Below are 72,089 nucleotides of genomic sequence, written 5' to 3'. Positions count from 1 at the left end.
AAGTATAAAAAAGAGAATCCATAAATATTTAAACAAACATGTTAACAACCTGAATGTTGGTCCCATAGAAAATGAATCTGGAGAAATAATAGTAGAATACGAGGAGATAGCAAATTTTATCGAACATGTACTTTTCATTGGCTTTCACTACATCCCAGAAATATTTCTGAATCAGGAAGTGGAAGGGAGGGAGGAACTCAAGAAAGCAAATTGTTGGAGCCACAGGCTGTCACGTCTCTGGGTCCAGTTGAAATTCATCCGAAGGTCTTAAAAGGAGTAACTAGTGAAATAGTTAATGCATTAATATTAGTTTTCCAAAATTCCTTAGATGCAGTAAAGATTCCACTTGATTAGGAAATAGTGAGTGTAACTCTTCCTTTCACAAAGGAAACGAGACAGAAACTACAGGTAGTTAGTCATAGTGAAAATGGTAGAAATTATTAAAGAAGTTATAGCATGGCAGTTAGATAAGTTCAAAGTAATCAGAAAGGGCTAATATGGATTTGCAAAAGAGAGATCATGAATTATGAATTGCTTGGAGTTCTTTGAAGAAATAACACATTATGTGGATAAAGGGTAATTGGATATACTGTACTTAGATTTCCAGAAGGCATTTGATATGGGGTTACATCAAAGCTTATTGTAGGAAATAAATCATTGTGAAGTAGATGGTAATATATCAGCATGGATAGACAACTGACTTGCTAACGGAAAACAGAGTTAAAAATCACACAACACCAGGTTATAGTCCAACAGGTTTATTTGGAAGCACTGGCTTTCAAAGCATATTTCTTTTTCAGGCGGTTGTGAAGCAGGACCATAAGACACAGAATTTATAGCAAAAGATTACAATGTCATGCAACTGAAATGATCTTTTGAACTAACCCAAATTGTTAAGTCTTTCATCGTTTAGAATGGGTTTGCTGGTTTTGGTTCTTAAAAGAAGTTCTATGATTTACATTTTAAGTCACATTCTCAAGTTAACTTAATGTTTTGTAAAAAGAAAGTGTCATCTCAGCTCAGCCAATGCCTTAAAGGTACGAGGTTAGAGGCTGTCTGTATCCCAGTCTTGAGTCAGACAGGTTCTATTTCCAAAGTGGAATTTAAGACCATAAGACCATAAGACATAGAAGTGGAAGTGAGGCCAATCGAGTCCACTCCGCCATTCAATCATGGCTGATGGGCATTTCAACTCCACTTACCTGCACTCTCCCTGTAGTCCTTGATTCATTGCGAGATCAAAATTTATCAATCTCTGCCTTGAAGACATTTAACAGATTACAGATTACTTAGTGTGGAAACAGGCCCTTCGGCCCAACAAGTCCACACCGACCCGCCGAAGCGCAACCCACCCAGACCCATTCCCTTATATTTTCCTCTTCACCTAACCTATGGGCAATTTAGCATGGCCAATTCACCTAACCTACATTTTTGGACTGTGGGAGGAAACCAGAGCACCCGGAGGAAACCCACGCAGACACTGGGAGAATGTGCAAACTCCACACAGTCCCGGCCTCCACTGCGCTCCGTGGCAATGAATTCCATAGGCCCACCACTCTCTGGCTGAAGAAATGTCTCCTCACTTCCATTCTAAATTGACCCCTCTAATTCTAAGATTCTGGATTAGTGGTGCTGGAAGAGCACAGCAGTTCAGGCAGCATCCGAGTAGCTTCAAAATCGATGTTTCGGGTAAAAGCCCTTCATCAGGAATAAAGGCAGAGAGCCTGAAGTGTGTAGAGATAAGCTAGAGGAGGGTGGGGGTGGGGAGAAAGTAGCATAGAGTACAATGGGTGAGTGGGGGAGGGGATGAAGGTGATAGGTCAAGGAGGCGAGGGTGGAGTGGATAGGTGGAAAAGGAGATAGGCAGGTAGGACAAGTCCAGACAAGTCATGGGGACAGTTACTGAGCTGGAAGTTTGGAACGAGGGTGAGGTGGGGGAAGGGGAAATGAGGAAACTGTAGAAGTCCACATTGATGCCCTGGGGTTGAAGTGTTCCGAGGTGGAAGATGAGGCGTTCTTCCTCCAGACATCTAGTGGTGAGGGAGCGGCGGTGAAGGAGGCCCAGGACCTCCATGTCCTCGGCAGAGTGGGAGGGGGAGTTGAAACGTTGGGCCACGGGGCGGTGTGGTTGATTGGTGCGGGTGTCCCGGAGATGTTCCCTAAAGCGCTCTGCTAGGAGGCGCCCAGTCTCCCCAGTGTAGAGGAGACCACATTGGGAGCTGTGCCCACTGGTCCTAGTCTCCCCGCTTAAAGGAAACAAAATCCTAGAGTCCATCCTTTGTAAGTTTCGATTAGATGTCCCCTCAACCTTCTAAACTCTCATGAATACAATCCTAGGATCCTTAGCTGTTCATTGTATGTTAGGCTTACCATTCCAGGGGTCATCCGCTGGACATGCTCCAGTACCAGTATGTCCTTCCTGAGGTGTGGGGACCAAAACTGGACACAGCATTCTAAATGGGGCCTAACTAGAGCTTTATAACGTCTCAGTAGCATATTGCTGCTTTCATATTCTAACCCTCTTGAGATAAAAGACAACATTACATTTGCTTTCTTAACCACGGACCCAACCCGCAAGTCAACCTTTAGAGAATGCTGGACTACCACTCCCAGATCCCTTTGTACTTTGGCTTTATGAATTTTCTCACGGTTTAGAAAATAGTCCATGCAGTTTGGAAAAAAGTATACAGGCATGGACTTGCATTTGATCACGTTGAAATTCATCAGCCATTTCATGGACCACTTTCCTAAACTGTCTAAACCTTTCTACAATCACCCCACCACCTGTCTGTCTACCTAGCTTCGTATCATCGACGAACTTTGCCAGAATGCCCCCAGTCCCTTCATCCAGATCATTAATAGATCAAGTGAACAGCTGCGGCGCCAACACCGAACCCTGCAGGGCACCACTTGTCACTCGCTGCCATTTTGAAAAAGAACCTTTTATCCCAACTCTGCCTTCTGTTGGACAGCCAATCTTCGATCCATGCCAGTAGCTCACCTCGAACATCATGAGCCCTCACCTTACTCAGCAGCCTCCTGTGAGGCACCTTATCAAAGGCCTTTTGGAAGTCTGGGTGGATATATATATATAAAACCAGTTAATCCAAATTGTTAATCATCAAAATAGCTATAATTAGGTTATAGTTAAAACAGCTTTTCTTTATTCACTCAATGGGTGTGGGTGTCACTAGCTGGCCTGCATTTACTGTCTGCCCCTACCCCTGACAAGATAGTAGAGCTGCCTTCTTGAATTGCTGCAGTCAATGTGCTGTAAGTAGGCCCTTAGGCAAGGAATTTGACCCAGTGACAGTGAAGGAACATTGATACTTTTCAAAGTCAAAATAGTAAGCGGCCTGGAGGAGAACTCACAAATGTTGGTGTTCCCCTGTATCTATTGCCCTTGTCCTTCCATATGATAGTGATCATGGATTTGGAAGGTGCTGTCCAAGGACTCTTGATGAATAACTGAAGATTAAGAGTTGATACATAAAATCTTTTCTCATTTGAATTGATTTGATTTGATTTGATTTATTATTGTCACATGTACCTAGATACAGGGACAAATTTTGTTTTGTGTGCAGTACATGCAGATCATAACGTACAAAGGTCATCGGGTGATTGAACAGAGCGAGGAATACGATGTTATAGCTGCAAAGAAGGTCAACATTAGATTTGAAATTTGAGAGGTCCATTCAGAAGTCTAATAACAGTGGAGAAGAAGCTGTTCTTGAATTTGTTGATACATTCGTTTCGAGACACAAGCTTAAACATTTTTTTTTAATCTTCTGCCTGATGGAAGAGGTTGGAAGAGATTATTACCGGGGTGGGAGGGGCCTTGATAATGTTGCCTGCCTTTCCCAGACAGCAGGAACTGTGGATGGAATCAATCGTTGGGTGGTTGGCTTGCTTGATGGATTAAGCTGTGTTTCTTACAGTCCTGGGAAGAGCGGTTTCTGTACCAAGCCATGATGCATCTACCTAGAATGCATTCTATGGTGGATCTGTAAGAGTTGGTGAGAGTCTTTCTGTACATGCTGACTATCCTTAGACTCCTAAAGAAGATGTGTGGTTGTGCCTTCTTGACTGTCACCTCAATGTGGGTGGTCTAAGACAGTTTGTTGGTGATCGCCACTCCGCAGAACTTGAAACTGTCAACCATCTCCACCTCCGCTCCATTGATGTAGATAAAGGAGTTTCCTCCTCCTTACTCATTGAAATCAACTATTAGTTCTTTAGTTTTGCTGATGTTGAGGGAATGAATTGACTGCCTGCAGGTTCTGCATGTTTTGAGGAAAATAGAATGCATCTGCAAATATAATTCTGCAAATACAAATTCACCCCATAGACTTTTAAACCATAAATTAAGAAAACAGAGCATAGGCATGACTGGTTGGCAAGATGCAATGAGGGGTGTACTGCAGGGTTGGGTGGGAAGGCTGGTCCCTCCAATGTTTTACAATTTACATAAATGACTTAAATGAATAGAGCAAAACTGTGATCACTAAATTTGCTCATAATGCAAGGAAAGCAAAATATGAAAGGGTTATAAAGAGCCAACAAAAGATATAGTGCATTAAGTGAATGAAAAAAGATCTGGCAAATGGAGTGTATGGGAATCCCCTGGTCATGTGGGACAATGTTAATTTTTCTATTTTGATAGGAAAAGTCAAGTGTACTTTCTAATTGGTGAGAAATTATGTATAGGTGAACATACAAAAGAGCTGGAGTATGCCCTTCAGCTCCTCAAACCTGCTGTAAAATTATGTCTAATCTGATTACACTCTCAAATCCACATTCCTGCCTGGTCCTGATAACCTTTCATCTCTTTGCTGAACAGGAATCTATCTGGCTATGCCTTTAAAAACATCTACCCTGATTGCAGAGTCCGGAAATGCAGTCGAATCTGGGTGTCCTATGCATGTAAATGCATCAGAGGCAGTTTAGGGTTTCTTCTTGAAGAATACCTTTATCCATTAGAGTTTAAATAAGTAAAAGATAACTTGATTGAACCATATAAGATCCTCAGATTACTCAGCAGGCACCTTATGGGAATGATGTTTCATCTTGTGGAATAATGTCAAATGAAGGGTTCTATATTCAATAAGGGGGCTAACCCATTTAAAATTATCTAGATTGTGGGCACAATAGGCCTCCATAGAGACAGGGGACACTGCAACATTCCAGAATCAGGTGAGATCCTTTCCAGGACATCTTTACAGCAACGCTACAATTCTGGTTTAATTTTACAGATATAATATATTTATTAATGCCCATGCTTCCATACTAAATTAATGATCTTCACAGGAGGTTTTGTGGTGCACTGCTCTGGAACTCTAACTTGGGGTGAGAATCTCTGGGTTGAACTCTCACCTCAGGACTTGATGACCACGGAAGATGTTTTTTTAGATTACATGACTTAGATTAGATTAGATTACATGACAGTGTGAAAACAGGCCCTTCGGCCCAACAAGTCCACACCGACCCGCCAAAGCGCAACCCACCCATATCCCTACATTTATCCCTTACCTAACACTACGGGCAATTTAGCATGGCCAATTCACCCTAACCTGCACATCTTTGGACTGTGGGAGGAAACCAGAGCACCCGGAGGAAACCCACGCAGACACTGGGAGAATGTGCAAACTCCACACAGACAGTCACCTGAGTCGGGAATTGAACCCGGATCTCTGGGGCTGTGAGGCAGCAGTGCTAACCACTGTGCCACCGTGCCGCCCCTTATGTGTTATAACATATTCAAACAAATGGCATGTCATTGCGTAAATCCTTCTGAAATGCCCAAGGCAGATACTAACAGCAGGAGAATTTCCTGGTCAGCCAGAACCATGTGGCAGCTGTGCAGTGCAATGGCTTCTCCAAATTAAAGATTCCACATGTGAGCTTGTGTCATGAGTCAATGTCGTCATCATTCTGAGGAGCTACTACACACAATTATCTCAGTACCTGGGAATGATCAGCCATGATCATATTGAATGGCGGTGCAGGCTCGAAGGGCTGAATGGCCTACTCCTGCGTCTATTGTCTATTGTCTATTGTCTATTGTCTATTGTCTATTGTCTATTGTCTATTGTCTACCTTTACTCACGAGTCCTCATAGGCATTAGACATTATTACAGTGACCTGTCTTGGTAATAGCTCAAACGGCAGCTCTCTCACCCCTGAGTCATAAAATCAAGGATTCATAACCTGGGAAAAATCCAGGTTATCATTCAAATATAGCCCTGAGGGAGCATGCCACTGTCAGACGTACCATTGTGCAGATAAGACGTGACCCCGTCTGCCCTCTTGGGTGTTACGTCCATCTTGGTGCCAAGATCCCATGGCACTACTTCACAGGTGAGCTATAAAGTTATTCTCTGTGTCCTACACATTGTTATCCATCAATAAGTATCACAAGATTAGTCATTCTCATTTCACTGTGGGAGCTTGCCTCCTGCAAATTGGCTCCTCTGCTTCCTGCATTAATCGTTTCCAAAGTATTTCACGGACCATAATGGCTGTGAAAGGTGTTATATAAATGCAAGATTGCTTTCATCCATGGGTTGTATGTGAAATAAATAGTGAATGCAACAATTTGATTTCAAATAGTCAACATGGTTTTGTCAAGGGCAGGTCATGTCTCACAAACCAAGCACGTAGATGAGGGTAGGGCAGTTAAATTGGTATACATGGACTTCAGTAAAGCCTTTGATAGGGTTCCACATGGTAGGCTGTTAGAGAAAATGCAGAGGCATGGGATTAAGGCTGATTTAGCAGTTTGGATTAGAAACTGGCTTTCTGAAAGAAAGCAGCGAGTGTTGGTTGATGGAAAATATTTAGCCTGGTGTCTGGTTACTAGTGGTGTGCCATAAGGATCTGTTTTGTGACCACTCCTATTTGTCATTTTTATACATGATTTAGACGCAGGCATAGGTGGATGGATTAGTAAATTTGCAGATTACTGTAAAGTCAGTGGAGTAGTGGACAGTTTGGAAAAATGTTACAGGTTGCAGGGGGACATGGATAAACTGCAGAATTGGGCTGAGGTGACAAATGGAGTTCAATGCAGCTAAATGTGACGTGATTCATTTTGGGAAGAATAATAGGAAGGCAGAGTACTGGATCAATGGAAAGATCCTTGGTAGTGTGAATGTGCAGAGAGATCTTGGAGTCCATGTATATAGATCCCTAAAGGTTGTCACCACTGCTGTTAAGAAGGCATATGGTGCGTTAGGTTTCTTTGGTAAAGGGATTGAGCTCCGTAGCTGCAATATCATTATTGCAACTATTCAAAACGCGAGTGCAGCCGCGCTTGGAATATTGTGTACAGTTCTGGTCGCCATATTTCAGGAAGGATGTGGAAGCATTGGAAAAGATGCAGAAGAGATTTACCAGGATGTTGCCTGGTCTGGAGGGAAGTCTTATGAGGAACGGCTGAGAGACTTGGGTCTGTTCTCATTGGAAAGAAGGAGGCTAAGAGGGGATTTGATAGGGACATACAAGATGATCAGAGGATTAGATAGGGTAGACAGTGAAAGTCTTTTTCCGAGGATGATGATGTCAGCTTGTACGAGGGGCATAGATGCTATTTGAGGGATGATAGATTTAAGACAAATGTCAGAGGCAGGCTCTTTACTCAGAGTGGGAAGGGTGTGGAATGCCCTACCTGCCAATGTAGTTAACTCAGCCACATTAGGGAGATTTAAACAAACCTTGGATAAGCACATGGATGATGATGGGATAGTGTAGGGAGACGAGCTGAGAATCGTTCACAGGTCGGCGCAACATCAAGGGCTGAAGGGCCTGTTCTGTGCTGTATTGTTCAATGTTCTACGTTCTATGATGAAATAAGTCACAAGGAGGAGCCTCATGTTGTGATCCGCCAGTGTTTTCACATGCAGCTCAGTGAATCTTGATGGAGACCAATCAAAAATAAGAATTGGAGCTAGTTTGTCCCAGCCTAGCTTGGAGATACTGAGGCTAACACCCAGTAACCATATTACCATTGCAGCTAAAACCAGTTAGCTTCACACAGCTTTCTGTTTGCTTAATAAATGATTGCAAGTACATTGAATTTGATTTGATTCAATACTTAGTCTTGTTCTTTGCATTATCGGGCTACATCTAAGCATTTTTTAATATATTATCTGGCCTGTTTGAGATGTTTTGGAGAAGGCATCTGTTTGGTTTATGATTGCTTGTTGTATGACCCCTAAGGCATTACAATGCCTGGGCGTTTTGAATGCCTGCTGAGTATCAATTTCTTGTTGACATAAACCAGAGGCCACAGTCAGAAACTCTGGCTGATCACTTCAGTGCCAAAACCTCAAACCAAAATACAAGCTAAAGATTACAAGTCACACCCAAATATTCACTTAAACACTAAGTCCCTGCTGAATATCTTAAAGCATTAATTATACATCAAGCTGTTCATAGAATGACAAGGGAGTTCTGAATTTATCTTTTGGATTAGCCAGTTGATAACTATTCACAAATATGTTACAAGATAGGGTGGAGATTTTTTCCAGAGAGGTTATGGCTAAAATCAATGTTATGTGGAAGGTGCCCATTCATAAAGACCAGAGTTCATGTCATGAATAGATATCAGGAGAAAGTGAGGACTGCAGATGCTGGAGATCAGAGCTGAAAATGTGTTGCTGGAAAAGCGCAGCAGGTCAGGCAGCTCCAAGGAACAGGAGAATCGACGTTTCGGGCATGAGCCCTTCTTCAGGAATCCTGAAGGGCTCATGCCCGAAACGTCGATTCGCCTGCTCTTTGGATGCTGCCTGACCTGCTGAGCTTTTCCAGCAACACATGAATAGATATCAGGCAACGTAAGTCTTATAGTGGAGAGTGAGGCCATTCAGCCCAATTATGTTTGCACTAGCTCTTCAAGTGATAATTCCTCCCAAGTGCCAATCAACTGTCTTTTACCCATACCCTGGCACATTGCATAATTATTTGGATAAAAGTAATGTCCTCTGGAATGTCTCAGTTGAACTTGATCCTACTGCACTCCCAGGCAATGCATTTCATATCCTAAAAAGTCAGAGTGAAAAAACTATTTTTCTCACATCACCCTTGCTACTTTTGCAGAGCAATTTAAATTTATACCCACTTGTTGTTTTTACGATTGGGAATAGCTTAGCACCATCTACTTTATCCAGTCCGCTCATGACGTTGAAAATCAAATATCCTTTCAGCTGCCTTCCCTCCAAGGGAGAAAATCCCAATTTCATTAATCTGTCCTCAGGACTGAAGTTCCTCATTGGAGGGGTTGACTCCAAGATAGTGAAGGAGGAGGAGGACTTCCAAGCCGGAGCTTGTCCACTCTGTCCATTTCTCTCACTTGTCTTTTTGTTACTTTTTCTTTATATTTCCTGTCATCAGGAGCAACAATGATGCCTGGGGTGAAAGCAGTTGTGGACTCCAGGTCTCATTGTGAACTCAAACTTCAAACCTCGGTGTGGACACAAACTCCCAACCTCAGCATGGACTCAAACTCCCAATCTCCGTGTGCACTCAAGCACCCAGTCTCAGTGTGGATTCAATCTTCCAACCTCTGTGGACTCAAACTCCCAACCTCAGCATGGACACAAATTCCCAACCTCAGTTGGACTCTAAATTCCAAACTGAGTTGGACTTAAACTCTCAACCTCAGTCTGAACTCAAACTCCTGGCTTCAGTGTGGTCTCAAACTCCCAATGTCATTGTGGACGCAAATGCCCAACCTCAGTGCGGCCTTGAACTCCCAAACTCGGTGTGGACTCAAACCCCCAGCCTCAGCATGCACTCATACTCCCAACATCAGCGTGGACTCAAACTTCCAACCTCAGCGTCGACTTGAACTCCCAGCCTCATTATGGACACAAACGCCCAACCTCAGTGCGGACTCAAAAGCTCAACCTCAGTATGGACACAAACACCAAACCTCAGTGTAGCCTCAAACTCCCAACTACAGTGTTGACTCAAACTCCCAACCTCAGCGTGGATTCAAACCCCCGGTCTCGGCATGCACTCAAACTCTCAACCTTAGTGTGGACTCAAACTCCCAACCAAAGTGTGGATTCCAACGTCCAACTTCAATGTGAACTCAAACTCCCAACCTCAGTGTTGGCACATACTCCCAACCTCAGTGTGGACTCATCCTCCCATCCAAAGCATATACTCAAATTCCCAACCTCAATATGGACTTAAACTCCCATCCTCAGTGTGGACTCAACCTCCCAACCAACAAGTGGACTCAATCTCCCCACCTCAGTGTGGACTCGGACTTCAACTCCCAACCTCAGCTTGGACTCAAAATCCCGGCCTCCGTGTGGACTCAACTCCCAACTACAATGTGGACTCAAACTCCCAATCTGGGTCAGTAAATTTGCAGACGATACGAAGATTGGTGGAGTTGTGGATAGTGAGGAGGGCTGTTGTCGGCTGCAAAGGGACTTAGATATGATGCAGAGCTGGACTGAGGAGTGGCAGATGGAGTTCAACCCTGTCAAGTGTGAGGTTGTCCATTTTTGATAGGACAAATAAGAATGTGGAATACAGGGTTAATGGTAGGGTTCTTAGTAAGATGGAGGAGCAGAGGGATCTTGGGGTCTATGTTCATAGCTCTTTGAAAGTTGCCATTCAGGTGGATAGAGCTTGTAAGAAGGCCTATGGTGTACTAGCGTTCATTAGCAGAGGGATTGAATTCAAGAGTCGTGAGGTGATGTTGCAGCTGACAGGACCTTGGTTAGGCCACATTTGGAGTACTGTGTGCAGTTCTGGTCGCCTCACTTTAGGAAAGATGTGGAAGCTTTGGAGAGGGTGCAGAGGAGATTTACCAGGATGTTGCCTGGAATGGAGAATAGGTCGTACGAGGATAGGTTGAGAATGCTAGGCCTCTTCTCATTGGAACGGTGAAGGATGAGGGGTGACTTGATAGAGGTTTATAAGATGATCAGGGGAATGGATAGAGTAGACAGAGACTTTTTCCCCGGGTACAACAGTGTGTTACAAGGGGACATAAATTTAAGGTGAAGGGTGGAAGGTATGGGGGAGAAATGTCAGGGGTAGGTTCTTTACCAAGAGAGTGGTGGGGCATGGAATGTGCTGCCTCTGGGAGTGGCAGTCAGAATCATTGGTGATCTTTTAAGCTGCAATTGGATAAGTACATGGATAGCTACGCTCAAACTCTCAAATTCAATATGGACTCAATCTCCCAACCTCAGTATGGACTCAAACATCAAACCTCAGTGTGGCCTCAAACTTCTAACCTCAGTGTGGACTTAAACACCCAGCCTCAGTGCGGACTCATACTCCCAAACACAGTTTGGACTCAAGCTCTCAACCTCGGCTTGGAGTCAAACCCCCAGCCTCAGCATGGACTCAAACTCCCAACATCAGTGTGGACTGAAACACCCAACCTCAGTGTGGATCAAATGCTCAACCTCAGTGTGGACTCAACCTCCCAACCAATGAGTGGACTCAAACTCCCAATGTCGGTGTGGACTCAAACTCCTAAACTCAATTTGGACTCAAGCTCTCAACCTCAGCAGGGACTCAAAATCCCAGCCTCAGTGTGGACTCAAAAACCTGACCTTCGCATGCACTCAAACTCCGTGTTGGGCTCCAACACCCGACCTCCGTGTTGGGCTCCAACGCCCATACGCAGCGTGTATACAAACTCCCAACCTCTGAGTCCAACATTTGAGGTCGGGAGTTTGAGTTGGAGATTTGAGTCTACACAAACTCCCAACCTCCGTGTGGACTAAACTGTCCCAACATCAGTGTGGACACAAACTCTCAACCTCGGCATGGTTAACCTCCGTGTTGGACTCTAACGCCCAATTGCAATGTTGACTCAAATCCCCAGCCTCAGCGTGGAATCAAACTCCCAACCACTGTGTTGGACTCAAACTCCCAACCTCAGCATGGATTCAAACACTCGGCCTCAGTTTGGACTCAAACTCCCAACCTTCGTATGGACTCAACTCCAACACCCAACCTCAGCGTGGACACAACAATAAGAGTAGTGGTATTTCACCGGCGGCCGAAGCCTCCCACTTATTCTACACCTCTCATGTCTCTTCACAGTGCCTGACTAGAGTCAAGCTCAACAGGGTCTTCTTTCCCCGCTAATTCTGCCAAGCCCGTTCCCTTGGCTGTGGTTTCGCTAGATAGTAGGTAGGGACAGTGGGAACCTCGTTCATCCATTCATGCGCGTCACTAATTAGATGACGAGGCACTTGGCTATTTATACGCGCTCACCATACGCAATGGATTGTGTCCTTTTTGAGTTTTAATGTCGCTCGTCGACGCATGAATACTCCTATCCAGCGAAACCACAGCCGGATGATCTTAAGGGAACGACAAAAAACAATGTTAGATCGGAATTTCAGTGGGACGAGGGATGAGCTGGGTTAATCAACCGTTGGACGTTGTTTACCACTCACCTGTTGTGTAGAGCGTGCACTTTTATTTATTTCACCTATTACCCACCACCAATTATTTATGTGAACTAAAATTTACCAAATTTTATTACTAAAAATATCTAAAAAGAAATTTTAAAATTAAAATACCTAAAATTACTTAAAACAAGAAATACTATTTAAAATTCTAAAGTTAAAAATTTCTAAAAAGTTATTGCATTATGTCGTAAGGAGAAATTGAGTCCATAAAAATTCGTGGCAGTTCAAGGGTCAGAGATAAAACAAGGGTTGTGATATTCTGAGCGAAAGATTTAAATTTCGAAATCCCGAGGCTTCTCATGAGCTCGTCATTTTTTTGAGCCATTTCCCTCAGGAACCTATCTCAAAACCATGGAAGGATACGTTTCCTCTTCCCGTGAGGTCCATTATCTCTCCCTTTAGATGTTTATACTTACTTGTCTTCTCTTCCCATGCTGCTTCCAAGGAGTTCATTTGGAGGTCCGTTCTTATTGTTACGTTAACTACAACTATTTGCTGTTCTTTCTTAAATATTAGATCAGGAATCCATAATTTCCCAACATTATCTTTGATCCTTGGCTCTATGAAGATTGTCCACCCATTTTTCCTCACAAATTTAGTTAACTCTTCAGCCACTCTATTATGTCTTTTTATTCTCATGTTCTTGACATAAGGATACCATCCCGAGATGTGTGCCAGCGTCTCTGAAGTTGCAGTACATCTTCTGCAAGATTTAATATTAACAGGCCTTCCATACGACAAGGACGCCCTTGTTGGAAATAAATTAGTCCTCCATAAAATCGAATTGATCACTTTGGATGTCTTCATAAATTGGACCTTCTTCAACCAATTATTCGAAATATTATCGTTTTTATAGTAATGGATGCCAGCTCCTTGACACGGGAGGGCTATCCATCTATCAATTTCAGTTGGTCTCCAGTTCACATAATTGGTATTTCTGAGCTCGTCCAACTCCTCATCACTATCTTCCCCGATAGTACCAATTTCTCCCACTTGTCGATTAATATTAGAGTCCAAATCGATTCCAATGTCTTTAATTTACTCAATTTACACCGCTACACTTTCACTCTCAAAGCGAAATGAGGCATGCAAAATTTCATCTGAGGATTTATGGAGCGTCCCGAACTTTCTCATAATCGAGATTGGGATGAAGGTCGCCAATTTATTTAATGCAAGGCCTCCGTCACGAGATTTATCATCTAATACGCCATCTGTGATCGACTGCGGAAGATGTAATATTTCTTTTGCAGCATTTTTAATTATGTTAACTAATTTGTTAAGATAATTAATTGAGGATTCTCATAAAATTAAATAGTAATATAATCTAGGTTTCAAATAGGTTTTTAAAAGTTCTAATTTTTGTATTGGTTTTAGGGGCCATATTTTTAAATTACTAATCCAGCTCTCTAACTGGCCTCCCAGTCTGATTCGTCTATGCCAATCCATGGGTATATTTTAGCACCTAAATACTTATTCGTTTGACCTGGTTCTATGAATTGAATATTCCCGTTGTTAAATTTCCAATTAGCTTTTTCATTATAGATAAATGTTTTATTTTTACAAATAAAATAAAATCCTTTAGTCTTTTTAACATTTACCTCCATTCCTGTATTAATATAGAATTTTTCTACTAGTTTAAAGTTGTATGTCATTCCCTCATACGATTCACTAATTAATGCTATATCATCTGCAAATGCTAAAGTAGCGCAGTGATAGCTTTTCCCATCTGTTCCTAACAATATTCCTTTTTTCCTTTCTTCAATGTTTGCAATCAGAGGGTCCATCACTATGTTAAAAAGAATTGGTGACAAAGCATCCCCTTGTTTGACACCTCTTAAAATGTTAATTCTTTCTGTTTTACAATTAAAACCCTCGATCTGTGTAAAATTATCATCGTATAAATTTGCTATTAATTTAATAAATAGTAGTGGGAGATGGAGTCTCGTAAGAGCTGTTAAAATTAGTTTATGACCTACCCCGTATCGAATGCCTTAGCAAGGTCTACGAAGACTACCGCTAAGTCTTTCCTTTTCTTTTTAGCTCCCTTAATAATATTTTTGAAAATTTTAATATTTTCTTCACATCCTGCTACGCCGGTCATAAAACCTCAGCATAATTGGTCCAATTATTATTGGTCTCCAGTTATTTATATCTTTGAACTCCTCATTACTTACTTTGGGGATCAATACGGTCCTACTCCATTTCATTTCATCTGGGATTTTACCAGTTTTTATCCAGATAGTATAGAGCCTAGGTAGCAGTGTGTTATCCTTATTAAAGATCTTAATTATTTCTTTTAATGTCATCCTGTCAGGTCCAGCAGCGGTATCAACATCCATCGTCTTAATGGCTTGATTGACGTCCTCTATCGTCATCGGACCCGTCAGGACAACACCTTCAGATCCCTCACCTCCGTTTTCATATTTGACAAATCCTCTAAGTTGTTGTTCTCGTTAACCTTAGATAGTCTTACTTTATAATATTCTTCTAAATCTTCTTCACTAAGGGGACACTCACATCTAGATGGAGCCCCCATTAGGGTTCTCGCCAAATATTGCCTGTTCTTTTTATACAGGACTTGCAATTCCTTAAATTTTCCTTTTTTCCTGCTATACCTTCTTTCAGTGTGGACTCAAACTCAAACTGCCAACGTCCGTGTGGATTTACACTCCCAACTTTAGCTTTGGACTCAAACTCCCTGCATCAGCGTGGACTCAAGCTGCCAACCTCAGTGTGATCCAAACTCCCAACCTCAGTGTGGCCTGAAACTCCCAACATCAGTGTGACTCCAAATCCCAACCTCAGTGTGGATTCAAAATTCCAAAACTCAGCATGGGCTCAAACTCCGAACCTCAGTGTGGACTTAAACTCACAACCTCAGTATGGACTCAACCTCCCAACCAAAGCGTGGACTCAAACTCTCAGCCTCAGTGTGGACGCAAACTCCCAAACACACTGTGGACTCAAAATCCAAACCTCACTGTGCACTCAAACTCTGAAGCTCAGCATGGACCCAAACTCCCAACTTCAGTGTTGACTCAAATCTCCGGCCTCAACGTGGTTTCAAACTCCCAACCTCCGTGTTGGACCCAAATTCCCAAACTCAGGTTGGGAGTTTGTGTTCACACTCAGCATTGACACAAACACCCAAAATCAGCGTGGACTCAAGCTCCCAACTTCAGTGTGATATCCAACCCCCAACCTCAGTGTGGGTTCAAAATCCAAACCTCAGTATGGATCCAAAATACCATACTCAATGTGGACTCAAACTCTCGGCCTCAGCATGGATTGAAAATCCCAACATCAGTATGGACCCAAAATCCCAAACTCAGCGTGGACTCAAACACCCAACATCAGTGTTGGACTCATACTCCCAACCTCAGTATGGACTCAAATACACAACCTCAGTATGGACACAAACTCCTAACCTCAGTGTGGACCCAACTCCCAACCTCGGTGTAGCCTCACAATTCCCAACCTCCGTGTTGACTCAAACTACCGGCCTCAGCATGGATTCAAGCTCCTGGCCTCAGTGTGGATTGAAACTCCCAACCTCAATGTTGGACTCAATCTCTGAACCACAGCGTGGAGCCATACTCCCAAACTCAGTGTGGACTCAAATTCCCAACCTCAACATGAACTCAAATTCCCAATGTCAGTGTGGACCCAACTCCCAATGTCAGCATGGATTCAAACTCCCACCCTCAGTTGGACTTAAATTCCCAACCGCAGTGTGGATTCAAACTCCCTACCTCCGTGTCGACTCAAGTTCCTAGCCTCAGCGTGAACTCAAATTCCCAACCTCCGTGTGGACCCAACTCCCAACGTCACTGTGGACTCAAACTCCCAACGTCAGCATGGACTGAAACTCCCAACCTCAATGTTGGACTCAAACTCCCAACCTCAGTGTGCACTCAAACTCTGAAGCTCAGCATGGACCCAAACTCCCAACTTCAGTGTTGACTCAAATCTCTGGCCTCAGCGTGGTTTCAAACTCCCAACCTCAGTAGGATCCAAAATCCCATCCTCAATGTGGACTCAAACTCCAAACCTCAGAATGGACTCAAGCTCACAACCTCAGTGTTGGACTCAAATGCCCTCCCTCAGTATGGACTCAATCCCCCAACCTCCGTGTGGACTCAAACTCTCGGCCTCAGCATGGATTGAAAATCCCAACATCAGTATGGACCCAAACTCAGTGTGGACCCAAACTCAGTGTGGACTCAAACTCCCAACCTCAGTGCGGATTCAAACTCCAAACCTCCGCATGGACTCATACTCCATCTGTGTCGAGTCAAACTCCCAACCGCAGTGTGGACCCAAGCTCCCAACCTCAATCTCTGTACCACAGCATGGAGCCATACTCTCAACCTCAGCGTGAACTCAAATTCCCAACCTCAGTGTGGACCCAACTCCCAATGTCAGTGTTGGCTCAAACTCCTGGCTTCAGCGTGGACGTAAACTCCCAACCTCAGTGTGGAGTCAACTTCTAACCTCTGTGGACACAAACTCCCAGCCTCCGTGTGGACTCAAACCTCTGGCCTCAGTGAGGAGTCAAACTCCCAACCTTAGTTTGGACTCAAACTGCCAACCTCAGTGTGTTCTCAAATTCCTTGCCTTAGCATGGACTGAAACTCCCAATCTCCGCTTGTACTGAAACTCCCAATCTCAGTGTGGACTCAATCTCCCATCCTCAATGTGGACTCAGACTCCCAGCCTCAGGGACTCAAATGCCCAAACTCAGTGTAAACTCAAATTCTGAATCTCAGTGTGGGCTCAAACTCCTAACATCAGTGTGGACCCATACTCCCTGTCTCACTGTCAAGCCCAGGACGGTCTGTGTTGGAAAGACATATTTCTCAATTTTTCTGATTTATTGCTGGACTTCTTATTTCTGGATTTTTCTGATATTTTCCCAATGAATTTATACTTAAGAATCTCCCTCGGAACCTTTCGTACCTAAGATGATGCCAGAAGTGGCAACTTGTCAACCTTTCAATGTACTTGTACTTGTGTGATCACATATGACAATAAAGCTCATTCAAATTCCTTGGAGCCATTCTTGTAAATTGGCTGGGCAAAACGCCAAAGGCAGCTGAATGAAACAAGATGAATTTTAGTTTCTTTACCTTTTTAAGGAATTGCGTGAAGCTGGGACTGAGAGGGTTGGGTGCTGATCGTGAGCACCCAGTTATATTGTGGGGTCAGCTGCAGTTGTTTCAGCACAACTCTGAAGAATTCTTCAGTATCTTCACTGGACCTGAAACGTTAACTCTGCTTTCTCTCTCCACAGATGCTGCCAGACCTGCTGAGTTTTCCCAGCAATTTCTGTTTTTGTTTTTAAGTTTCCAATGCCTGTTTTAAATCACCAAAAAGCCATAAAAACAAAGCAAAACAGGAATAAAAGCAAAATAAACTACAGATGCTGGAGATCTGAAATGAAAGCTGAAACAGAAAGTGCTGGAGAAATTCAGCAGATCTGGCAATATCTGTTGACAGATGCTGCCAAACCTGATTTTTGATTTGGAAAGAAAGTCTTGCTTTAATATTGGGATGTTAGTTTCTAAAACAAATACTGATTTATTCCTCAATAAATGCATTTTATTTTGTGTCAAGTATGAAAATTGATGCAGTGTGGCCCAATTTCTATTCTTCTCTACATTCTCACCATTGCTTTTCAAAATTACCATATATTCCCAAATGAAACAGGAGTAGTGTCTTTATAATGAAGAGTTAAATTTAAGACGAAGGGCATTCTTGAGCAGGTAGCTGCAATGTCCCAAGATTAGGCAGCTGTTAAGAAACTTAACAATTGGAAGAGATTCGATCAGCCTTGGGTAATGAACACTTGGTTTCTATGGCAACTTGGCTTAGTATCTCTGTGAGTATATCAACTGTGTTAGGAGGGGCGTGTTTCTTTTATTTTAATAAAGGGAGTAGAAAAGACAAAAGCATGTCCTCAAAATCCTTTTACTTGAAGTGGCCATTAAACTGGTGAGAATGAAATTGCCAAATAGTGAGAAATGAAATAAGAGGCCAGAGAAAGGGATAGGGATGGAGTGATTTCAATAGTGATCTCAAGGCTGAGAGCAGTGTGTAGTAAGACTTTAACAAACAGAATCATCAAACTACGACACTGAGAAACTGATTGTTATGAGAAGAGATATAGTTATGTTCTCCCATCTCCGAGCAAAGAGGATGACACAACAATGAGTTGAATATTACCAACTTCTGAACAGTAGAAATGGAGCTAGGATGCCAGTGAAATATGCAAAGATACTTGAGTACAGTTGAGTACAGAAGGTTCCCTGTGATGGGCTGCAAGGCAGGTTGGCTGGCCATTTAAAACCAGCTGTGATATACAATAGGGAGTCATGATGATGGATTTTGTTTGGATTAGAGGAAGATATTTAATCTGATTGTCCAGGGCTCTGTGTTAGGATCACACAACACAATTTAAAAATTTGCAGATGCACAAAATTAGGGTAAGGTTTAGGATTAGGGTTAGATTTGTGAACCATGAGCAGGATATTGAGACATTGCATTCATTATTGTTGCAACATTACATGGATAGGATTAGATCAAATATTTCTTCGTTCAAAGCTGATTGATTCTGTACTTGATGCTTCCAGGACAAGTCCCTCAATGGAGTTGCAAATATATTCCTTAATTAATAGCGCAACCCCACCTCCTTTCTTTGCTTCATTCCTGTTAAAGCAACCAAAATATCATAAAAATGACAGCGCACTGTAAGTTTGGAGAACATGGAATGAAATTCAGTATGTTCATCATAACGAGGATGAACAGAGTCACTCTTAAAATGTATCTGTTGTGCAGAAGCTGAGGAACAAACAAAAATGTGAAAACTTACTGTTATATTTCTTTTGGGACTGAGCTTTCCTATTTTCAGCTCGAGTTTTCTGGAGTGAGATTCAGTGACCACAAAGGCTAGAAGCAACTTTTCTCATGCAGTCCTCTGCTCTTCATCTCATTAATTTTGCAAGCAGGCTGTTCACTGTCGGTCTTTGGAATCATGCAGCCGGGAGGGAGGAAGAGCATGACCGTCCACAGCATCATTGTACTGCACTGCTCTCACATTAGCACCAGTGCTAACTCACTTGTAGTCCTCACAAGAAATTATCCCTCTTTCAAAACTAATTCTCTCTTGCTTTTGGACGTACCAGTGGCACGCAGCAGATCTCCACCAAGACGTGGCCAGTAATGGAGTCCCTCAGCTCTACTGCCACCTCTGTGGAACCTTCAGAAGTTGCATCGGTGAAGCTTTCACTTGCACCCACTACCAGCTCAGAGATTTTCACCTCCAGATTAGATTCAGGAACCCAACTGTTGAACTTATCACTGCTACTTCTCCTCAGACAGTCAAGGCAGAAACACCCCAGCTCTCTGACTGTCAGAGGACTAGCAAAGACCAGGCACCCGCTCCGCCTCAGAATAGTCCCCTGGTTTTAGCCATTAATGACTGGGTCAGAATATATAGTCAGGCACAGGAAGAAAAGACAAGTCTGTCAGTGTTAGTCAGAAAGATGGATCAAAGCTTGGAGGTGTCCACCACTTCTATCAGTTGCAAACTAGCTCCAGCTTACATGCAGTTGGTTGCCTCCTGAAGGAGGTTTGCAAATATTATGGTGAACCAGCTCCAACATGCTCAGCGTTTGCCAGCTATGGTGTCAATGGTGAGGTGAAAAAATAAGGCATCTCAAACTCTCTGCAGGAATCCATTCTTCTCCAAAAGAAAGGATGGTTGTAGCAGAACCCCATGGAGGAAGAGTAGCCACTTACAAGAATTCCAGAAGCTTCATCTTGAGATATTTCAATGATCATTGGCTCCTCTACCTCCCTCTGCCTGTGGTCACAAAGGCTGCAAAAGTTCTAAATTTAATATGTGTTCCAGACCCAAACGTTCCATGCTACATTGGGAGACGCATTGTTGCCACATAGTTGTGCAGGTATGCTAATGTGATAGGCCCCTTCCCCAAAAGTTTCTGAAATGAAAAGTCGAGGTGTCACTTTTAAGTGCATTTTTAAAAATTACATTTCTTCAACAGAAATGACAAGGAGACAACATGTTTGCAGTGTGAATGGTCGTGAATGTTTCAGGCCATAACTGTTTTTGTGCACTTTTGAACAAAGAATGCCCTGCCCCATTGACGCCTGATGGGAGGCATTACTGAATCACTGCAGTCATGATTATTACAATTACACTCAATAGGGCTTCCCATTTCAAAAGTTGTCCTCCAAAGGTAACTTCCACCACCACGTTTTGCCGTTTCAGCAGTCATTGTGCAGTTCAATTTTGATCCAAGATGGTGAGATTCCAACTTCATATTTTCGCGCGTGAGTTGCAGACACTGCCCGAGATAGGGGATAATTCATCACACCATCGCCCGTCTTTCATGTTCACTTTTGTCCTGCTGTCGCTCTAGCCGCTAATAAGCACAATAAAACAACATCCAATAGGGAAAACAAAAGGAATGTTGTCCATTATTTCAAATAGAATGGCATATAAAAATAAGGAAGTCTTGCCAAAGCTATACAATGCCCTAGTCCAACCACACCTGGAATACTGTAAATAGTTTTGGTCCCTTTATCTAAGGAAAGATATAGGCATTGGAGACAGCCCAAAGAAGGTTCACAGGGTGGATACTGGAAATGGAGGGACTGTCCTATGAGGAGAGATTGTGTAGGATGGATTTGCACTCAATGGAGTTGAAAAGAACAAGAGGTGACCTTATTGAAGCATAGACATTTCTTAGAGGATCTGACAGGGTTGATGCAGAAAGGTTGGTTCCCCTTGTGAGGGGATACTTAAAACCAAAGCGCATAATCTCAGAATTAGGGAATGCATTCAAGATGGAGATTAGGAGGAATTTCTTCTCTCAGAAGTCTGTGGACTTTATTACGAGGACTGCAGAGATTGGATTGTTAAGAATATTCAAGGTTGAGACAGTCAGAGTTTTAATCAGTAAGGAAATCAAAGGTTATGGGGAATAAAACAGGAAAGTAGAATTGAATGTTATCAGATCAGCCACGATCTCACTGATTGGCAGATTAGGCTTGATGGGCTGAATAGCCTCCTCCTGCACCTACAGTCTTAATGGTGAGCTGGAGCCTGCAGCTCTGACTTAATTCCATGGATGTGTGTACTTTCTTAGAGAAGTTGAGGAGAATTAGAGTGTTTTTGAAATAATATGGAGTGGGGTAATTCTGAGATGCAAACATAAGGAGATCAGGTAGGCAATGCTCAATAGCAAGATGCTGGAGTTACCATTTGAAGTTTAAGGGGAACATCAGAAAATATCTACTTGAAGCTGAATTTTTTTTCGAATTCTTGCCATATTTCTGCTCTTTCCTACCATTACTCCAGCCTCACCAGGGAGGGGATAATTTCACCCTGAGTCTTATTTTCCCTTAATATTTAGTTTAGCTGTGTTACAGCTATTGTGGAAATAAGCTTTAATGACAGGAGTAATTGAACACAAAACTTGCAGCAATTATACCAACATTTTGATGACACCAGTACAATTGTATGATTATAATTGGGTAGTCAGATTACCTTGGAAATAATGATTCATCCTTTGCTGCCTGTAGCCTGAAGATTCCAAGTGACAGCATCATTATTCTTTTCTTAATGTTTATAATAGCTGTAATTACTTATGACACATCAGGTGACCCAGCCGGTTGCTGCTGTGATTGAACAGTGTAATCTCCCAACTTAAATAGTGTTGTGTTAAAATCTTGTCCAAAGCTTTAAAGCCAACTTTCTCTCAGTGCAGCAGTCCTGAGGATCTGAGACAAGTGAGAAACCATACCGATCTCTTCACACACCTGCAGGTCTCTCACCCAACATCAGCAGCTCGCTGGTGGATGGGAACAGGATGGCAGCCAGCAGGAGATGTCACTGAGATGCTGAGGGGACAGGTTACTAGTTAAGTGGGTGGGCCTCATGGTCAGGGGGATCTCTGAGCAGAGTAGACTTTAACTTATCTTCTGGGGCAATGGTAAACACTCTGGGTTCCAAAGGAAAATTAACAACAGGAAATAAAATGCTTACATTTTGCATTATCTTTTAGCCTGTTAGATCAACCATAATGGCAGCTACAATAGACTTTTGGTTAAGATAATAACCAGGAACTAATAGTCAGGGCAGCTGGTGGCTCAATATTAGCACTACTGCCTTACACTACCAGGGACTTGGGTTCGATTCCAGCCCCTAGATGACTGTCTCAGTGGAGTTTGCATGTTCTCACCAAGTCTGCGGGGGTTTCCTCCTGGGCAGGTCAGGTAGATTGACCATGCTGTAGTGCCTATAGTATTTAGGCTAGGTGGATTAGCCATGGGAAATGCAGGGATTGGGGTCTGGGTCTGGGTGGGCTGCTCTTCAGAGGATGGTTTGGACTTAATGGGCCTGCTTCTACACAATAGAGATTCTAATGATTTCATTAGAATACAATTTGAATATTTATAAAAAGGCCCAAGAGCACTCAAAATACATCTGTCGAAAGCAGCTTATAGTTAGATAACAATATTTCAGCAATCAAACTTCTTGAGCTATTTTTAAGGCCAAGCTGACTGGTGAGCTTATCTTTTTAGAGTTTGTAATTACTCTGAAAGTGAGAAAAGAAGGTTACATATTCTTAAAGCCCAGCAGTGCAGACCGGTATAGGTTTTTAATTTCCAGTGAGGAGGTGATTTGGGATAAATTGTGGGATAGAAGTCAAAACTTTAAATATTTTGATTAGACATGCAATACACCCACTTCCAGGTATAAAGAGAAACCTATTTGCTGATGTCAGGGGCTTTAAATGTTGTGTGTAGGCGAGTACTTTTTGACACAACTAATGAGATCGTTAAAAATTATTTTTAACTTGATTCAGCATTTAACTTGAATTCTGGAGCTTCAGGAACTGGCCAGACAAGTTTAAACAGCAGTTCAGGTATTTAAACTTGCCTTTGTTCCATCTGAATTAAAACCCTCTTATTGCAGCTGATGCTTCAGTTCCTGCTGGCAAGCATCAGACAGTGTGTGTGTGTGTCTGTGTGTGTGTGTGTATACAGTTATTTGCAACCTTCAAGGATTTTAAGTTTACAAGGTTAGGATCATCTGTGCTATGGACATGCTGAACAGCAAAGCAAGAGGAAAAGATGAAGCGTACCCAGGATGTGGGACTGTGGGTACTAAATGGAGTTTGCAGGAGAGATAGGGGCAGAAGAAGCTGTGTCAGCGAAGGTACTACCCACATGACAAGGTTTGTGAATGGGGCTTCCTTGATCTCTTGGGAAAGCACTGTTTTTGCAGGCTGAGTCGGTCACGTCAAGGGAAAACACTGCAGTCTCTAAAAGGAATACCGATTCCCTGCTCAATTTGGTGGACATGCAATACCAGTGTCTGAGAAAAGACCTTTCCTCCATTGGATTCATTGAGGGTGCTATCAATGACAGAGCCAGGGTCTCAGAGACAGCTGCACATGAGGTTAGAAGGCAGATATTTGTCAGCAGCATTGGATTTAAAGATGGGCACGGCATAGGGGCTGGCTTTATGAGAGGCCTCAAAATTTGAAAACAAAAACTAAATTTCCATTTCTTCATCATAGGTTGAAAAATAAAGGAGACAGCGGAAAAAGGACTTCAAAATTGACATTTTCATGCTGACACGGCAAAAGATATACTTGTATTTCATCTAACAAACGTTAATGGCAAAATATACAATTAAGAGCATGCTAGTGTACTCTTGAACAACTGCTTGCCTCTATAGCTTTGTCTACAAATTATTCTCAACAACAGCACTGGCAAATGATGGGTTTAATGTCGAGTGAAATCCTGTGCAATTTAGAATCAGTTGACACAAGTATCGTGTGTAAACAGTCCTGTTTGGATGTTAAATGCAGTCAGATTTATTCGCATTCCTCGAGTCAAGAAATGTAGTACTCAAAAACCAAACTCCTGTTCATCACATTGATAACTGCAGTGCAAAGACACAGGTCAAAACTAAACCTCCACAGTGCATGATTTCCCCTTTCAGCAGACACATTATCCATTGAGACACTTCAGCCATTAAATAAAAGCAGCTTATTTAGGTTTTTTTAAAGACAATAAATATCAAAGTATGCTATCAATTTAGAAATCTTTTCCTTGAAAAAAAATCCCTTTTCTTCTTGACATTCTTTCTATACATACAACTGAAATATATGTATTTTTTTCTGAAATTTCTCCGTGTAAACATAAAGGAGTGAAGTTCTTAGAATTGCTCTCAGCTTATTTCCTTCATTATTGCACAAACTCGTGTTAAAGATGAAGAGAGCTTTTGGATTTGGACATCAGAAAGGAGAAAAGAAAGCAGCAAAGTTTGGGAGGCCGCTGAAACAATTTCAAACATTGACAGCAATTGCTCTGCCAGGTCTCCAGCAACTAAAAACATTCAGCTCTTCTACTCGGATTGATGGTGTACATATAAATGTCACCACCACATCCAAGAATGTTACAAGGCCTGAGATCCCAGCTAAAGAGAATCTGCATGTGAACTCCAATGTTCTTTGTCCCTGGATTATCTTAACTCAGGAAGATATCTCATTCTGGATGCGGAAAGATCCCTCAGAGCATCAGCATTAAGACGTCTCATTTGAGAACTCAAAACAATCATTGAAAAACCAAGTTAGATATTGTTCAAAGGGTGCATTTCATCCAACAAAAGTAAATGGCAAAATATACAATTAGGAGTGGCTAGTGTACTCTTGAACAACTGCTTGTGTTTATAGTTTTGTCTACAAATTCGCCTCAACAACAGCTCTGGGTTTAATGTCTAAGGAAATCCCATAGAATTTAGAATCATGACCACTCTGAGGATCATAAGTAATTTTTTGATCATAAGGAACATTTTTGTTTACAGACGTGTTACGACATGGGGTGAACCGCCCCTGCTAATTTAAAACCTGCAACACCGAAATGATTTAACCCGAGCTGTAATCTGTTAAAATTTGAGAGTCGAAGAACTATTCCCAAAAGTCACCATTTAAAGTAAAAAGTAACAACTTTATTTTTTAAAGTCTCACAGAGAATAATTAACAATTATTTTCAACTCCTTTCTCTAACCTATGTTTTATCTTCCCCCCATAACACTAGTCTGATAAAACCTCCAATTAAGATTTACCGAAAAATCCAAATTTTAAAACCAGCCAACTGTCAAATCTTCTCTTTGTATCTTCCTCTGCAGATTTGCTGTCCAGGTCAGTGTCAATGGTTTTTCTCTGTGCAAACTCCTTCTCTAGACAGGTATCTCTCAGAGTGTTCTCATTAACAGCCTACATTTGTTGGTTTTTTTGGCAGTTCTCCCTCAACTGTTTAAGATTTCCCGGTCTTATAACTCCAAAGCATAGGATTGTGTCATTGGCTTTTAATATTCTCAATACACTAAATTCAAACTTGATTGGTGTTTGGTATTTTTGGGGTATAATTTAAACTAATTGGCCAAATTCAAATTTGTTTTTGTATCCAGGCAGCCAGCTACTCTAGCTGTTCGACCAAATACTACATTTTAAATTTTCCAGTACTCTGTGCATTTCTCTAAGTCCTTCAATCTCTTAAAGGTACGGTACACTTCTATGCCTTCATAACTGAGACACCTTCATCAATGAGAGAACCTGGGTTAACCTTAGAATCAGACTTGGAAAAATGGATGAAAAGGCACTGGAGGCATGTGCTTGAATGTGGCTTTGCAATTTTGTGCACATTAACAGAATGTGGATATATAGTTAGAGGAGGCAAGAAAAGTTTGGCTCATCATATAATCTTGGCTTGATAAATTTGGTTCATTTCTTACCAACTATGTACAACATTATGAATGCAGTCGTTTTGGGAAACCTTCCTACTTGTCTAAAACAACATGTGATTAACTCATCCAACTTATGGCTGAGAAAGTATAAGCGTAAGTTTTGGGTGCTTTGAGAAAATTAGGATTCTTCAGTTTGTCTGTTCACTCAACACCTAATCTTTCAGATTTTGATTGATGAGCTGTTATTAGAAAATATGTGCCACCTGATAATTGTTTCCCCTTGAAGTATGGCCAAAATGGTGGTAGATTACCTAGGCAATGACTGCAGAGTTGACTTCAGCAAGTGTTGAGGCAGTCATATGATAGCTAAGTGCATCTCACATAGCCACAAGCATTCACCTTCTCCTTTGCAGATCCAACAGGACTGGGCAGTACACAAAGCATTTTTTTATTTCAGTGCACCAAACCATCTCTCTAACACATGCGACAGCTATTTCAACTATAGCTGAGAGTTATTGATCATTTATTGATATTGTCCCTCATCTTCATACGAAAAACAGTGAATAAAACATGACAAAGACAGAAGTTGGCTTCTATGGGAGAAAATGAAGGACTTTGAGTTTGTGTTCGTATTAGAACTTTGGCATTGTTTGTTAGACCAGTTCCACAAAATCAGCAAGGCTCTATGAGGATGCAAAGCTTTGCCAGTCACACTCTCTCTTCTTGAAAGTAACCTGAGAAAATTTGTTGAAATTGAACTTGAAGCAAAAGTAAACCAGCCTGATGTAAACTGTGTGTGAAAAAAGGAAAAGAATGGGGAGAAAGAAGCCAATGATGATGATATGTCTAATGCTGATGAAACACTTTCTGTGAGAGACATGCTTTGATTGAAATCCTTTCTTCCTATGATGGGTGCATTTGAAACCAACTTGAAGAAAAATCTATACACAAAAATATTGCAAACAGTATTCCATCTTTGGTTAATTTTGATGCCTCAGGAAACAGGTGTGTGAAGATATAAATCTTTCTGATGAAAGATTTACAACTCATGGAGAGTTTTCCCTTGATTCCCATTAATTACAGTTTTACTAGACTTACATATTCAGATAAATACTACCATGATGTGAAACTCAGTCACTCGCACCTTACCTCTGGCCCTCATCATGTTTTATCCATGTTTGGGTCAAAACTGTAATGCGATCAGGGTCTGACTGGGCCTAGTGGAACCTAAATGATCTTCAGTGAGCAGGTTATTCCTTTGCAAGTGCTGCTTGATTATACAGTCGGTGACATGTTCCATCATTTTGATGATCAAGAGTAGCCTGATAAGATCAGGAGTTAGCCTGGTTGAATTTGTCAAATTTATTGGAATATGATGTATCTGGACAATTTTCCATATTGTCAGGTACATACCAGTGTTGCAACTGGAGCACCTTGGTTAGCAGTGCAGCTAATTCTGAAGTACAAGTCTTCAGTACTATTGTTTGAATGTTGTCAGTGCCCAACGTTTTGACAGTATCCATACCCTCAGTCATTTCTTGATGTCTTGTGTAGTGAATCAAATTGGTTGAAGTTAGCCTAAGAACCAAATGAGGGGACCGAGACTGATGATCTACTTGGTACTTCTGACTGAAGATAGGTGCAAATTCTTCAGCTTTGTCTTTTGCACTGGGTGTATTGGGTTCCTCCATCATTGAAGGTGGAACCCTCATCTCCTGCTATTATTTCACTGGCTACCACCATTCACAATCAATTTTGGAAGGGCTGCTGAGCTCAGGTTGATCCATTTGTTTGTGAGATCACTTATGCTTAATTATTGCATTCTGGTTCCACATCTTAGCTTGCAAGTAGTCTTGTGTGGTAGCTTCACCAGGGTATCTCACTCTTAGGGATGCTGTTGCTGCTCCTGGCATGCTTTCCTGCAGTCTTCATTGAAACAGGATTAGTCTCCTTGCTTGATGGTAATGAAAGAATGATAATGATAAGACATGCCCTGAGATTGGAGTGAATATAATTCTGCTGCTGCCAATACCCCACAGCAACTTATGATGCTCAGTACAAGTTGCTAAATTTGTTCAGAATCTTTCCCATTTAACACAGTGGTGATAGAGCTACACAACACCACAGACAGCATCCTCAATATGATGATTATATTGGGCAGTTAAAGGCCGCAAGAGGCTTAGGTCAGTGGGCTGGATGGTAACAGCCTACCTATCGTATAATATGGGCAGCTTGGGGGGGGGGGGGGGGGGGGGGGCGCAGATCAACAGTGGGCTAGCTACCCATCCTAATTTATATGCCTCTTAACTACGCCTACCAGTAGGGATTGAGGAAGTTTTCCATGTGGATTATTAAACTCACTACTAATCAGGGTCCTAGACCTTTTCTTTCCAAGATCATTTCAAGCAGCTTAAAGCAATGCTGTGTTTTATTTTTAAATAACTTTAAATAACATAGAACATGTGTTGTCCCACAGCTATACAAATGAAAATGAAATATCTTTCCTGCCTTTGCAGAATAACTTAGTTGTCTTGAGCTGATCTTTGAAGTCAAAATGATTGTCTTTCTGATGAAGATATCATAAGGATTGTGCTAGGTGCGGTAGGGCATTAAATGGTAAAGGTCCTTGAAGTGACAGAAGTTAAGGTATAATCACGCAGTCTATTTTTCTAGCAATAATTAGTATAGCTGCAATACTCTTCGTTGGAGCAAACCCAACCTAATCCAAAAGCCCTGCTTTCTCCCTGCTTCAAATGTTATCCACTTTTCCCTTTGAATTGTATTCGATGCCCAATCATAGCTCGTCATCACTGACTCTTTAACCTGAGCTAATAATCTTCACCTTTCCAACTTACTGAAAACCCTTTCGTACTGTAAAAGACATCATTAAAATCCACTTCAGCTTTCACTGCTCCTCTGGATATTGTCACTATATCTCAAGACTTTCTTAACCAGAATAGTTTCATACGCTTCATGGCAGCCATGAGAAAAGACAAAAAATAATTAAAGAAGCTAAGCATTCATACAAATTACACATGCCACATTAAAAATGCGCTTTCGGGGACTAAGAAATCATGGACCCAAAGTGCCTCAGATCTGTTGATAAATAAATGGAAAGTCTGGCCTTGCACATCAATATTTCATTGTTTTGTGCCCTCTGTCTTGCCCTCCTTACTTGGAGCACACAATATTGGATTGAAAATTGGTGACCAGGAGTTGGGAATTTCGTCTTCTACATCCAAATTCTCACCTAGATTCTCATTGTCTTCTGTTTATGTAGGCAGTGTACCTGTATACATGCACTGAAGCTAAATAATGAGATCTTCAAATGAGATTCTTACTCTTGAGTTTTGTGGAATGAGTTTGCAATGTTTGCTCATTCGCCTAATGTGGGACACTGTTGAGCCACCCACCCCATCCCATCCCCATCCCCATCTCCTCTGTGGGTGTGATATTATCATCAACATCCATTGGCTTGCTGTGTGTTGCTGTTGAAGTGTACTGCCTTCTAATTAAAACCAAATATTGTCACTGGTCATATTTGTTCTGAAGTTTATTAAAAAAATGCAATTGGCTCCAATGGTAAAGTGACACCTAGAATCAACACATAAAAGTGTAGGAGTGGTCCCTCCCCTGAGTTCTGAATGTGATATTATCAACTGGAGCAAGATTTTTCTTGGTAGCAGAATTTCCTTGAGTAAACTGCTAGAATTCAGCATAATTAGAATAACACAGAATTCCATTCTGTTTCAGTTTCAGGAATTTCTTGTAGAATACTGTGTGCAGAACATTTCACAATGCAGGAGACAATTGTCACAAGTGTGGTGTTAGTGAATAGTTAGGATAGGTATAGCTGACCTTTCATAAAAACATCAGAATATAAGAACTAGGAGCAGGAGTAAGCAATTCAGCCCTTCGAGCTTGCTGATCTCATCGCAGCCTCAGTTCCACTTTCCCGCCAACTCTCCATAACCCTTCAACCCGTTACTGATTAAAAACTGTGTATCTCCTCCCCAGCGTCTAGCACCCTCTGGGATGGTGAATTCCACAGATTTGTAACTACGTGAGAAAAGTAATTTCTCTTCATCTCTGTTTTAAATCTGCAAACCCTTCTCCTAAAAGTATGACCCCTCATTCTACTTTGCCGAAATGAGGAAATCTCCTCTCCAGACCTACTTTTTAAAATTTCCTTTGACATTTTATATACCTAAATCAGATCTCCTCTTATGCTTCTAACCTCCAGAGATTATAGGTCTAAACTGCTCAATCTCTCTTTCCAAATATCAATCTAGTGAAAAATGTCAAACAATACAGAGGTTGCTGGAGAAATTCAGCAGGTCTGGCAGCATCTGATGAAAGAGGTAGACTAAAGAGTCCAATAACAACATTATCTCACAGCCCAAGAAAAGACACACAGCTATTTTGCCATAACCTAGCAGCAAAAAGCAATAACTTTGACGTGCATTTTACAAAATGCCAAACATAGAGATGTACAGCATGGAAACAGACCCTTCAGTCCAACTTGTCCATGCCAACAAAATATCCTAAATTAAACTAGTTCCACTTGCCAGCACTGAGCCCATATCCCTCAAAACCCTTACTATTCATATACCCATCCAGATGACTTCTAAATATTATAATTGTACTAGCCTTCACCACTTCCCCAGGCAGCTCATTCCATATAGTCTCCTCTCTTTGCATGAAAAATTAGATTAGATTAGATTACTTACAGTGTGGAAACAGGCCCTTCGGCCCAACAAGTCCACACCGACCCGCCGGAGCGCAACCCACCCATACCCCTACCCCTTACCTGCACTACGGACAATTTAGGATGGCCAATTCACCTGACCTGCACATCTTTGGATTGTGGGAGGAAACCGGAGCACCCGGAGGAAAAAACGTTGTCCCTTATAAATCTTTCCCCCCTCGCTTTAAACCTTTGCACTCTAGTTCTCGACTCCCCCAACCCAGGGAAAAGACCGTGTCTATTTACCTTATCTGTGCCCCTCATGATCTTATTAACCTCTATAAGGTCACCCTTCAGCCTCCAATGCTCCAAGGAAAACAGCCCTAACCATTTGGCGTGGAACAGTGGCTCAGTGGTTAGCTCTGTTGCCTCACAGCTCCAGGGTCCCTGGTTCGATTCCAAGCTCGGGTGACTGTGGGGAGTTTGCACATTCTCCCCGTGTCTGCGTGGGTTTCCCACAGTCATAAAGATATGCAGGTTAGGTGAATTGGCCATGCTTAGATTGTCAATTAGTCAGAGGGAAAAGGGGATTGGGTGTGTTACTCTTCGGAGGGTCAGTGTGAACTTGTTGGGCCAAAGGGCCTGTTTCCACACTGTAGGGAATCTAATCTATTCAACCTCTCCCTATAGCTTAAATTCTCCAACCCTGACAACATCCTTGGAAATCCTTTCTGAACCCTTTCAAGTTTCCCAAAATTAAATTAGCAAGAGTTTAATGAAAATAATCTCTTTAACTTCATTTCAGCTTTCATAAAAGTGCAGAATTTATACATTTGGTATGCTGTTTTATGGAAAGCAATTTCAGTACATATGTTGCACATCAGCTCAGTAAGTCTATACATTCAGTCCTGTACTTTCACAAAGATATCATGTTTTCAAAGGATCCTCTTCACAATCACCTTGTTGAAAGGTAAACGAGGTAGATTTGCTGTTATCATCCTCTTTTTAGGTTTGGATCTAAAATGCTTTACTGCTCTAATGTGCTACAAGGAAATAACTCAGTAGTCTAACGGAAAGTGGCTTATGCCTTTAAATTGATGTTATTTATTATATGATAGCAATCTTATACAAGTTATATGGGTATAATAGACCGATGCTTCAGTTGTGAGGATAGGTTAAAGCAGTTGGGATTGTTCTCCCTGGAGGGAAGGAGGCTGAGATGACATTTGACAGAGGTTTTCAAAGTCATGAGTAGATGGGATAGATGGAAAGAAGCTGTTACCACTCATAAAAGACAAATGAACAATCAGCACGATCTAAAATAATGCGCAAACGGAGCAAGAGTGATGTCAGAAAAAAAACCTGTCACAGACTGTGGGTAGTTAGGATGTCGAATGCACTGCCTGGAAATATGGTGGAGGCAGATTCAACAGAGGCCTTCAAGAAGATGATTATTTAGACAGAACCAGTATGCAGGGATGTGGAGAAAAGGCATGAGATTGGTACTAGATAATATAGCCAGTGCAGGCATGATGGGCAGACTGGCCTCCTTCTGTGCCACAACAATTCTGTGATTCTGTGAGGGAGACCCAGACAGTTAGTCGATCTTCTTTGACATTCAGAACTGCTTTCCCACCAAAGTCAGTATGACATCATTATATTTACTGGTGTTCAATATACTCTTAAAATTAACCTTTTCAGAGCAGAACATCTTACATAATGCTTTAAATTATACTGTATGATTGGTGCCAAAAGAAGTGTGATGTTTTTGCATATTAACTTTATTTTAAAATTTTACTTAACCTGTATCTAAGGTGATTGAACTGATATCCATCTTTGATGCTGAGAGATAAATAAGGCTCAACTATATTGGCAGCTTTCAGGAACTGAAGCTTTGGCTCCATCGGTCTCTGAATATGTTTTCTTTAATTCTGACAGAATCCCATTTTGTCTCAGTTGCCTCCAGGCATTGAAAACATTAAATATGTTGTTCAAAAAGTTGACTGCTGTTCGTAATTACAGTAAAAGCTCAGGAGGTATGAAGTCAAAAATTGTTTCCTCTCACATGTTAAATCTAACTTAATTGTCGGTGAATGCCTATCAAAGTGACTCTCCCTAGTTTTCAACAATATGCAGTTGAATCCTTGAAGAAGGGCTTATGCCTGAAACATCAATTCTCCTGTTCCTTTGATGCTGCCTGACCTGCTGCGCTTTTCCAGCAACACATTTTTCAGTTCCTTTCGGCAGCACCACAGTTTCGGTGATGTAACAGTTGTTAGTATTCTGATAGGTCTAGAATCTTGCTCCCAACCTTGTGCGCAGCAGGCAGCTGACGTGCAGCTAGATGTTATAAAGAGGCTGAAACTTTGCCATTCAAGTAGCAGACACCATTATGTGTCAGCATAACGTACAATGATGCCCATTATGTCCCACATTCCTCAGCCAGTCGTTCATGTTGCTGTTACCTCCCCCCCATACGTTTAATTATCCTGAGAGCTGGTAAGCTGAAAACTGAATGAATGGAGCAAACAAAAGTATGTGTACTTCCACCCCTCCTTTCACAACTACCTGACTTCTTTAAGCATTTTATAACTAATAAAATATACTGTGAAGTTACTGATGGAGGAAATGTGCCACCCGATTTGCAAACAGCAAACCCCCAACCATAGCAAGGTGCTAATTACCAAATAATTTGTTTTTCTGATCAATGAGAGATAAGCTATGGCGGGAGACCAGGGTTAACCTGCTTTCTCTTCAAGACGGTGCCTTGGAGTTTATTTACAGCCATTTAACGTGCAGAAGGTACCGCAGTCAGCACCTTATCTAAATGCCTGTATCTTGGCATTGCTCTGAAATGTTTGTTTTGAATTTTCTGCCCAAGTACTGATGTGGAACTTTAACCTAGAACCTTGTGACTTGGCAGTGAAAGTGTTACTTGCAAGTGAACTGAACAAATAGGATATTATTGTGTGACGGCTATTATAGATGTGAAAGGACAGATGTTTGTCTTTAACAGCCATTTAATTCTTAGCTTCTTAAAAGATGTTAAGTACAGTATTAAAAATTAGGTTTGAATGGTATTGAAAATCTTTATATGTATGTAAAAAATAACTTCTACTTGTGCATAACATTGGACATGTACAGTTCAACACCTCTGACACTGATTTCAATGTTAAAACAAAAGCCCTAATGCTCCACAGAAGCTCTCTAACATGACACAGGCAGAGATGTCATTTGGGAAAAATATGATTTCCTGTATTTTCTCACATTGCTGCTATTGAATTTTGTTAAGCATCAAATGTCAAATATCTATCAAGTATCAATTTATAATGCCAACCAGATGCTTTGTGTTAGTTTTTAAACATCACACAAGTTACTGTAAATGCCCAGATGGTTTGGTATTTGTCAGGTTCTGTCACTAAAGTTTCTTGGGGTGCGGTATGAAATGGCTGGTGCAGAGCAAGAAACTTTGAGCTTAGCTTCTTTGATCCATACAGCTGAGTACAAGCGATTCATTGAACTGCAAATATCATTGTATATTAATTCATTTAATTGAACCTATTTAGTCTTTTGATGTTTATTGCTTCAAATTGACACTAATGAATTATTTGGATCCAGCTTATGACATTGTGGGAAGAATACCTTGATATTCTTTAATATATTTACAATTTTTCCCCTCTTCCTGCCAGAGGAAAGCTTTTATTTTATCACCAGACACAATATGCCTGCTTCACAGTGGCTTTATTTAATTTTATTGGTTTCTTCGCAGGAGATTAAAGGCTCATTCATCCAAAAATAATAAAATACAGCTTCAAAGTCCATGCCAAATCCAACCAATGGCCTAATAACACCTTTAAGCCATTCTTTTGTTTAAAAAATGATTATATTTATCTTTGATCAATATATAAACTCATATTAAAGTTAATTGATCCTCACCATGTAGCCAGTGTAGTAGACAGAGTTAGCTGAAGCTTACTTGTCCAGATTATAAATAAAACTATACCAGTAAATGTGCTACAACTAACTGAAGTAAAATGCTTGCATTTAATCTGACAATGTAAATGTATGAGTGAGCATTTGAAATGTCAGTGGTCTACTATTGCACGATGAATGTCTTTCTTCCTTTATTTTTGTAATGGGAAGTGGGTGTCACTGACAAGGCCAGCATTTATTACCTATCTCTAGTTGCCCTTGAACTGATTGACTCTCCAGGCCACCTCAGAAGGCAAACAACAGTCAATCGCATTGCTGTGGGTCTGGAGTCAAGCACAGGCCAGACCAGGAAGGACAGTATATTTGCCTTTCCCTTTACTAAATCAGATGGGCTTTTGCAACAAATGACAGCCGTTCCGTGATGGCCATTCGGTTAACTTTAAATCCCAGATTTTACTTGAATTCAGATTTAACCCTAATATGGTAGGTTAAGCATTACAAATATACTGAACAGTCTTAATACTAAAGAATCTGATAGCGATAACACAGGAGGAAATACCTTCTACAACACCCATGAATTAACAATGCATTGAACTAACTTTAATTTATTTGTTTTGTTCACAGGAGGTGGGCATCCTGGCTACACAAGCCATTCATTGGCTGTCCCTAATTGCTCTTAGGAAGATGATGGTGAACTATGGTAATAAGGAGAGAGTTCCTTGATTTTAACTAAGCAACAGTGAAGGAATGATGATATGTTTCCAAATCAGGATAAGGTGCAGCTTGGAGGGAAACTCAGGGGTGTGGGTGTTCTCAGTGTACCTGCTGTCTTTGTCCGACTGGATGGTAGAGGTTATGGGTTTGGTAGTGCTGTCTTAAGGAGCCTTGGTGAGTTATTGCAGTGCACCACAATACAATGGTGCTAAAGGGATAAATTTTGAATGTGTTAGATAAGTTGCCAATCAAGTGGCTGCTTTGTCCTGGATGGTCTCAATCTTCTTCAGTATTGTTGGATCTGCACACGCTGAGGTAAGTGAACAGCAGTTTGTCACACTTCTAATGAACAAGCTTTTAAGAGGTTACCAGTTGAATTACTCACCACAGAATTGCTAGCCCCTGACCTGCTCTCGTAGTCATAGCACTTCCTCCAGTTCACTATTTAGTCAATTGTAATACACACCCACCCCCTAGAATTTTGATAATGTGGTATTCAGTGATAGTAATTGCCATTGAATATCAACAGGTGATGGTTGGATTCTCTCTTGTCATTGCCTAGCACTTGTGAGGCACAAATGTTACTTGTCACTTGTCAGTCCAAACTTGGATATTGTCCAGTTCTTGCTGCATTTGATCATGGACTGCTTTAGTCTGAGGAGTCGCAAATGGCACTTAGCATTGTGCAATCATCAGTGAATTATGGAGGGACAGTCATTGATGAAACAGCTGAAGATGGTTGGACTGAAGACACTATCCTGAGGAACTCCTGCAGCGATGTCCTGGAGCTGATATGATTAACCTCCTACAACCACAGCCATCTCCCTTGAATTGGTTATGACTATCATTAATTCCACTTTAACTAGGGTTTCTTAATGCCACACTCAGTCAAATGTGGTCTTGATGTCAAGGCCAGTCATTCTCACCCTCACCTTGTGAACTCAGCTCTTTAATCTATGTTTGAACCAAGGCTATAATAAAGTCAGGAGCTGAGCTGGTTGGCAGAACCCAAACTGTGAACAGGTTATTGTTGACTATGTGCCATTTTACTGTTGTACTGTTGACAACATGCTCCATCATTTGGCTGATGACTGAGAATAGACAGTTGGGGCAGACCATGGTTAGGCTGGCTATGTGTACAAGACATAACTGGGCAGTATTTCACATTGCCAGAACTGTGACTGTACTGAACAGCTTGGAAAAAAGGTGAAACTAGTTTTAGAGTGCAAAGGTACAGTACTGTTGCTGAAATGTTTCATCTATCTTGGCTTTTACAATACCAATGTCTTTGGCTATTTCTTGTTGTCACATGGAACGAATCAAATTGTTTGAGGACTGTCATGTTATGCTGGAGATCTCAAGAAGATGGATTGTTCACTTGACATGCTGGCTGAAGGTGCTTGCAATACTTTAACCTTGTCTTTTGACTGATGTACTGAACTCTCCATAATAGATGGGGATGGGGATATCTTTGGAATGTTCTCCTCCAGTGAGTTGTTTAATTACTATTTGTGATGAGATATGGCAAGACTTAAGAACTTAGATCTGATCCATTGGTTGTGGGTTGAGTAGCGCTATCACATCCTGCTTGGCATGAAAGCAATCCTGGGTTGTTATTTCAACAGCTGAAAATGTGTTGCTGGAAAAGCGCAGCAGGTCAGGCAGCATCCAAGAAGCAGGAGAATCGATGCTTCGGGCATGAGCACTTCTTCAGGAATCATGAGCCCTTCTTCAGGATCCTTCCTGAAGCAGGGCTCATGCCCGAAATGTCGATCCTTCCTGAAGAAGGGCTCATGCCCGAAACGTCGATTCTCCTGCTCCTTGGATGCTGCCTGACCTGCTGCGCTTTTCCAGCAACACATTTTCAGCTCTGATCTCCAGCATCTGCAGTCCTCACTTTCTCCTTGTTATTTCAACAGGTTGACACTTCATTTTCATGTGTCTTTCTCTGCTTCCGCCCTCTGATACACTTCATTGAACCAGGATTAAGCCACCAGTGAGACTGGTGTCTGGGACATAGTCATTTAACTGACATATAATGCCAGGCTATTGCTATCACCCGTATCGGGCAGACAGCTCTCCCAATTTTGGCACATGCCCCAGATGTTAATAACAGAATTTTGCAGTAAAAAGCGGGTTATATGCACCATCGCTAATTCTGGTGCCGTGGCCAATGCCACATAGTCCACCTAGTTTCATTCCTGTTATCAGACTTAGCAATGTTAATTAATTCTTTATATTCTGAACATTTAATGCGTGGTATATATTACAATGCTCCGAAAATAAAAGTCCGATAATCTTGGTAGTGTTTGTTCTTATTTTTACCTGGTAGAATTTCCAGTTAAAAATGTATTTGCAAGAGGTGATGTTTCCCAGCATCTTCTCTGACAGTAGACATATCTTTGGAATGTGCTATTCAAGAACTTTGGGCAAATTGTTACAATCCTATTGTAGATGGCACCCACTGTGAGCATTGTGCTTTTGTGATAGATCGAGTGAATGTTTAAGGTGGGTGCCAATCAAGTGGACTGCTTTGTTTTGGAGCTTGATGTTGAGCTTCTCAAGTGTTGTGGAACTTATCCAGGACCATGGAGGCATTCTATCTCATAGCTGAGTCATGACTGATTGACCTTAATATTTTGAATATTCAGTCACTTAAATTTTATTCATAATGCTTTTGTTTGATATTCTGTTCTCCTTGTAAGGTCTCAAGTGCTATGCAATCAGACAGTGACTGAGGGGAGTTTTTGCCTGCACTGTTTGAGCTGGAAATGGATGCAGATCATTCTAAACTTGTTTGACTTTTCATTTCCTTTGAAATGAACATGATTAAAGTCAATGAAATGAAGCCCCCATTTGATGAGGTGAGACTGATTTTTCAAAATATGCCTTTAATGTTGTTAACTTGGTTGTCTGGTCCGTCAGCTGCTGGTTGTATTTTCCATTACATTGCTCTGGTTGTTTGATGTTTTGGCTCAGATTCTCTACCAAACATTGGCTTGAGCACGTGCAAAATATTGCACCAAAGACAATGGTTATAGATCGCCATATGTTTTTGTTTTGTATTTTGTTTATCCTTCCAGGGATAAACTCTTTTGTGTTATCTTGATTGTAGATGTGCAGGCTTTGAATGAGTTCCAGTGCAGCATATAATGCAGATGTGTTGATCTGATTGCGTGGAATGAAGGCTTGGATTTAGCTTGCAGCATCTGTGGCAGTTAAAGTTGCGATGTTCTACATCAATGGCAAACATGTTAATGAGTTCAAATAAAGTTCCTTTCCCTGCTCCGTCAGTGAAGGTGACAACAAAACAAATTGCTTCAGAGTTTGTTTCGAAATATTAAGCAGACCTCCAGCATCTGCAGCTCTTTGTTTTATTTGATCAAGTTGGCTATGGGAAGTGCAATTTGGTTTAAGGTTCAATGAATGATTGCCATAAGATTGAAAAGGAAGCTTGAAGGAAAGAGTTGTTTAAACAGATCTTCCAATGTATAAGCAAAAATAACAGTTCAGAAAAATTCTTTGCGTTTCCCAAACTATTGCAGAATTGCCAATTTGAGTTACTTTCAAGACAAAAAACTGCGAATGCTGGAATCCAAAGTACCATTGCTCTCCCTCCTCACCCATCCACCCCCACAATGTACCTGATCCCTCCACCTCTCCCTCTTCACCTCATCCTTCCTGCACCTTCCTTCACCCCCACCCCACTTCTCGGCCCACCCCCTCCCAATCTCCTTTCTCTCCCACACCCACTCCACCCACCCACCACACCACATCCAAATCTCACCCACCACATGCCATCACTCTTCCCCACTCCCCTCCTTCAGCCCTCTTGGGACACCTCCAAAACCCCACCCCTGAGCCTTGCCACATATGTACCATGCCCCCCCCGACGTCAAACTCTCTGAGGCTCAATGGTCTGTCTTCAGGAAAGGGCTCATGTTTGTACCCCTCTGCCTCCATCTCAATGAATTCCGGATCCACCAGGATGTGGAGCTCTTCTTCCACCACCATCCCCTTTCCATGCCTTCTTCTTTTACAAACACTCCCAACGTCCCTCTGAGGACCCCTTCTCTCACCTCCAACCTTCCTCCTCCACTTGGTCACCACTGGCCAGTCTTGTACCCGCCCTACACCTCTTCATTGCAGACTGTCAACGTGACATCGGCCACCTCAATTTCTCCACTCACTCACCCATTCCAACTTCAACCTCTCCAAATGTGCAGTGCTCCACTCTCTCTGCACCAACCCCTGTTTCACCATCAAACCTGCTGACGAAGGCGAGGGGGTAGTCATCTTGAGAATGGACCTCCATGTTAGGCAGAGGCTGAATGCCTGATCTCTGACACTACGTCCTACCTCCCCCTTGCCCATTACCCCACCACGACCCAGCAGGCCAAAATCACTCACCGTCAGTGCGCTCATTGCCTCCGGTGATCTCTCCTCCATTGCCTCCAATCTCATAGTCACCCAGCCCCACACTGCCTAGTTGTACCTGCTCCCCTAGATCCACAAACCTAACTACCCCTGCCGATCCATCGTCTTGGCATGCTCCTGCCCGAATGAACTCATCTTATCTTACCTCGACTCCATCCGATCCCCCTTGGTTCAGGCATTTCCCACCTCTATCCGTGACACCAACCACACCCTCCATCTCTTCAGTAGCTTCCAGTTCCCCGACCCCCAGCACTTTATCTTCACTGTGGATGTGCAGTCCTTATACACGGTCCATATCCCACAAAGACAGTCTCCAGGTCCTCTGCTTCTTCCTTTCCAACAGACCCATTCAGTCCCCCTCCACCAATACCCTCTTCCACCTCGCCGAACTGGTCACCACCCTCAATAATTTTTTGTTTAACTCCTCCCATTTCCTCCAAATCTAGGGGATGGCAATAAGCACCCGGATGCTACATCGAACAATCCCTCTTCAGTACCAACACAGCGACTGTGTCCCAACTCTTCTGCCACTACATCAATGGCTGCATCAGTGCAGCATCCTGCATCCAGGCTGAACTGGAACAGTTCATCACCTTTGCCCACAACTTCCACTCCGCCTTCAAAATCACTTGGTCCATCTCGGACACCTCGCTCCCCTTTCTTGACCTCACCATTTCCAGACGGACATTTACTATAAACCCACAGATTGCCGTAACTACATGGACTACACCTCCTCCCACCCAGTAGCTTGCAAGAACTCCATCCCATTCTTCCAATTCCTCTGCCTCTGCTGCATCTGTTCATTCCACTCATGAGTATCCCAGAGGTCCACCTATTTCAAGCTGTGCTTTTCCTCCCTCTGTCATCCAGACAGCTATTTGCCACACCACCTTCATTCCCTGTTCCACTGCTCTCAACAACCCACCCTCCAAATGCAAGTCCCCATTGTCCTCACCTTGTCCTCACCTACCATCCCACCAGTCTCTGCATTGAACGCATCATCCTTAAACACTTGTGCTAACTCCAGCTCGACCCCTCCACCAAGAACATCTTCCCCTCCCCATCCCTCTCAGGCTTCTGCAATGACCGTTTCCTTGGCCAGTCCTTGGTTTGAGCCACTCTCCCCATCAACCTCGCTGAACAACCAGGTACCTTCCCCCACAACTGGAAAAGATGCAAAACCTACCGATACACCAACCACCTCACCTCCATCCAGGGCCCCAAACAGACCATCCAGGTGAGACAGTGGTTCACCTGCCACTCCAACCTACTTTACTGCATCAGGTGCTCCCGATGTGGTCTTCTCTACATCAGGGAGACTAATTGCAAACTTAGGGAATGGTTCTCCGAGCATCATAGCCAGGCCTGCAGAGGCACTCTCTTTCCAACATGACTATCCTTGGCCTCCTCCATTGCCACAATGAACCAAACCATATATTGGAGGAACAACACCTCATCTTCTGCCTGGGCAGCCTACATCCCAGAGGACTCAACATTGAGTTGTCCAATTTCAAATAACCTCTCTTCCCATCCCCTGATTCCCTTCCCGGCCTATCCCCCTCCCTTCCACTCCTCCCTGCCACCAACCAGATTCATTCCTCCCATTGACCAACCAGGTCTACCTGTCTTCACCTCTACCTGTCTTCATCTAGCCCCACTTCACCACCCTGACACTGCCACCCCCTTTATCTGCAGCTCCCCCTCTACCCACCCTCAGTCCTGAAGAAGGGTTACACCCGAAACATCGACTTCTCCACCTCCTGTGCTGCCCGGCTTGCTGTGTTCTTCCAGCCTCCTGCCTGTCTACTTTGAGTTTCCTTGGCCACTTGTCTCCATGATAAGATGAAGTCAGTTTTTTTTCCCAAACACGAGTCATAAATCTGGAAAGGCCTACTACCCAATCAGGACTCTCCTCCCCAAAGAAAATGTTACCTGCTGAGTTTACAACATATTTCAACAAGATCCATAAGCAGGAAAGGAATCCAAACTGGCAAATAGTATCTACTGTCTTAACAAAGCCATTAGCCGTCATGAAAAATTTCATATTTTCATCTTTAATGTACTAATTTGAAATATCTTCATAAAAAGACAAATATTAGCTGAAGTGGACAAGTTCTGTTTCAGAGGGAATAGATGTTAATGATTAAAAACCTTTGCTAATTGTAAAATATTATTACTTGCTCACACAGCACTGTATCTTCGACAATTTAATCGTGACGGAGTTGAATAACTTCTGAAGTCTGGAATTCCTAAGTATTCCAATGAAAGTTCAAGTAATTGTGTAGTTTCTCTTCCTCGAGGATCTCCTAGTTACTTCCCTCATGAGGGCTAACTGTGCTTACCAGTGAAATTTATAATATCCTCTGTGCGTTGGGACGTAGACATAGATTTGATTGGAATTAGGATGAGGTGGAGTTTCTCATCAATAAGTGATCTGTTCTGTCTGATTACCACTGATAATGGGAAGGCATAAATGTATTACAGTCTCTTCTGCCTGTTCTACCCTCAGATATCACTTTAACTGCTCTAGTCCCACTTCCCTTCTCCTAATGCTACTGGTTCTACAATCTTGCAGCTGCTAGTCTCAGAGACCAACAGACCCTGAGAATAGTCCCATTTTTTAAAAATCCATTCCCAGATGTGGACATCACTTAAGGCCAGCATTTGTTGCCCATCCCTAACTGACCTTGAGCAGGTAGCAGGAAGCTGCCTTCTGAACAAGCAAGCAATTTGTTGCTGCATGTTAGCGAGTGAATTAGAGTCGAACCATATTGAAGGAGGTCTGGAGTCACAAATAGGCCAGGTCTGATCAGGAAGGTGAGTTTCCTCCCTAAAAGATATTATAGTTATTTTCTGTTCTCAGTGCACCAGATGAGTTTGACAACAATCTGGTAGTCACATAGTCTTCATGGCTGAATAGTACTTTTAATTCCAGATTTATTTAATTAACAAAATTTGTATTCCCCAAGTTCAGTAGTTAAGTTGAGTTTATATCTCTGGATCATTAGTTCATACCTATTTGGATTTCTGGGCCCATAATGCAAGCAGCACATTTCTGTTCTCTGGGCCACTTTCCATGCTATTAGTTCCACTGCCTTTTCCTGAGACTCGTTTATTGTCCCTTCTGTTGAAGCTGTGAATTTCCTCATTCAGACTATTAATCTCATACAGATAGAAGTTTGTGTTTGTAGTAAAGGGATTGGATTAGAATCCACATCGAAAAATAAACAGGGAACAGTGGTCATTGGGATCACAAGTATCTGCTGGAGAATGTGTAACTTCCCAAGACCATATGAAGATAAATATAAAGCGGGGGCAGAAATAGCTTGAGAATTAACAGTGAGTTTAATGTCACTCATGTCAGCCATTTAGCAATTTGGTGAGCTAGACCATCAATTGTAAATTCCACAATTTGCTGAATGATTTATATTAATCTGTCATTAACCTCATGAATGCAGCACTCACTATCAACATCCCCTTGAATTTCAAAACAAATGTTGCACTTGTACATAAATTGCTTGTTAACCCTATTGTAGAAAGACCTGTCTTCACATAGCACCTTTCACGACCTCAGATAATCAAAAGCACTTATCAACTGTACTTTCAAAGTGCAGTGAATGTTGGAATGTAGGAAATGCAAACAGCCAATTTACAATGAGCAAACTCCCACAGCAATGTAATTATTAACAAGATGTTCTGTTTTGTTTTAATGTTGCTGACTAAATCATGACACCAGGAATCACTTCCCCGCTCTGTCTCAAAATAGTTCCAGGGAATCTTTAACATTTACCTGTGAAATTAAATCGACTTTGGTTTGATGTTACACCCAAAAGACAGCACCTCTTGTTATTGAAGTATTCCCTCAGTATCACACAGGAGTGTCAGTGTGGAGTCCCTGGAGTGGAACGTGAACTTCAGTCCACAATCTTCTCACTGAGTGCTACCAAGTGAACTACATCTGACCTCTGTAGTCCTGCAATGTCACTCAACCACTCCGACACACAATCAGTCGTAAGTGCTAAATCTCAATCTTGCGGACAGAAATTATTAGATTTTTTAAAATGATTGATTTGAATTGCATTGAATTGAATTGAATTTATTGTCACATATACCGAGGCACAGTGAAAAGCTTTGTCTTGCAAGCAATACTAGCAGATCACAGAGTTAAGTAGCATAGATAAGTAAAGAATAGGTAAACAGCAGCAAAAAGAAAAAACCACAGGTACAGGCGAATGATAAGATTTTGTGAGTCCATTCAGTATTCTAACAACAGTAGGGTTGAAAATGTTTTGAAACCAGCTGGTGCATGTGTTCAGGCTTCTGTACCTTCTCCCTGATAGTAGAGGTTGTAGAAAAGCATTGCCAGGGTGGAATGGATCTTTGAGAATGCTGACGGCCTTTCCTTGACAGCGGGTCTGGTAGATGGGGTCTATAGATGGGAGGTTGGCTTTTGTGATTGTCCGGGCCGAGTTCAACACCTTGTGTAACTGTCTCGATATTGAATGGTACAGTTGCCATACCAGGTAGTGATGCATCCAGACAGAATGCTCTCGATGGCACACCTATAAAAGTTGGCAAAGGTATTCACCATCATGCCAAATTTCCTCAGCTGCCTGAGGGAGAAGAGACGTTGTTGGGCCTTTGGAACTAGTGCATCCACATGAAGAGTGTTGTTGTGGATGACCACTCCCAGGAGCTTGACACTCCATTTGTTCCACATCTGTGCTGTTAATGTGTAGGGGGGCATAAGTAACATCCCACCAAAAGTCAATAATGAGTTCCTTAGTTTTGCTGGCATTGAGAGCTATGTTGTTCTCAGTGCATCATTTTTCCAGGTCTTCCCATCGGTAGTCTGTTTCGTCGCCATCTGAGATTCAACCAACTATGGTGGTATCATCAGCGAACTTGTAAATGGCCTTAGTCTGGTATTTGCCGATGCAGTCATGGGTATACACTGAGTACAGTAGGGGGCTGAGTACGCACCCCTGGGAGCTCCAGTATTGAGTGTTAGTGAGGATGAAATATTGTCCACAATCGTCACTGATTGTGGTCTGTGGGTCAGGAAACTAAGGATCCAGTTGCAGAGAGTGGTGCTTAGTCTGAGATCACTAAGTTTAGTAATCAGTCTTGAGGGGATAATAGTGTTGAAGGCTGAACTGTAGTCAATGAGTTGGGTTCTTATGTAGCTGTTCTTGGTGTCAAGGTATTCTGGGGAGGAGTGAAGGACAAGTGATATGGCATCTGATGTGGACCTGTTGGTCCGATAGGCAAATTGGAGTGGGTCAAGAGTAGTGGAAAGGCTGGAGTTGATTAATGCCATGACCAGCCTTTCAAAGCACTTTGTGACCACCAATGTCAGGGCCACTGGGCGGTAGTCATTGAGACATGCTGCATGAGCCTTCTTAGGCACAGGGATGATGTTGGCCCTTTTGAAACAGGCAGGGACAGTGGCATGCTGCAGGGAGAGGGTGAAGATGTCCAAGAAGTCCTCTGCGCGTGCTCTGAATGCACGGCCTAGTACTCCGTCTGGTCCCATCACTTTCCTTGGATTCACATGAAAGAAAGTTGATCTGACCTCTGATGCAGTGACTGTTGGGATAGGTTCGTCAGGACTTGTCAGAATAGGTGCTACCTCTCTGCCAAAATTCTGCTCAAACCAAGTATAGAAGGCGTTGAGATAAAACAATGCAAATTTGGTTCTTATTTGTCTTCCTGTGTCATTTTTCTCTCTCAATCAGTCATTCTTTTCTGTTTCTTTTCCAACTCTAAACCGTCTGGCTTCATCATCATTCCTCAACTTCATTACAATCTTACCATTTCCTGATTGCGGGGATAAACTGTTGGTCTCATTGTTCACAAGGCTCCATTGCTCTTATGAGTCATTAGGTTAAGTTGTACCTGGTAAAATAGATGGAGAACAACAATCATTGGAGATCATAAGTACCTGTTTGAGCCCAGCTTCCCCAGTAACCTGTAAAGAAACACAAATAACCCAAATGTTGCTGACACTAGGTCAGCTTGCTCTCCCAGCAATCTGCAATGCAAACATTTTATAATCCCAAAAATGTTGATTAAAAGTGGACAGTGAGGAATCCCACACAATTTTCCCTCCCACCCTGCTTTAACTTTGCTTTTCCAATAAGGAAAAGAGAGAATTTCTCTGGAAGAGGAAAAATAAATGATGCAGCAGGTTATAAAAGCAGATAGACATTTCTCTTTACAGAAGTCATTACTCTTTGTTTTCCAGAATAAAAAAATCTCAAATTGGAAAGAATCTGTTTGTACATTTCAACTATTTCAAAGTGATATAAGTGTTTCTCATTCAAAGGGAAAAAGAAGCTGTAATACTCGTTGTTCAGTTTCACCTCTCCCTACTCACATCTACATCATTCTGCCTAGCTGACACCCTGCCTGAGTTCACAAAAATGGACTCACACAGCCAGAAGAAGATCTGCTGAGTGCCACAGCTTTCAGTCACTTCAAAGTGTTTCTTACAAATGAGCACTGACAGTGCTTTGGAAATTCTACTGCACGTTGTGCACATTGTGAAGGCTCATTGCCAGGAGTTGTTTGAAAGGATCCGCCAGCCCAGAAATCACTCTAAGGAGAATGGTGGGAGTGGTAAAGTCAGACTAGCCACTCAGCCACCCGCCCTCCTTCCCCCAGACCCCCACTTTCACAGCTCGATGTGAAGGCCCACCATCACTCACTCCAGTCACCCAGCAGTGAACGGTTTCGGTGAGCTTGTCAGTTCTACAAACCTGCAAAGGCAAGCAGAGTGTGTGTGAGATCCAAATTAAAATCAGAAAATGCTGGAAAATTCAGGCATCATTGTGGATCCGGGAGTGGGATTAAGTGGATGGGTTTAATGTCAACAGTGGTGGCCCCAATGATAGGCTGGATTGGCCACTAACACCTCTGCTGTTCCCCAGAAGTCCGAATGGACACTCTGCCCAGGGTGTTGCCTGTTTTGGAGGGCCGGCAGCCCTTCACAATCAGTCAGGCTGACCCATCCGGGGTGAAGTTAATGTTGGGCTCGGGGGTTGGAGGGGGTGTGGTGGAGAAAGGGTAGTGGGATTCCAGTTGAGAGCACAGCTGATGTTTACCAGGAATTAGCTCTTATTAACGAGGTATCATCCATGGAGTATAGAGTGTCCAATCAAAGGGGTCTCGAGACATCCCCCACTCCCACTACTACCACCAGGGCACTCTGCCTACTTTTACAGAGCAACCTGCCACAAGTAAGTCAAGAAGGCGATGGGCACTCCATCTCACTACCTTTCCTCTTGACTGCACAACAGTCTGTCCTCGCCCCTTCACTCACTCTCATGGGTTCAGGTTAAAGTCTAATTAAGCTTTCAATACTGATGTGAAGGCAGCAGCTTGAAATATTGTGGGCAATCTGAACATGGAGCTGCCTGTAGATTGTGGGGGATGAAAAATGGCAAAAATGTGGGGACTTAGAAATCCAATTCCAACCATTGGGCTCTGTGTGTGCAAACAGCTCCCTTGGGACAGGCAAGTTGAGAATGTCAGTTTATTAAGTGTTCAATTAGAATGATATTTACATGAGAGTTTGACATTACTTGTGAGTCCATAGGACCACTGGGCCTTCTAGGATACAGGAATTAAATCAAGGTCAGGAACAAGGGTAATTGAGGGGGCATGACAGGAAAATGTCCCAATGAGAATTGGATCTCCATACCATCCGGCCTCCTTGCCCCTGTTCCACCTCTGTCAAGTGTTTAAAAATTGCCATTTTCCAAGCCTTTTCAGTTCTGAGATCCAGTCAAAACAGACTCGAAACATTAAGCTCAGGGTCATTTTTTGCAAACAGAGCACTATGACCCAAGCTTCCAATTGCCTGTCACGTCAAAGCACCATTGTGTTCCCTGGCCAACATCTCTGCCTCAGGCTTGCTGCAGTGCTCTAGTGAAGCTCAGCACAAGCTGGGAGAATAGCACCTTATTTTCTGCTTGGGAACCCTGTGACCACAGAACTCAATATTGAGTTCGATAACTTTTGGGCCTGAGCACCTTCTCACATGTTCTCACTCCTATCCAGACACACCAGACCTTGTCATCACATGGACTACCACCACACACAACCCATTTGCAGTTATTCATTCTCTCAGGTTGCTTTACCATTCTTTTGTCTGCCCAACTGTTTTTCTCTCTCTCTGGAGTCTATCGTGTACTCTTTCCTCCTCATCACCCTTTCTTTAGCATATATAACAACCTTTTCCCAGCTACAATCAGTTCTGAAGTAGGATCACTGGACCTGAAACATTAACTCTGTTTTCCCTCCACAGATGCTGCCAGAGCTGCTGAGGTTTTCCAACAATTTCTGCTTTTGTTTCTGATTTCAGTAATCATAGTCTTTCGGTTTTGAGAACAGAGTGGGTGCATCTGAAGTGAGTATTACCAAAAACGGACTCTTGACTTGAACTGCATTCTAGACTATCAGTTGGATCATACTGAAACCACCTTCAACTATATAAGACCTTCTTAAAATTTGTCATTTTCGAACAGTTTTGATTTCTACAATTATAGATCTGAATTTTGTTCATTTTCATGAAATGTGGGTGTTCACCTGGCTGGTATTTTGTTACCCATCTCCCACTGTCCTTGAACCAAGTGGCTCTGATGGACTAGTTCAGAGGGTACTTTTAAGTTTCTATCACATTGCCTGTGGTTACATTGCATCAGATCAGACCAGGTAAAGATGACATACATTGGTGAACCAGATGGGGGTTTCCACCAATCATCTGTAGCTTTCAATTCCAGGTTTAGCAATTGATTCAAATACCTTAAATTCAATGCCTCTAGATATTATCAAGATACTGTGGATGCTGGAAATCTGAAAGAAAAACAAAGAAAATGTTAGATAAACTCAGCAGGTCTGGCAGCATCTGTAGAGAGAGAAAAGCAGAGCTACTGAAGGATTGTGAAGAAGAGCTAGTTGACTCAAAATGTTAACTCAGCAATGATTGTAATGAGGTCAGCCAGATAAACTTCATAGAATATGAGTTCTCTGATTGGGGCTGTTAATCTGGTCCAATCAAGGATCCCTGGCAGACAGATATAAACAGGAGTGTAGGAGGTTTTGTTCACTTTGAGAGCTGGTCCTGAGCTGGTCCTAGTGTCAAGTACTATGCACGTGTTAATAAAGGGTGACTTAATGATAGTGTGATGATGCTATGGCTTTAAAAGGACATTTTGCCCTGATTTGTATTTAAGACAGGTTGAATGAGAGTACTGAGCTGTCTGTAAGAAAGTAAAAAGCTTTTAAGGTCCTGTTTTTTTTTAAATGTTGGAATAGTAGAGGCAGTCTGGCTAGGTGTGGCCAGATCTCACAGACCAGGCTTTTGTGTTTTTGTTTTTAGTTTTAGATTTAGATTTAAACAGTTGCTGTTGTGGACTTGAAGAAGTAGAAGCTATCTTTTCCCTCTTTTGGTTACAGCTAGAAGCTGAGATTTCTCTCTGCTGGTGGGTCACCCATGAGACAAAATGTATTTTTCTGAATTTTCCTTTTTGCCGAGGAGTGTGTTATTGGGATGTTTCTATACTGGAACAGTTAATTAGTAATAGGTAAGTTTTCTACTGTTATCAGTTACGTTTTCCAGTGGAGTTGTTATTCTAAGTTCTTCTTTCCTTTGTTTGTATTTTAACTATAGTTTTTAAATAAGTTGTGCTTTTGCTTAACATCGAGTAGTTTGATCAGTCACATTGCCTCTGGAACAAGGTGCTTTACATTTGTCTTAAAGATAAGAAAACGTTAATGTCTAGGCTACTTCCTTAAAATATTTTGAGGGGGTGAGGTCTGGTCCATAACAACGGGATACCAGCCTCTGTGGAGTTATTTCAAACTGCTTCTCCACATTCTGTTTCAATCCCAGAATATTAGATAGGGCCTTTGGAATATTAGTCCAGTGACATTACTAGTAAGCACCATTTCCCCATTGGTGATAGGTCACATTATATGTACTGTCTTCACAGATCTTCGTGAATGTTTTGGAATAAATTTTACTTACAAAATAAGTTAACAGTTTAGTTAAGAATGTTTGTTCGATGCAGAATTGTGATAGAAAAGCTAGATGCATGAAGTGAAATGAAATGGACATTCCCATCTGTTTAAGGCAGCTCTTCAGCTTTGTTATTATTGGCACTTTGCCATGTCTTTTTTTAATTAATGTAATTTTAATTCTTATTGATCTCATTTTCAGATTGTTCTAATATGCCAATAAATCTGAATATCATAGAATGATAAAACATAAAAGAAAGTCGTTGAATTCATCAGCTCTTTGGAAGTAGTTCAGTCAATCTTCTGCTCTTTCCCCATAGTCCTGCAATTTTTCCTTTTTAAGTATTTGTCCAAGACCTTTTTTCAATTCTTTCAGGCAGTTCATTCCACATCACAATAATTTTCTGCATTAAAAAAAATTTATCTTCATATCAGTTCTGTCCATCTAACAATTATTTCCAATTGTTAGGCTGATTGCCAACCCAGGGGTAATAGTTCACTCTTATTCATTCTGTCAAAATCTTCCATCCTCTTCTTCAATCTTTAATTTTAGCTTCCTAAAACTTTTGCCCATTTGTTTGACAACTTGCATTTATAGTCAAAAACTGTTGTATTGGAAAAGCACAGCTGGTCAGGCGGCATCCAAGGACAGTTTATGCTCGAAACGTCGACTCTCTTGCTCCTTAGATGTTGCCTGACCGGCCTGTGCTTCTCCAGCACCACACTTTTTGACTCCAATCTCCAGCATCTGCAGTCCTCACTTTCTCCCAAACTGCATTTATATATTGTCTTTAATATTGTAAAAAGTTCAAAAATGCTACTCAGCAGGAAATATTGGACAAACCGGGGAAAGAGAAATTTGGTCAGGTGATTGAAAGCTTGGTCAGACGGATACATTTGAAGGAACAAGGAAGATAACCTGGTTGAGAAGTTGAAAGGTTTAGGGAGAGAATTCTCGATGTAAGGTCCGAAGCAGCCGGAGATACGATTGCCAATTTATGAATACGATGTGAAGGTGCTGATATTGGACTGGGGTGGACAAAGTCAAAAATCACACAACACTGGGTTATAGTCCAACAGGTTAATTTGACACTGCAAGCTTTCGGAACTTCCACTCCTTCCTCGGGCAGCTGGTGAAAGGTAATTACATCAGACACAGAATTTTTAGTAAAGATCATACAACGTATGCAAATATATTGAACAAACCTAGATTGCTATTAAGTGTTTAATCAGTTGGAATGGAGGTGCAGGTTTTGATTGATTAACATGTAAATCTCGGCCCCAATTTGGCTTCAGGTTTTATCAGAATAAAGGTGACACCTTAGGTCATACGATGCATTTTAAGTGTGGTGCCATGTTTCAAGTCTGTTTGTATCTCATCCTGGAGCCAGACTGGTTCTATTTCCAAAGCAGAAATTAATGAAATGCCACATTGGCTGACTGTCTACAGATTGTGCGCTCTTTCAACAAAGTGAATGAATTTGCAAATTAAAATCTGCAAATGTAATTTCACCTTGTAGATTTGTGTGTGTGTGTGTGTGTGTGTGTGTGTGTGCGCACGCGTGCGCATATGTGAGATGGAGAAATGGAGAGAAAGACTACGTATGTGTGTGCGTGTGTGAGGGAGAGAGTGTGAATGTGTGCTTGAGGGAGAGAGTGTGAATGTGTGCTTAAGAGAGAGTACACGAGTATGAGGGAGTACATGTCTATGAGAAAGTGTGGCTCCAAGTGTGTGTGTGTGAGAGAGGATCTGTATGAGTGTTTGTGTGAGAGAGAAAGTGTGTGTGTATGAGAGAGGGTCTGTGTGAGTGTATGAGTGTGTTTGATTAGATTACTTACAGTGTGGAAACAGGCCCTTCGGCCCAACAAGTCCACACCGCCCCGCCGAAGCACAACCCACCCATACCCCTACATCTACCCCTTACCTACACTATGGGCAATTTAGGATAGCCAATTCACCTGACCTGCACATCTTTGGACTGTGGGAGGAAACCGGAGCACCCAGAGGAAACCCACGCAGACACGGGGAGAATGTGCAAACTCCACACAGTCAGTCGCCTGACCTGAGGTGGGAATTGAACCCGGGTCTCTGGCGCTGTGAGGCAGCAGTGCTAACCACTGTGCCACCGTGCCGCCCACGGTGTGAGAGAATGTATGTGTATGTGTCCGTGTGTGTGGGAGAGTGTAGTGGGGTCACCTGTAGTGTGACATGAACCCAAGATCACAGTTGAGGCCATCGCTATGGGTACCAAATGTGGCTATTAGCCTCTGCTCAGCAACTCTGCATTGTTGCATGTCCCGAAGTCCGCCTTAGAGGAGGTTTACCCGAGGTTCCAAGGCTGAATGTCCTTGACTGCTAACTCCATTCTAACTGATTATAGCCACCTAGGTTTGTTCAATACATTCACATAAGTTGTATGACCCTTTGATCTTTACTATAGATTCTGTGTTCAATGTATTACCTCTCACTAGCTGCCTGAGGAGGGAGCACAGACTCCGAAAGCTTGCGGTTTCAAATAAACCTGTTGGACTATAACCCAGAGTCGTGTGATTTTTGACTTCATAAATAAGCACAGCAATCAATTGTGCCATACAATGAAGCAATGGGACTATACGGGATCTATAATCAGGGGGTTGGTTGCTTGACAGAGATAAACAACTCTTGGCCATAACAACTTCTTTCATCATTTGGGATATCTAAAGAAGTTGCTCATTGGTTGGCTCAGTGGTTAGCATTGCTACTTCACAGCACCAGGGACCTTGGTTCAATCCCACCCTCAGGTAACTGTGTGGAGTTCGCATGTTCTCCCTGTGTCTGTTGGGTTTCCTCCAGGTGTTCTGGTTTCCTCCTGTAGTCCAAAGGTTTGCAGATTAGGTGGATTTGCTATGCTAAATTGCCCATATTATCCAGGATGTGTCTAGATTAAATGGATTAGCCATGGGAAATTTAGGGGTGTGGGTCTGGGTGGGATGCTCTTCAGAGCATTGGTGTGGACTCAATGGGCTGAATGGCCTGCTTCTGCACTCTATGGATTCGATGATTCTATATCTCAAAAGGGTGTAACCTAACCAGGTCCAACAGCTACTAAGCAACTTAAGCAAACATTTTAAGAGTCTAAACAGTTACAATGATGTGCCAGTTATTACTCTCAGTTAATTTCTTCCTTTCCCTCCTATTGTAACCAAGTACAGTGCTGATTGGTGTTGAGGGTATCTGTTCTGTGGTTGGCCCAGTTGACCTAGAAGACTTGACTGGTTGTCCCCATTGGTGTTAGAATTCCCCAGATACAGGCTCACCCTCCTCAGCTCAGACTTCAGCAATCATAGGCAGGAGGGAAGGTGGAGGGGCTGAGCACCTCCAGAGTACCCTGAAGAAACTTTTGGAATAGCCTGTGTATGTCCCCTCCATTACTTTGGTTGCTGGCTGACAGTACCCTGTCTCCTTGACAGGAAGGAGCATTTGGAGTGAGGTTGAGTTTCCTCAAGATGTTGAGCACGCATGGCTAGAGTGACGGAATCCAGGACGTGTGTCTCTGGTTGACTCCAAAACATGGTATTTAAAGAACCCATCTCCAAAAAATAATTCTGTGATCTCATCATTTCAGTTAACTTTGCTCATTCAACTTTTCTAGTCAATATTTAAATTCGAATCTTGCATGATTATCACTGTCCCTTTGTGGAAAAACTCCCATCATATCTTAAGTTATGCTCCATGCTACCATTAGGGAAATGTGCACTACTCCCACACGAATGTCTTGCTTTTATAATTTCTCACGTTCGCCCATAAAGTTTCTATTTCTTGCTTTTCCTGAACTTAGGTCACTTCTCTCTATTGAGCTAATACCATCATTAACTAACAGAGCCATGTTCCACCTTTCTCTAGTTTCCTAAATTTCTGACATATTCTAAATATCCTCCCTGATTCAGGTCCCATTCTATGCAGTCCTACACCCACGTTCTACAATGGTTACCAGATTATACTTACTAATTTATTTATTTCTATTTGCACTCTTAGTTCATCCATATTGCTTTGAATACTATCTTCATTTTTATCCTTTTATCCTTTTATTATGTAATTTTAATCTTACCAACCGGTTGGTTTTTAGCTTTATACACTTCAGCCTTTCCAGTCATCATGGTCTGCTTATCATTTCTTGTATTAAAAGCTGTCTCTTTGTTCTTTACTCGATTTCAACATTTAAACCCTTTTTCCCTGCCTCACCAACACTATTTAGCTTAAAATCCTCTCCAAGTCCCTAGTTGTATAGCTGGCACTAACCCCAGCATGGTTCAGGTAGAGATGGTCCTATCAGTACAGATCTCAATTTCTCCAGTACTGCTGCCAGTACCCCATGAACCAGAACAAACTAATAGAATCATAGAGTCATACAATATTGAAACAAACCCTTCAGTGCAACTAGTCCACACCGACCATGTTCCCAAACTAAACTCATCACATTTGTTGAGTTTGGCCCATATCCATCCAAACCTTTCCTTTTCATGTACTTATCCAAATATCTTTTAAATGTTGCAACTGTACCTGTATCCTCCACTTCTTCTGGCAGTTCATTATACACACAAACCACTCTCTGTGTTAAAAAAATTGTTCCTTGTGTCCTTTTTAAAACTTTGTCCCCTTATTTTAAAACTATGCCCCCATCCTAGGGAAAAGACCCTTGCTATTCATTTTATCTATGCCCTCATCTCCCATGCCCATCTTTCAAATCCTTAATCTGATTTATCCTATACCAATTTGCACATGGCTAAGGCTATAATGCAGTTAAGGACTCTGAGGTACTGCTTCTTAATTTAGTGCTGAATACCTCATACAGACTATGCGGAACCTCTTTGTTTGACCTTGCTATATTGTTGTTACCTACAAGGACCACAAAGCAGGATCCTCCCCTCCTCCTCCACCCTTTGCAAGTTCCTATTCAACCCTGAGATGTTCCAAACCTTGTTACTGAGCAGCCATCTAGACCAATGGCATTTTAATGCAAACAATGGTGTAGGTTCTCCTCACTATATTGTGCCTACTCCCATTACATTCCTTGTGGCTATCTTCTCTTGAATGGTTTCTTATGCCATAGTGTCAAAGTCAGTTAGCACAACCACACTGCAACTCGGGGAGAGGCAAGGGGCCAAGTGATATTATTGCTAGACTATTAATCAAGAAACTTAGCTCTTGTTCTGGGGATCTGGGTTCGAATCCCACCATGACAGAAGGTGGAATCTGAATTTGAGAAAAAGACATTTGGAATTAAGTATCTGCTAACCATTGTCGATTGTTGGAAAACCCCATTTGGTTCACTAACATCCTTCAAAGAAGGAAATTCTCATCTGGTCTGGTCTACAAGTAACTCCAGACCCACGATTCTTAACTACCCTCTGAAATGGCCTAGTAATCCACTCAGTTGCCTCAATTGCCGTAAAGTCTCAAAGAAATTGAACTAGATGGACCACCTAGCATCAGTCTAGACATCGGAAAAGACAATGGCAGAAACAGCCCTGTCGACCCTGCAATGTCCTCCTCACTAACAGTTGCTGGGTAATGCCAAAATCGGGAGAGCTGTCTCACAGACTAGTCAAGCAACAACCTGACATAGTCATACTCAAAGAATCATACTTTAGAAACAATGTCCCAGACACCACTATTGCCATCCCTGGATATGTCCTGTCCCACCAGCAGGACAGACTCAGCAGAGCTGGCAACACAGTTGGGAGAGTATTACCCTGGAAGTCCTCAGCATTGATACTAGACTTCATGACGTCTTGTGGCTACAGGTTAAACATGGGCAAGGAAACCTCCTGCTGATTACCATGTACCATCCTCCCTCAGCTGATGAATCAGTACTCCTTCATGTTGAACAAATCTTGACAGAAGCACTGAGGATGGCAAGGGTACAAACTGTACTCTGGGTGGGGGATTTCAATGCCCACCACCAAGAATGGCTCAGCAGCAGTACTACTGATTGATCTGGTCAGGTCCTAAAGACATAGCTGCTAGATTGGGTCTGAGCATCAGTCCATGACAATATCAGTAACTGAGCACACAGTCCTTGTGAAGATGAAGCCCTGCCTTTACATTGAGAATAATCTCCATCGTGTTCTGTGGCACCATCACCCTGCTATATGGGACAGTCTTTGCACTGAGCTAACAACTCAACACTGGGCATCCATGAGACACTACGGGCCATCAATAAAAGCAGAATTGTTCTCCAGCACAATCTGTAACCTCAGGGCATAGATTAGATTAGATTACTTACAGCGTGGAAACAGGCCCTTCGCCCCAACCAGTCCACACCGACCCTCCGAAGAGCAACCCACCCAGACCCATTCCCCTACATTTACCCCTTCACTAACATTACGGACAATTTAACATGGCCAATTCACCTAATCTGCACATTTTTGGACAGTGGGAGGAAACTGGAGCTCCCGGAGGAAACCCACACATGCACTGGGAGAATGTGCAAACTCCACACAGGCAGTTGCCTGAGGCGGAAATTGAACCCGGGTCTCTGGTGCTGTGAGGCAGCAGTGCTAACCACTGTGTCACCATGCCACCCATTAAGTGATTAATTTGATTACCTACAGTTTGGAAACAGGCCCTTTGGCCCAACCAGTCCACACCAACCCTCCAAAGAGTAACCCACCCAGACCCATTTCCCTCTGATAGGTGCACCTAACACTATGGGTACTTTAGCATGACCAATTCACCTACCCTGCACATCTTTGGACTGTGGGAGGAAACCGGAGCACCCGGAGGAAACCCACGCAGACACGGGGAGAATGTGCAAACTCCACACAGACAGTCGCCCGAGCCTGGAGTTCAACCTTGGACACTGGTGCTGTGAGGCAGCAGTGCTAACCACTGAGCCACCGTGCCTGACATATCCCACACTCAACCATTACCATCAAGCCAGGGGACCAACCCTGGTTCAATAGAGCGTGCAGGAGGGCATACCAGAAGCAGTACTAGGTATACTTAATAATGAGGTATCAACCTGGTGAAGCCAGCAAACAGAATTACTTGCATGCCAAACAGCATAAGCAAATAGACAGAGTCAAATGATTCTACGACCAATGGATCAGATCTAAACTCTGCAGTCCAACCAGAAGTGCCGACTGGATGATCCATCTCGGCCTCCTCCAATGGTCCCCAGCATCACAGATACCAGTCTTCAGCCAATTCGGTTCACTCCATGTGATATCAGGAAATGGTAGTAGAGTTGTAGAGTTGTACAACATGGAAACAAATTCTTCAGTCCAACATATCCATGTTGACCAGATTTCTTAAATTAATCTAATCCCATTTGCCAGCATTTTCTTGCATTACTGAAGACCTATACTGCAGAACTTACCACTCTCTTAGTCGAGTCATCCAGTACAGTTATAACACTGGCATCTACCCAACAATGTGGAAAATTGCTCAACTTTGTCTTAAACACAAAAAAGCAGGACAAATCCAACCCGGCGAATTACCAGTTCATCAGTCTACTCTCGATCATCAGGAAAGTGATGGAGGGTGTCATTAACATGCTATAAAGTAGCACCTGCTCAGCATTAACCTGCTCAGTGACGCCCAGTTTGGGTTCCACCAGGATCACTCGGCTCCCGATTTCATTACAGCCTTGGTTCAAACATGGACAAAAGAGCTGAATTCCAGAGGTGATGAGAGAGTGGCAGTCCTTCACATCAAGGCTGCATTCAACTAAGTGTGGCATCAAGGACCCCGAACAAAACTGGGATCAATGGATATCAGAGGCAAACTGTCTGCTGGTTGGAGTCATACGTGGCACATAGGAAGCTAGTTGTGGTTATTGGAGGTCAGTCACCTCCACTCCAGGACATATCTGCAGGAACAGTGCAGATAGTGTCCAAGGCTCAACTATTTTCAGCTGCTTCATCACTGACCTTCCCTCCATCATAAGGTCAAAAATAGGCATGATTGCAAAATGTTCAACACCCTTTGTGACTTCTCCGATAAGCAGTCCAAGTTCAAATGCAACAAGATCTGGACAATATTCAGGCTTGGGCTGACACGTGGTAAGTAACATTCATGACACATAAATGTCAGGCTATGACCAACACCAATAAGAGACAATCTAACCACCACCCCTTGACATTCAATGGTGTTACCATCACTGAATCCCCCACTATTGATATCTTAGGGGTTATCATTGACCAGCAGCTCAGCTGGAGTCGCTATAAAAACACAGTGGCCACAAGAGCAGATCAGAGACTAGGAATGTTGCAGTGATTGACTCACCTCCCGACTCCCCAAAGCCTGTTCACCATCTACAAGGCATAAGTCAGGAGTGTGATGGAATATTCCCCACTTGCCTGGATAGGTGCAGTTCCAACTATACTCAAGAAGCTTGACACCATCCACGACACATCAGCTCACTTGACTGGCATCACATCCAGAAACATTTACTCCCTCCACCACCAATGCTCAATTGCAGCAGTGTGTACAATCTATAAGATGCACAGCAGAAGACTACCAAAGATCCTCAGACAGCATCTTCTAATTCCATGACCACTTCCATAAAGAAGGACAAGGGCAGCAAATACATGGGAATATCATCTTCTGCAAGATGGTGCCACTCACCATCCTGACTTGGAAATATATCACTGTTTCTCCATGGTCGTTGCATCAAACCCCTGGAATTCCTTCCCTAATGGCATTATGGGCCAACCCACAGCACGTGGACTACAGAGATTCAGGAAGGCAGTTCACCACCACCTTCTCTCAATCAATTAGAGATGGGTAATAAATGTTGGTCAGCCTGTGACATCCACATCCCATGAAGGAATTTTTAAAAGTGCCCTCAATCTCATTCAGACAATGTGAAGCAACCTCAAACTTGTTGGAAATCGAAAAGATTGAAGTCCTGAACTTCTGAGTTTCCTGGCCTGCTTCATTCGCAGTCACACTGACCTGTGCCTGAGTACTGACCAAAAGGATGGTCCAGTCTTCAGAGGTGTGACTGCCATTTGATATAAAGAATCCATTTAATTATCCCTCCTCCCTAATCTGTCGCAGTGTTTGTAGTGCAACAAACATGTCCAGAGCAGCCAAAGCCATTTGAACTTTAAACATTTGCCATTGAAGTGTTTGCTTTGGACAAAACAGGTATCCTGGAATTATTACACATGCTGCAAATGTGATACATCACCCATCCTTAATGTAGTCTCAGGATCTATCTAATTATTTTATATCAAAATATGTACTTATATCATTTATTAACCTTACCAAAGGTTGCTATACTATATTAAACTTTAGGAACAGAATCGACCTTGATCATTTGTAAAAGATTTGCCGCATTACAGCTCCTTTCTGTAGTGAGTAATAATCAATTGCTGAGGCTAAACAATTCTGCAGGAACCAACAGAATACTTCATTTTCTTCTTCAACAGAAGTCCCTTAATTGCTCAACTCCCACACTCTTTTGTAAGTCACACTCACAGTTATTGCAAATCAGCCTACTCAGAGAAATTGTTAAACTCCTCTGGAGCAGGTGAGATTTGAACCCAGGCCACCTATCCCAGCTCAGAGATAGGAACACTACCACTGTGCCGCAGGCACCCTCAGGACTGCTGCTTTTGTTTGCTTCTAAGACAAAGGGCTCAGCTGATTCAGTTAGTGAGGGCCCAGTCTCACAAAGGTTCTTTAATTAGGCTGATTTTATTCAGAATATCTCATTAAAACCCTGCTTAAGCTTGGCAACCACAGCATTTAAACAGTAGATTTCAGTTTCATGTCAACTAAATGCTTAATTAGATTTGTACAAGATTAAAAAACGGAGATTTACCTCACCAACAACTGCATGAATTCAGTACACCAGCATCTCCTGGTCCCTGACCGAAAACATGCCTTTCTGGTTCATGTTGTTCAGTAGCACAGTAAAAGGCAATTCTTAACTTGCAGAACCTGAATTGCTATGGGATTGAGGTTTTAAGATAGTGCCAGTGGTACATACATTACACACTCCAAGCAGTGGTGAGCACTGCTGGGCAATTGCGCAAGTCGCACACTGTCGAGCTTGGTTGTATAAGTAATGAGCTGAAGAATGATCAATTGTCTGAGAAAATTCAACATGGGCCATGGTGACCTGTCTAGCATGAACCTGACTAAAAAAAAACTTTGCCAAAAAAATGGGAAAATTCAACCCAGAGTTTAGATTCCAGGATTTTATTAATTGTAGTTAAATTACAGTAGCTGACATGGCAGGATTTGAACCAGAACATTAGCATGGCCCTGTAGATTACCGATCCAGTGGCATTAGCACTCCATCCCCATCTCCTTTATTTATCTTCTTGCCTTCACCTATCCGCTCATGACTTTATGTGCTCTGGATGTGTTGACAGGCTGCATATTGTGAGCTAATCCTGCCCACTCAGAGAATTTTGCACACCAAGGTATGGAGATTGGCAAATGGGCTAATCGACCAACCTTACATTCATTAACATTCCGTTCTGATATAACGCAATAGTTCTGGTCTCATGCGATCTCGTGTTTTAAGAAGATCATGCAGTAGCTGCACCATTTGAATGAATGGAGCCAGAATTGCATTGTTGTCAATACAGGTAAGGAAAATTTGTGTTCCACAAATAATGGTCTAAATTCGTCAATTGTGTAAAAGCCAATTCACATTGAAGAAATATACTTCATAGCAGAACTGAGTGTACTTGAGATTACAGTTACTGGCTCAATTTCTTCAGAAATTTTCAAAGAAAATTTCACCAATCTTATCTGCTTCTGCTTTAGCCTCTGTTTGGAAATGGGAGGTGAACATTGTTGTCTTTTTTGTCACTATCTACCTTCATTTTCCATATCTTGAAGAAATGTATGTGACAATCTCAACCTGCACTTTTGTTTAAACTGCACAAATGCCTCTACAACATCATCAGTCACCCAATTCACCCTGAGCTGGGATTTGTGAAATTATAGCTTTGAAAATGGCTCTTTCATTTTTGCACTATTCACTCAGATTTTCTCTCACACTAATAGGGGTTGAGCTTTCAAACTATTTCAACATTTATTTTTTGTGAAATGTTTGTGTGTTTGTGGGAGAACACCTGAAGCCACCAGATCATTCTTTGTGTTTCCCAGAGTTCAAATCCATCTCACTTTTAGACAAAAGTAGTGGAGCTTATATTAATGCAACTTTGCAGGTCTCACTAAGTACTGCAAAATGCGGCATTTTTGCTTTAGCGTGATGAATATAGGGCAGCAATAATTGAAAAGGCATTCGGATAGATAGATGGATGGATGGATGGATGGATATCAAGGGTTACAGGAAGAAAGTCGGAGAATGGTGTTGAGAAACTTATCAGCCATGATTAAATGCTGGAGCAGACTCGATGGGCTGAATAGCCTAATTTCTGCTCCTTTGTCTTATGATCTGATGATCTTATGCAACAATATAGCTCCTGATTATTTTGAATAATATAACAATAGAACAGCATCAATGATTGTGAGCTGTGGAATGTTTTGAGTAGATGGTAAAACAACAGTTGTGGAGAGATAAGTGCAAATGTCAGTAATCTCTGGTGAGATGAGGATCTGAGGGATGTCTCAGAATAGAAAATGGGTGCATTTGCTAGTCTTAGTAATATTCATAGAATCCCAACAGCATGGAAGATGGCCATTCAGCCCAGACCGACTCTCCAAAGAACATCCCACTCACATCCACGCTCTATCTCTGTAACCCTGCATTTCCTATGGCTAATCCATCTAGTCTGCACCTTTCTGGATATTTTGGGCAATTTCCCATGGCCAATCCATCCAACCTACACATCCTCTGACTGTGAGAGGAAACAGGAGCACCCAGAGGAAATCCAAGCAGTTATGGGATGAATGTACAAACTTCGCACATGGCCTTGGGGTAGAATTGAACCCAGATCCATGGCGCTGTGAGGCAGCAGTGGTAAGCACTGAGTAACCGTGCTACCCAGGAAATATTGTGCAGGAGAAGAATGGGAAATCAATTTCTTACCTTTCCAGCCCTGGTCAGTTCATTAAATCTCTAATGGCTCCATATTCAAGAGTGAGAAACCAAACTTGTGCCACTTCTAGCTACATCTGCATGTTTTCCGAGGCTGCCTTCTTTCTCTCATCCATGAAGACCACAGTCTTCCAAAGGAATTCTTGAACTCTTCCAGCTGAAAGATGCTGTCGCCTTATAGCTTTGTGCCTCCATCTATCAAGTCACCTCTCTGAAGGTTGTTATCACAACCACTTGATCAAATTGATTGGGAATCTGGAAATCAGATCAAAATACAATGCCTGGGTGAAAAAGCCCTTCCGTCGATTTTGCTGCTCCTTGGATGCTGCCTGAACTGCTGTGCTCTTCCAGCACCACTAATCCAATCTTAAAGATGCCTGGAATGTATGTGGGATAAAAGAACACTTGTTACAATAACACCTTTTATTGTGGGTCAGAACATCAATTTAAACATGTTGCTGAAATTTCCAGGTTTTTGATTTGCCGCATCGCTTCCCCATTGTGAGAGATTCCGAAGGTTTCAATAGAAAGTTGTGAGCTGCCTCATTAAGCCATATTCATGGTTCCCCAAAGCTTGGTTTGATAGGTCGTTCACCTTAATAAACACACCCTGCAGGCAGGACGAAGCTAGTTAAAGATCAGCAACCATTTATACATCTTTAAATACAGAGAGATTCATAATGGAATGCAAACCCCTGTGGTTAATGTTTGCCAAAAAAGGTGACCCCCAAATGCCCATTTCAGCGAAACAGCAGTTTGATTCTAAGCATTCAGATCTTAAATCAATCAAATCCAGGTGAAGCTGTGAATGTCTTGAATTAGTGATTCTGTCACCTTAAAAATATTGGTACTAGAGCAATCTTAAAGACGGGGTAAAAACAATAATTGCAGATGCTGAAAACCAAATACTGGATTAGTGGTGCTGGAAGAGCACAGCAGTTCAGGCAGCATCCAAGGAACAGCGAAATCGACGTTTCGGGCAAAAGCCCTTCCGTCGATTTCGCTGCTCCTTGGATGCTGCCTGAACTGCTGTGCTCTTCCAGCACCACTAATCCAATCTTAAAGACGCCTGGAATGTATGTGGGATAAAAGAACACTTGTTACAATAACACCTTTTATTGTGGGTCAGAACATCCAATGTTTGTATAACATCTTCCAAACCAGCAGCCAAAACACTCCACATGTATTTTAATTAAGATATGTATGTTTTTCCTTAACCTTCATGCATATTTCTTTTAGGGATACACAACTTTTGACTAAGATACCATCTCTTCTGGTAACCAACACCACATTTCATCTGCTTTTCATTCTGTTCATCATGCAATGGAGCAGTTAGTGTGAAACACTAAGTAAAAACCCTAAATTTCTGTAGATGGTGTATCCACAAAAGACAATGATCATAATGATATCTAAACTTACAGATCTGATTTTGAGAAAGGAAGGTGGTGATGTTGCCTGAACTCATAATTCAGGCTGGCAGACCGCAGTAATAAATGCCTTTGTATTCCATTTTGCAAATATTTTCTGTATTGGTAAATTCAGTCCCAAGTGTTAAATTATTTATTTTGGACAATACAGACTCAGAGGAAATCTGATTAGGCTTTACAAATAAAGAACATTTGCTTATTTGGGCCACTGCATGACTTCACAACCAGTGAAATGTCGGAACTCTTTTAATGTAGAGAAGGATAGCAACTACTGCAGTTACTAGCGGTGTTCCGCAAGGATCTGTTTTGGGACCATTGCTGTTTGTCATTTTTATAAATGACCTGGAGGAGGGGCTAGAAGGTTGGGTGAGCAAGTTTGCGGATGATACAAAAGTCGGTGGAGTTGTTGACAGTGAGGAAGGATGTGGCAGGTTAAAGCGGGATTTAGATAAGCTGCAGAGCTGGGCAGAAAGGTGGCAAATGGAGTTCAATGTGGGTAAGTGTGAGGTGATTCACTTTGGTAAGAGTAACAAGAAGATGGGGTACTGGGCTAATGGTCGGATACTTGGTAGTGTGGATGAGCAGAGGGATCTTGGTGTCCATGTACACAGATCTCTAAAAGTTGCCACCCAGGTAAATAGTGCTGTGAAGAAGGCATATGGCGTACTGGCTTTTATTGGTAGAGGAATTGAGTTCCGGAGTCCTGAGGTCATGTTGCAGTTGTATAAGACTCTGGTGCGGCCGCATCTGGAGTATTGTGTGCAGTTTTGGTCGCCATACTATAGGAAGGATCTGGAGGCACTGGAATGGGTGCAGAGGAGGTTTACCAGGATGTTGCCTGGTATGATAGGAAAATCATATGAGGAAAGGCTGAGGCACTTGGGCCTGTTTTCATTGGAGAAAAGAAGGTTTAGGGGTGACTTGATAGAGGTGTACAAGATGATTAGGGATTTAGATAGGGTTGACCATGAGAACCTTTTTCCACGTATGGAGTCAGCTATTATGAGGGGGCATAGCTTTAAATTAAGGGGTGGTAGGTATAGGACAGATGTTAGGGGTAGATTCTTTACTCAGCGAGTTGTGAGTTCATGGAATGCCCTGCCAGTAGCAGTGGTGAACTCTCCCTCTTTATGGGCATTTAAACGGGCATTGGATAGGCATATGGAGGATAGTGGGCTAGTGTAGGTTAGGTGGGCTTGGATCGGCGCAACATCGAGGGCCAAAGGGCCTGTACTGCGCTGTATTTTTCTATGTTCTATGTTCTATGTAACCAATGGGTGCATAATGAAGTTCACAAGCAGAAAGAGAAATTAATGTATAATTTGTCTTTAGGATCATGGTTCAATGATAATTCTTAATCAGGATACAAGAAGGAACTCCTTATGTCTCTTTGAACTGTACCATAAATTATTTTGAGTGAACAGGTGGAGTTTTGGTTTAATGTATCTTCCAATTGTAGCAATTTTGACAGTGCTGCACTCCTACAGGGTGGGACTGTGTGTTTAGATCTGTGATTGAGAGTGGAACTTATAACCTGTTGAGCAAGCAGGAAGAGTGTTACTACTGAACCAAGGTCAAAACCTTTGAGAAGTACAATGATGATGTCCAGTCCAGCTGATAGGCTAATTGAGTTGTTTAACAATGATAATACAAGGATAATGCCAATAACCTCTATTGCTTCAATGTCAGTTAGTATATCTTTGCTGCCAGGGTGCTGTGCACACCCTCCCCGCTCTCACAGGCCACACCACCACCACCAACTCCCCCACCTACCCTCCCCCCACCCCACTTACACGGTTCTCGCTGAGGAGTCACAAACGTTGTTAAGCCTTGCAGTCGAGTTTCAATGGGGAGAAGCTTGTGTAGCACTGCCTTAATGATTCAGTCTTTCTCAACTGCCTCGTAAAATCACTCAACCTCAAATTCTTCTTTGCTTTAACCCTTTTGGTGTCATTCTAGTGAGTCAGCTATACTCTCTCCCAAGGCCAGTATAGCCTGCCTGAAACAAAACAGAATACCTCAGATGCAGTCTAACCAAAGTTTAGTACAACTGCGGCATAACATTTACCCATTGGTATTTCAGGCTTCTGGAGAGAAAGACGAACATTTCTTCAGTCTTTTCACACTTCTCCACTATCTTTCACTGATTTCAATAATGGACACCTATGTTTCTCCACTCAATTCACTATTGGTTTCTTACTATTTAGAAAGTACACCAATTTCTCTTTCTTATGACCTAGATGTTCAAATTCACACTTCCCTATGTTTAAGTTGCATCTTTCACAATTTTATCCATCCAGTTAATTGATCAATTTTCCTTAGGAGCTTTCTGCTTCCACTCACATTCATTGCTGTCAATAAACTTGGATTTAAGGTTCTCTATACCCTCATCTCTGTCTACGATAGAATGTAAATCTGAGGCTCCAGTATGGATCCGTGGAGAACACTACTGGACACATCCTGCCAAGTGAAATCGATAGCCATACATCTCCTACCTCAACCAACTCCCTATCTATATTTTATAATATCCACACAATGGTGAAGAAAACAGAAGCTGTCACACTGCATCATCCCTATAATTAGAATTTATGATATTTCTTTGACAAAGACATCAAGAATAATTTCAATAGAAACAAGAAATTCAATTGTATTTACATATAGCGAAGCCTTATAGATAATCAAACCATTGTGTGCAGTGACTAAGCTAATAATGATTTGAATGTTATTTATATTGCTCAGAAACTCGTGCTATATTGAATTGCTTGAACTCTTCCTTTGCCCTGTAGGATACCAAGTACGTCTTCTTTTTCCTTTCGAAGCAGATTGTACCAGATGGAGGCGGAATATTGCTGACATTTACCAGCTGTTTATTATTTGCTGAATATTTAGAATAATGTTTATTGAATAGTGGTATGGTTCTTCCTTAGGGATGAAATGTTATCCAGCTGGGAATTCTGGTTGATGGTGCAGAGGAGAAGACAGCTGCACGGCGCATAAACATCAAGCATCCCAGAGGCGTTTTAATCAGGCACAGAAGGTTGCTGGACGTGAACGAAATCCTCAAGCCAAGTTGAACTGCATCGGCTCTATTTAGGAATATCTGACCGCGCCAACCAGACGTCCCAATATGATCTAATCCTGTTTGCCTAAATCCCTCTAAAATACCCATCCAGATGCCCTTTAAATGGTGTAATTTTACCCTACCTCCCCCACTTCCTCTGGCAGCTCATTCCATACATGCATCACCTTCGCTGTGAAGAAACTACCCCCTCCGGTCCTTTTTAAAGCTTTCCCCTTTCACCTTAAACCTATGCCCTCTAGTTTTGGTCTCCTCTCTCCTTCCCAGGAAAAAGACCCTAGCTAATCACCTTATCCATGCCCCTCATTATCTTATAAACCTCCATAAAGTCACCCCTCAACCTCCGATGCTCCAGGAGAAAATAATGCCCCAGCCTATTTAGCCTCTCCCTATAACTCAAACCCTCCAGTCCCAAAATCATCCTTGTCAACCTTTTCTGCACATCTCAGGTTTAACAACATCCTTCCTATGGAACAGCGACCAGAATTGTACTAAAAGTGGCCTCACTAATGTAAAGCCACAACATGACTTCCCAACTCCTATAATTAATGTCCTGACCAATGAAGGTAAGCATGCCAAATGCCTTCTCCACCATGCAATCTACCTGTGACTCCAGTTTCAAGGAACAATGCAAACTGCACCCCTAGGTCTCTTTGTTTGGCTTGGAGATGCCAGTGTTGTACTGGGGCGTACAACGTTAAAAATCACACAACACCAGATTATAGTCCAACAGGTTTAATTGGCAGCACTAGCTTTCAAAGCTCTGCTCCTTCATCAGGTGGTTGTGGAGTACACAGTTGTAAGACACAGAAGTTACAGCAAAAGTTTACAGTATGATGCAACTGAAATTTTACATTGAAAAATACCTTGAATGTTTGTTAAGTCTCTCATCTGTTAGAATGACCATGTTAGTTTCACTTCTTTCATACGTAAATCACAAAACCTTTTTTAGAAGTTACATTCTCAGGTTAACTTTAACAATTGGTGTCAGCCCAGATAATGTGTTGAAGGTGTTAGCCCCCTGTGTGCTGCTGTCTGTGCCATAATGTTTAGACTGATTCTAATCTAAAAAATTCAGAATAGAACAGATTACTGCAGGGAAGTGTACCAACAACTAAACAGCCAGGAACACTACAGGCAACTACCAGCTGATCCGTCCAAAAAGCACACCCATGAACTAAACACATTGATCAGGACTTTGGATCCAGTCCTTCAGAGTTCCCTACGCGCTTTCATCCCACGTACCTCTCGTGTAGGTAACTTCTACTGCCTTCCAAAGATACAAAAAGCCAAAACACCAAGACGTCCCATCATAACAGGCAATGGGACCCTGTGTGAGAATGTCTCTGGCTATGTCGAAAGCATCTTGAAACCCATTGTACAGAAGATACCCAGCTTCTGTCGCGACACTACAGATTTCTTACAGAAACTCAGCACCCACGGACCAGTCGAACTGGGAACATTCCTCGTCACAATGGATGTTTCAGCATTCTACACCAGCATCCCCCACAATGACGGCATCACGGCAACACCCTCAGTACTCAACACCAACAACTGCCAATCTCCAAACACCGTCCTACAACTCATCTGCTTTATCCTCGATCACAACGTCTTCACCTTTGACAACCAGTTCTTCATCCAGACACATGGACCAGCCATGGGGACCAAATTTGCACCCCAATATGCCAACATCTTCATGCACTGGTTCAAACAAGACTTCTTCTCTATGCAGGATCTCCAACCAACATTATACACCAGGTACATTGACGACATTTTCTTCCTCTGGACCCATGGCAAGGAGTCACTGATAAAACTACACAGTGACATCAACAAGTTTCATCCCACCATCAAACTCACCATGGTTACCTCTCGACTATCTGTCTCATTGTTGGACACATGCAGCTCCATCAAGGATGGGCACATCAGCATCGCACTCTACCTCAAACCCACAGATAACCTCACAATGCTATACTACTCCAGCTTCCACCCAAAACATATTAAAATAGCCATCGCCAATGGACACGCCCCACGTGTACACCGGATCTGCTCAGAGGAGGAACGTGACGGGCACCTGGAAGTACTCAGGGATTCCCTCATAAGAACGGGGTATGATGCTCAGCTCATCGACCGCCAATTCCGACGTGCCACAGCAAGGAACTGTAATGACCTCCTCAGGAGACAGATACCAGCTGCAGCCAACAGGGTACTCTTTGTTGTCCAGTACTTCCCAGGACCTGAAAACCACGCCATATTCTTTGCAGCCTGCAACACATTATCAATGAGGATGAGCACCTCGCCAAAACCTTCGTCACCCCTCCACTGCTCGCATGTACGTGACAGGTACTCACGCAACTCAGCGAACATTGTCAATCTCGTACGCTGCAGGCAAAGTATGGTACATTGGTGAAATGAGCAGAGGCTACAGCAACGGATGAATGGGCAGCACACAATTAACAGACAGGAGTGTTCTCACCCAGTTGGAAAACACTTCAGTGGTCCAGGACATTCAAACTCGGACCTTCAGGTAACCATCCTCCAAGGCAGACTTTGGGACAGGCAGCAGCGAAAACTGGCCGAGCAGAGGCTGATAGCTAAGTGTTGGACTGGATTGGGGGTGGGTGGTGTTGGAAGGAGTTTTGGGGGGGGGGTGGGCAGTGTTGGGGACAGGGGCTCGCACGATGTGACCTGATACAGTTTCCTGACTGGGGAGCAGACTTTAAAAACTCCAAGCCCCAAGGGAAAGGCATTTAATCGATTAATCGAATAATCCATTTTCCAAACGAAATAGTGCCCGTCTGTCACATTCGGATAATCAAGGCTCCCCTATATACATTTGTGGGGTGAATGTGTACTTGCAGAGTTACATTGTACTTTGCTCAAAAACTGCATGAATCCATGTAATATTCTGTCAATTCATTTTTTAGATTAGAATCAGTCTAAACATTATGGTACAGACAGCAGCACACAGGGAGCTAACACCTTCAACACATTATCTGGGCTGACACCAATTCTTAAAGTTAGCCTGAGAATGTAACTTCTAAAAAACGTTTTGTGATTTCCATATGAAAGAAGTGAAACTATGATGGTCATTCTAACAGATGAGAGACTTAACAAACAATCAAGGTATTTTTCAATGTATAATTTCAGTTACATCACATTGTAAGCTTTTGCAATAAATTCTGTCTCAATTGTGAACTCCACAACCACCTGATGAAGGTGCAGCGCTCCGAAAGCTAGTGCTTCCAATTAAACCTGTTGGACTATAACCTGGTGTTGTGTGATTTTTATCTTTGTTTGGCAATATTCCCCAGGGCCTTAACCATTAATTGTATAGATCCTGCCCGAGTTTGCCTTACCAAAATGCAATGCTTCACATTTACCTAAATTAAACTCCATCTCCCAGTTCTCAGCCCATTGGCCCATCTGATCAAAGTCCAGTTCTGGTCTGAGATAACCTTCTTCACTGTCCACTACACCACCTATTTTGGTGTCATCTGCAAACGTACTAATCATACCTTTTACATTCACATCCAAATCATTTCTATAAATGAAGAAAAACAGTGGACCCAGCACCACTCCTTGTAACTGGAAGGCAAGGACTCCATCAATGCTTCAATTTTGCGTATGTTGAATATCTGTCTTAGCTTTTATTCATTCACAGGGTGAGGTCTTGGCCAGTATTACCCATCCCTAATTGCTCAGAGGGCAGCTTGGAGTTGACCACATTGCTGTGGGTCTGGAGTTACATTTAGGCCAGACCAGGTATAAATGTTAGATTTCCTTCCCTGAAATACATTAGTGAACCAGATTTTTTTTCCTGACAATCACCATTGTTTCATTGTTACTATTAGACTTTTATTTCCAGATTATTGCTTGAATTCATGTACCACTATCTGTCATGGCAGGATTTGAACCCAGATCCCCAGAACATTACTGGATCTCTGAATTCAAAGTCCAATAATAATACCACTAGGCCATTACTTACCCTGGTTATGTCCCTGTCGTTTTTAACAACACACTCTTGGCAAGATTTAATACAAGATCAGTCAACTGCATTTTTCAAACTAGGCTTCAGTTGTTCCAATTGGTCCCTTCAAGTGTCACTGCATATCATCAAAATATACTCCACAACTTAGAACACTGCTCAGTGCACAGTTCATTAACTATGTTTCAAAATAAAGCTTATTTATCTACAAATCATAGGTAAGATCATGATACATACGTAGTAGTAAACCTTAATGATTTATTAGAATGAATCTGGATGACTCAAAGTAAAGCATTGCGTGTCAATGATACAAACCACTTTCACACTTGGAGATAGCAAGAACAGATTTTGTTTTATTTCCTAAATATTAATTTCCAGTTAACACTCAAGAAATAATAAAAATGTTATATTAAATGCACTATTCAATATCAGAACAATGCAATTAAAATGTTGGAATAATCTACACAATTTTTTTAGGTCTAAGTATCCAGTCCCAGTGTGATGGATCAGAGTCAATATTGGATTTTTATTACAATTAAATCCTTTCCATTATGATTAGAAGACTTTCTAAAAGTTTGTTTGTGATAGGATATTGGATTTGTGAGTTGATTACCTTGTTTGACACATTATTCACAGAACTGTTACCATACAGAAGGAGGCCGTTGGTCCATCGTGCCTGCACTCATTCTGTTACCTACAATCGATCTTCTGCCTTTGCCCCATATTCCTGCACACCATTTCTATTCAAATAATCATCCGTAGCTTTCTTAAATGCCTCAACAGAACCTGCATCCACCACTTTCCCAGACAATGCTTTCCATACCCTAAAAAGTCACTATATGAAAAAAAATTATCTCATATCACCTTGGTTTGTTTGCATATCACTTTAAATGCATGCTCTCTCATTCTTGTTTCTTTGACAAGTGGAAGTTACTCCCGATCTACTCTGTCTAACTGCGCTTGCTTTTGAAAACCTCTATCAAATCTCCTCTTAGCCTTCTCGTCTGTACAAACGTTCCCAACCTCTTCAATCTCTTCTCCTGGCTGAAATTTCTCATTCATAGAGTCATAGAGATGTACAGCATGGAAACAGACCCTTCGGTCCAACCTGTCCATACCGACCAGATATCCCACCCCAATCTAATCCCACCTGCTAGCAGCCGGCCCATATCCCTCCAAACCCTTCCTATTCATATGCCCATCCAAATGCCTTTTAAATGTTGCAATTGTACCAGCCTCCACCACTTCCTCTGGCAGCTCATTCCATACACGTACCACCCTCTGTGTGAAAAAGTTGCCCATAAGGTCTCTTTTTTATCTTTCCCCGACCCCAGGGAAAATACTTTGCCTATTTGCCCTATCCATGCCCCTCATAATTTTGTAAACCCTATAAGGTCACCCCTCAGCCTCCAACACTCCAGGGAAAACAGCCCTAGCATGATCAGCCTCTCCCTATAGCTCAAATCCTCCAACCCTGGCAACATCCTTGTAAATCTTTTTTGAACTCTTTCAAGTTTCACAACATCTTTCCGATAGAAAGGAGACCAGAATTGCA

The sequence above is a fragment of the Chiloscyllium punctatum genome, chromosome 3, assembly GCF_047496795.1.
Source record: "Chiloscyllium punctatum isolate Juve2018m chromosome 3, sChiPun1.3, whole genome shotgun sequence".
Taxonomy (NCBI): domain Eukaryota; kingdom Metazoa; phylum Chordata; class Chondrichthyes; order Orectolobiformes; family Hemiscylliidae; genus Chiloscyllium; species Chiloscyllium punctatum.
This window is presented reverse-complemented; position numbering follows the sequence as displayed.